The sequence below is a fragment of the Panthera tigris genome, chromosome D3, assembly GCF_018350195.1.
Source record: "Panthera tigris isolate Pti1 chromosome D3, P.tigris_Pti1_mat1.1, whole genome shotgun sequence".
Classification (NCBI taxonomy): Eukaryota; Metazoa; Chordata; class Mammalia; order Carnivora; family Felidae; genus Panthera; species Panthera tigris.
This window is the reverse complement of record NC_056671.1, coordinates 1,323,457-1,392,895: the sequence shown is the minus strand read 5'-3', so window position 1 is coordinate 1,392,895 and position 69,439 is coordinate 1,323,457. Positions and strand designations below refer to the sequence as shown.

Here is a 69,439-nt window from a genome sequence, read left to right as displayed (position 1 = left end):
TTCCTGGACAGGAGGCCCCGTGTGACTCTCCCCAGGCGGACGATGGGGAAGGGCAGGAGAGGCTGGGTCTGGAAGGTGCTGGAAGCTCGGCTCCCGCCCCAGCTCCCATCTGGTTGGGGAGAATGAGCCGTGCCCCGCAGTCGCCCCCTCAGAGCCTTGCTCCCAGAGGACAGGGTGGGGCCGGCTCTCCCTGCACCAGCCCAGGCTGAGTCCCCAGGGCCCCGTGGAAATCCGGGGGTCGGGACCTGCTCCCACCGCTGGGACCCGCGCTCCTGTGGCTGATGAGAAACGGTCTCTGGCCTCAGACCGGCCACGCCTGCTCGGAAAGTCACTGCTCGGGGCAAACACTGAATTTTGCAGAGGCCTGTTTCCTGAGCTCGAATCTTCACTCCTCGGAGCCCGTGCGGTTGTTCGAACACTGGGTGATGAGGCTCGTTTTCCCGGGGCTGCGCTCGAGTGGGACCGAGCCCCCGGCAGCTCAGCCCACACGCGGCTTCCCACGCACGGAGCCGCCGAAACGAAGCCGCCAAGCGTCTCCCCCGGACCAAGCATGAGCACCCTGGGTCTGGTCGGGGCAGCCCACAAACCAGGGACACCGCCCCGGGCTCTGCTGGCGACCGGGACCAGGCAGAGGGGAAGGTGGAAGCAGAAATCATCCCTTCAATCATTCATTCCTTTGTTCAACTCATATTTGGTGAATCCCTAGCTTGAGCCACACCCCGTTTCACACACTGAAGCACAACCTTGAGTAAAACACACCAAACTCCCGTCTCTCCTGGAGGTTATATTCAAGGGATGGGAACTTTATCTAAGAAAACACAGTGTCAGCTGGTGACTGGAGCTCCGGGTCAGAGGAGGAGGGGGAGGCAGGGCTGCCAGGTGCGGTTGGCCAGGTTGTGCACTGCCCAAGTCTGGCAGAACAGTCCCCATCAGTCATCCTAGAGTCCCACCCTCACAGGGATGGTTTCCCAGCAGATGGCAGTAACATGTCTGAGGAAGGGCCTACCTGTAATTTGCCCAAGGCCACCTCCTGGGCTCACAGCAGTGGGAAGAGGGGGGTCCCGCCAGGATGACCCAGAGCTGCGACTGTCACTTCCAGGCAGCTCTGCCCCCCTCAGACAGCTCCTAACCAGGGCACCGCACGTCTCGGCCCCCAGGCAGACTCAGGATGGGCCATGAACTCGGCTGTTCTTAGCGCAGACAGGAACGTGGGGACAGCAGGTGCTGGGGGTGAGTCACGGGGAAGGTCGGGGACAGTGGAGACCTGGACAGGGCCCGTCCCCCTCAGGGCAGTGACCTTCAGGTTACACCAACACACCTGTGCCAGCCAGGCACACCTGTCAGGGGCTCCTGCAGCCCTGTACCCCGAGTGCTGCCCCTGGTGATGGTCGCATCTCTTCCGTTTCTCCTGAGGCCTCTCCCCGCAGGGACGAGCTCCTCTGTGAATGCGGGGTCCCGGGGAGGCTCCCGGATTCCACGTGTCCCGGTGCTGGCCCCAGAGGTCCCAATCAGACGCACAGGGTGAAGGTCCCTGTGTCTCTGGGTCTGAGGACGGCTGTGACTCCGTGTCAGGCTGTGCGGGCACAGAGCGTCTCTGAGGCTTGCAGTGTTTTCACAAAAACTCCTCCCCAAAATTTATGAGCCTGAGAGCAACACATTCATTTCTGTGACACAGGATGAAATAAGGGGACATTTTTCACGTTTCTGTTTTAATTCGTCGGGCGCCACGTGCGTGACTCCAGCCTGTCTGAAGGTTTTAATTCATGAATTTGTTTTCAAATAGCGTGTGATTGGTAGGAGAGTGGGGGAGGGTGCCCCTCCCGAGAAAACCGTGGGGACTATTCCCACTTGTGCCTGAGTGGCCCCCAAACAGAGGGGGGGCAGGGGGTGCCATCCTGGGCAGAGAGGCTCCCAGCTTCTCTGCTCACCTGTCACCACAGACCTGGGCTCAGCACTGCCTTGACTCGAAGGGCTGTCGGGAAGGGGGATGCCCTCGGCCAGGGGAGGGGCAGCCTGGTCAGGGGACTCCTAGGGCCTCCCCCCTCCGACGTCCTGCGGGAACCGTGTCCACAGCCGGCAGGCCTGGGGCCCCTTGGAGGCCTCAGCACAGGACTAGGTGCTGGAAATGTCCCGGGATGTCCCCGCCCCATGTTCCAAGAGCCTCCAGTCACCCCCATCCTCAGGCCCCTTCGCCTCCCCGGGGCTCCAATCAGCCCCAAACCGCAGAGCTTTCCCCCAACGACCTACAGGGGCCCCCGCAGAGCCCGCAGAGCAGGCCCTCCGGGAGTGGGCTGACCAGGGATAGGAGCCCAGCTCCCTGGGGCTCTGTCAGGGCTGATGGATGAGTGGGGTGCAAATTCCCCTCACTGCCCGGGACACATGCTCTGCCTTCAGTCACACCGGCTCTGGAGGAATGTGCCGTCCTGGGACCAGGACAGAGGTCCAGGCTGTGGGGAGGGAAGATCCCCCAGTGCAGGGCTGCCCTGCCCAGACCTGGATGGGGGCCCCCTGTAGGGGCTCGGTGGGGGGGGGGGGCAGGTGAGCAGAGGCCCCGCCCACCTTCCTCTGTGCTGCCCCCACTAAGTGCCACATCTCGGACCTGCAGAGTGCCCGCTGTGCCCTGTGGGTTCTTTGGAGCCCCACCCCTACCCCTTGTGCACACTGGAAGGTGCTCCAATGCCCCTGCCCCCCCAGCAACGATGCCCCCCCCCACCTCCGGGCAAAAATCAATAGGCTGGTTACAGATCTCTCCAGCTTGACTCCATCCTGGGCAATGTGTTAAAATGGAGATTCTTCCAGGAACATTAATTTATTTACACTTTCTTTCTCCTGCTGAGTCTCTGGTTTTACAAAGCTTTGTCCCGAGCTCAATTTAGTAGAGAAATCTCCACTGGTTGCTGGAGGGAGCAGAGCAGACACGCGGGAGAGAAAGCGAGTTTCAGAGCCTGTGGATTAACCTGTAGGCCTTGGTGGGGGGATAGGCTTCAAGCCCTACCTGAGAGACAGGCACCCCATGAGGCCCCCGGCTGGATGCTACCTACAAGCTCTGAGTCTCGGGAACAGGACGCCCTGATTTAGGGACCAGAGTCCCTGGTGGGGCTGGAGGGGCCCTGGGCTCTGCACATTCCCAGCAGGTCCCCTCCCCACCACCACACCAAGGTCAGCTTTGGGTCCTTCAGGAGGCTGATGCCAGTCTGGATAGAAAGGTCCCACCCACACCTGCTTTAAATGTCAACACCCCCCCTCCTGATCCCACCTCTGACCCCACAGCTGTCGGTTTAGTGTCTAACTCCCTCACCAGGCTGTGAACCCCAAGAGTGCAAGGGCTCGTCTATGGAGGTCAATCCTGGGGCCTGCGTCGGGCCGGTCATGTAGCAGGAGCTCAGAAAACCAACGATGACTTTCATACAAGATGCTGCTCAGAGGCTGTGGAAGCCGGACCCCTCTACCCCACCGGCTCTCATGCACAGGCATTCGATGTGTTATAATCCCTGCAATTATCTTGTGGCTAATGAGGTGACATTGTGTCAACCTTACCACGAAAAGCGTTAGCTTGTAAAATGGAAATATTTGGAATGTGCCACAATTAACTCGCCTGATTTGTCTTTCTTTGTACTTATTATCACACAGGGAGTCAGCAAACATGCACTTGGGGGGCCCTGGGGACAGTCCCCTGCTCCCTTCTCTGTGGAAAGGGAAGCCCTGGTTCTGAGGCCTGTTTCCATCTGGTGCCCCACTAATTAGGGGACACACAGGATTAATTAACTAGGTAATCCAGCAACCCCCAGGAAGCCTGTTTTCCCCTGGTCCTTGCTAGGGAGGCAAACCTGGATTCCCCTGGGACTTGGGGACCTGGCCTGACCCTCTACTCACCTGGCTCATTGGGGCCCCTCTCAGAGCCCTCTCTCGGGCTGAGCTGGTGTAGACAGACCCTCAGGGAGGAGCCAGGAGCCCTGCTGGTCCAGCTGTCCATGCGGTTCACTGACCCCTCACCTCCCCGTCCTGCCTGGGACACCCCCTGCCCCGTGGGCCTGCAGACTCTTTGCACAGCCACCTCTGCCCCCTGCCCGTCACCTGCGAGAAGCTCCAGGACCACAGAGGTTCGGTTCACTCCAGCTGGCCAGGCCCTCAGAGCAGGCTAATGTTGATTCATTAATTTGTCATTCGTTCATGAAACAAGTGAGTATTAAGGGCCAGCTCTGTGTCAAGCATGAGGGATATAGTGGCGATCAAGGCCGACAGCAAGGCGCCTGGGGAGTCAACATCCTGGCAGGGGGCGTGTAGAGACGCAGGCCCTTCAACAGCCGGCAAGCTGACTTGTCCCGCGCCCCCTCCCCCGCCCCCGCACCAGCCACAGCGCCCCTGGGGTCTGGCTTTCCCCGGAGCACTTCCTCCCTGCAGGTGTTAACACTTTCACTGTGCAGATCCCCGTGCGGTTTGTCTCCTGGGTGGGCTTCTGGCCCACGCTGACCCCTGAGTGAAGGGGAAAGGTCACAGGGAGCTGGGGGTAAGGCTTCCCAGGGAGGGTACGCAGGGCCAAGGTGGGGGGATCTGCAGGGTCTCAGGTGGCCAGGGCAGAGGAGGGACAGGGAGAGGCGGACAGCAAGGTGGGCTCCTGGGGTCGGCAGGCAGCCAGGAGAAGGAGAGGGAGAGTGCCCAAGACACTCAGGGAAGGGGGCTGGGACCAGGCAGAAGGAAGGGACAGAGGTGGATGGATTCGGGGGTCCTCCTGGGAATGGAGATGATGCAGGGCTGGAAGAGGGTGGGGGGAGGGACAGAGAAGAACCAAGGATGACCCTGATATGTGGGGTCACTGAGGAGGGGACCAGGGAGGTGAGTGCCCAGGAGGCTGGGCCCAGAGGAGGGGCTCATACTAAAGAGTGAGGTGGTGAATGAGTGAATGAACGAGTGAGTGAATGAACAAATGAATGAGTGAATGAATGAATGAACAAATGAATGAGTGAGTGAATGAATGAACCAGTGAGCCGGTGAATGAATGAATGAGTGCGAGGCAGGTGAGCGCTCCAGCTAGGGCCCAGCCCGGCCCCTCCCAGAGCCCTCCCCCGAGGGCAGCAGGCTCCTGTGTCCCCTGTCTGGAGCCCCCACCCTCAGGCCCCGCCCCCACATGCGGGCGCCGGGTAACCCTGGGGACCTGCGTGAGGGTCACTCTGCTCCCCGAGGCCCCTGGGTGGGTGAGTTGGGTTCCAGCAAATAGCCCAGAAGTGAAGGAAGTTCAGAGCCGCCGGCCTCTCCCTGAACAAAGCTGCAAAGACGCCGTGGGTCCCCATCCCCATCGTGCAGAGGGACAGCGCGCCTGGACCACCTGCCGGGGCCTCTGAGCTGTTGCTGCAGAACAAGGGCCATCAGGCCTCGTGGAGCCGCCCTCCTGTCCATGCAGAACCACAGCGCAGCGTCCGGGTCAGGGCGCCGCGGCCTGGGGCTTCGGGAGAACTGTCGGGGTCCTGACCCTGGAACGGGGAACATCGGACGACTTCTCGCCTCAGACGGGGACCCCTCCCCTGCAGGGACCCCCCTCCCCCTGTTCCTCAGGGTCTGCTGCCGTCCATCTACCTGCCCCTCACGAGGCCGCTGCACCTGTCGCAGACACGCCTGATGGGCGAGGAGTTCTGACCCTTAGGCCACGCGTCCTTGGAGAAGTCTCAGGGTGTGCCAGATACTGCCTGGTGGGAGGGGTGCCCCTGCTCTGTGCCGTACCGCATCAGGATAAGTCCTGCACCTCTCTGGGCCTCGTTCCCTTGGTCTGTAAAGTGGGCCTGAGGAGGGCTCCAACCCGAAAGTCCCGTTGGGGCGGGGCGTCTGACCAGATGCGGCCCCCAGGGCACGGGCTCCGGCGATGCCGTCTGTCCCCGGCTGTTGCTACCTTTGTCCAACAGTAGAACGCGTCGGCCACAAACTGGTGACCCAACACGGTGGCTCTGTCCCGCCACAGCTGTGCTTACAGAATGACATCATACACATAGGTGCCGCTTCCCAGGGCTACTTTGGGACTTTTATCTGAGGGCGGTAAGAGTCGCACGAGACACGCAGCGTCCGAGTTCCTTCTGTTGCCTTCCTGCCCCTGTGCCCTCCCGCTCTGACCATTTGCACGGATGAGTCCAAACCGTCGGGCTGGTGCCCCGGTGAGAGCCCACGCAGGGGTGACGGAGAGCCTCGCCTGGCCTGGAGACGGGAGGAAATGAGGCCACAAGGTGGATAATTGGAAACCGAAAGGACTCCTCCAAGCACCTGCAGGACTCAGGCCCCGTGAACACTGGCTGCAGGTGTCTCTCTGGTGGCCCCAACCTGTGCCACGCTGCCCGCAGGTGCGCCCCTCACCTGCAGGGGGCAGTCACGAGCGGCCCGCGAGGCGCGCAGTCCTCGTCCTCCCTGCGGGACCGCACCGCCCCCTGTCCTCCACCACAGCTCTGCCCGTCCCTGGACGTGATGCACACCAGGCACTCTCTCTTGATTTCAGTTTGCCTTGTGAATAAACTAAGTCCCCTAGGAAAGACAGCAGAAGTTCATTAGTGCTGTGAACTGTCATTCTCATCAATGCCTCGCATGCCAAGCCTAATTACAGCTTTCCGGGGAGCGACGCAACGACTCACACCAGCAAGTGAGCATCTGGAGCTCGGGCGGGCGCCAACGCAAAAGTGAGCGGGGACGCAGCCCCTCAGCTGAGCCGGCCAGGCCGGGGCGGGGGCGTCCGGAGCCCTGCCTGGGGAGGGGGGGCCGGAAGCTTGACCACAGCCAGGTCAGCACAGGTACGGCCAGAGGGATGCCTGCCGCATTCCAGAAACGCGTCCTAAACCCAGACAGAACCCCACGGCGGCGCAAGGGCTGCTAGAGGGTGGACCGGTCCCCGTTCACTCCCTCCCTCGTTCATCCGGCCCATGCGTCCAGACTGGAGAGAAGTCCAGAACTATCTCTTAAATGTTTAAATGCTTTACCGGCAGAGACAACTTAAAAAAAGGACAGTCTTTTCTAGAGCATTTCAGTAAGCGGACATCCACATGCACAACAGTGACCTCAGCCTCTGCCTCAAACCTGTTACAAAAACTACCTCAGAATGTCCCACAGATCTACATATATAAAATGTAAAACTACAATTTTTAAGTTTATTTATTTATTTTGAGGGAGGAAAAGAGAGAGAGAATGTGCACAAGCAGGGGAGGGGCAGAGAGAGAGGGAGCGACAGAGGAACCCAAGCAGGCTCCGCACCGTCGGCACAGAGCCCGACGTGGGGCCCGAACTCGCGAATCGCGAGATCGTGACCTGAGCTGAAATCAAGACTTGGACGCTTAACTCAGCCGCCCCTAAAAATACAATGTGTTTAAAAAGAAAACGTGGGAGAAACATTTGTGACCTTGGTTAGGCCAGGCCACAGGCACAGCCCATGAAAGAAATGTTGGTAAATTCACTTTGTCGACGTTAAAATCCTCTCTGCGAAGAGCAGCCACGGCCCAGCCGGGGTCTCTGCCGCTCAGATGTCTGGTGAGGGGCTCGTATCCAGAACACATAAATAACTCCTTAAACCTCACAGCAGCCACACAAAGCACTCAGTCTTTAGAACCGGGGGAAGATTTACACAGACGCTGTACCAGAAAGCGTGGAAGCGACACATGAGCACACGGTGAGGCTCAACGTGATGCACCACTAGGAAAACGCCAATGAAAACCACGCCTGCTAGAATGGCTGAGTTCTCCAAATCTGGTCACACGGGAAGGGACAGGAAGGGACAGAGAGGGTACCGAGTGCAGCTGGGCCGCAGGAACTAGGGAGGCCCACCGGTGGGACCAGCCCTGCAAACACGTGGCTTCAGACACAGCTGAACACACGCAGCGAACGCCCTGGCAGGGCTGCTCCCGGATGCCTCTCGAGAGCAACGGAAGCCTATGTGCACACGCGCGCGCACACGCGCACACGCGCGCGCACACACGCACACCCCATGTGTAAATGTCAGCCGCGGCCCTATTTGTCACGCACGAGCTGCAAACAACCCCGGGCGCCCCTCAGCCGGCGAGTGGAGCGCCAACCGGGGCGTCTCCATGGCGACCGTCGGCACACCGGCTGCGTGGGCTGGTGCTCGATGGAGACTCTCAGAGAAGCGCCCGCACCGTGTGCCCCCCCCCCCCCCCCCCCCCCCCCCCCCCGCGACGCGAGGTTCCGGAATGCCAGAGAGCGGTCAGCCGGCCCAGGTACCGGGACGCAGAGAAGCACGAAGCTGAGGGGCCATCGGCACTCGATGGTGTGCACCCGACGCCATGCATTTGTGCAAACCCACAACAATACACTGTGGAGTGCTTAGATGAAAAGATAATTCCAAAGTGCAATTCCTCTCCAAGCAAGCGGTTGCGTAGGGAGGGGCCCCACAGTGGTGCCCCACGCGCACACACACACGTGCACGCACACTCATCGCTGGAGAACACTGGAAACCCGTGAGGTGTCTACCGGTACAGATGGTTAGGTAAGTTCTGCAACATCCAGGCCGCGGAATAGACTATTCAGCCGCTAAAGAAGGAGGCTGATCTCTATTCACGGAGAGGAAGTGCTGTCCAATGGTGTGACGACAGGATGCCAGCAAGTGTAACTCATACACTTCCATTTGTATGGAAATGAGAGACAGATCTATGTAGTTCCTTGCCCAGACACAGAACTCTCTGGAAGGATAAGAAGGTGACTGATAACACCGATTACCTGGGGGGGAGGGGGGGAACCGGGGCACGGAGGGACGGTGGGGAAAGGACATCGCAGTGAGTGCCCTGGGAACCGTGGGGTCCGCATCATCTGTTCACGAAGGAACGGACCTTAGAACTGCCGAGGGGCACATGAGGGTCGAGGTCCTCTGGATGTCCACGTGCGATGGCATAGTAGCAGGACCATCGGGAAAGCGGGCTGGGTCCAGGCTGGGGCAGAGATCGGGGCTTGTCAGCAGATGGCTCTGGAGACTCAGGAGAGGGGCTGACCCGGGAGCTGGATCCAGGGGTTAGAGCCACACGCAGGATACCCGTCGAACTTGAACTTCAGGTGACCGGCAGATGACGTTGAGATTAACTATATGCCCCGATGCTGCATGGGCGTACATATGCAAAAACTGTTTGTGTTTCTCTCAGATTCAAATTTAACCGGCCATCCCACCTTTTATCTGAGAGGCACTAGGGAGAAGCAGTGAGGTGAGAGGAGTCCCCAGGACGGGGCGATGGAGGAATTCCAGGCAAGTGGCACCAGGGACGGCAATTGAGCCCTCCGGTTAGGGGCTGGAGGCTCCCCCCCACCAAATGCCTGAACCCCCGGACAGGATGGGGGGTAGGGTGCTTCATGGGTTATTTCCCAGCATGCAGGACCTCATCCGGGCACACAGGGCAGGAATACACAGCACAGGGGTCCCCAAGGTTATGTTGATATATTACTAAGCACACAATTATGTAGATACCTGTTATGTATCATGCGTCTATGCATGTATATATGCATGTATCTCATGCATTACATAAAATTAGATCTGCTATGTACTTATTACATAATTTACACTTAAATTTCCCTGCTGTCTCTTTACTCGGATGGCCCATCGCGAGACCTCGAATCTCACTAGGGGCACTGAGGACGGTGATGTCCCGGTTTCATTTTACAAGGTCGATGTGTGCGCTACCCGGGGCATCAGATCCCACAGCCGTGTTTGTATTTTAACTAAAATACTCCACGGATGGGGTGGAGACGAGGTGGATGGGCAGGTCAGTAGTTGGAGACACAGCACGAGGGCCCTGGCGGGAGGGGCTCCCCCAGGTTCAGGCCCCGCCCCTGACAGGCAGCACCCGCAGTGGGGGCTGGGGGCAGCCCATCTCCAGGTCCTTTCTGCTGACACACGAGGGGCGGGGGATGGGCCAGGCCCCCTGCCAGATGCTCCCCGGACACCTCCTCCAGGAACCCCACAGACACCCACAGGGCAGGCGCTGTCCTCGCTCCCCGCCCGCCCGCCCGGTGGGGAAACCGAGGCCTGGACCTGCCCTGGGCTACACCTGCTGAGCCCGGAGGCCCCTCCCCCACGCGCGGCAGGCAGCAGAGAATGAGCAAGGGCCGCCCAGACCCCCTCTGCTCCGCGCTGTCCAACAGCAGCCCCTGGCACTTCCCGAACCAGATAAATTAACTGAATCTTCCAGAGACTCCGCGAACCTGCATCATCTCCGCTTTCCTCCTAAACTTTAACAGCTTCCATGCAATTAATTAGCAGGACGAAGCGCAGCATCAGAAGCCTCTCTGGTCGCCCGCTTCCTCCCCCACCTTGGAGAGCCTCAGCATTTGCCTGTCAGCCCCTAATCACCGCCAGTCTCGCTCATTAGCAAGCGTCCTTGGGCTGCGCCTGTCCTGCTGCTCCTGGTGAGCTCAGCAGTCACTCAGAGGCCAGCCCAGGGTGACCTGGACAGAAGGGACGGGCAGCCCAGGACGTGGCGGGACGGCGACCTTGCGGGTGCGTGAAGGTGAGCTCAGCCCTCCTCCCGGGGCAGGGGTCCTTGCGCCCTTCTCCTGGAATCAGGTCCGTTTGGAACCTGCGGGCTCCCGAGGAGGGAAAGCTTGTGGGCGTCCTGGGGCTGGGGGGTGGCAGCCCCCGTGTCCCCAAGAGGAATGTGGACACCCGGTGTGACGGCTCCACGGGGTCCTGGAGGGCAGCCAAGCCAGGCGGGTCCTTCCTCTTCAGGGAACAGCAGCTGGTTTACCTGGGGGCCCTCACCCCTACTCTGGCCCTGTGGTCTGGCGGGGCCGACTCTGCCCCCAGCCCCAGGTGAGGGCATGTCACTCTGGCCCTTTCCCCCCAGAACATTCCATCCCATGGCCAGGGGGATGAATTCGGGGGTGGCAGGCGGCTGGATCTGCTGAGAGGACAGAACGCGTTTCAGTGGAGGTCACACGGAGGAGATGCTGGCCTGGGGGAGGGGGGGGACGTGGGCACAGGAATCCTGAGAGGTCAGGCCCTGCTGCCAGGGCTTGAGCTACTGGATCAAGCTGTGCCTGAAGCTGCCCCATCCCGAGGTTGCCATGACTTTCCCCTTTGTGCCCGGGCCTGTCTGGTTTCGTTCTGCCGGGTCCCTAGCCCACCTGTGTGACATCAGGACCCGCTCCCCATCGGACACCTGGTCCCCCAAATCTCTAGGAGCCTTTAGAGTGTTCCTCGTGACTCACTAAGTCCTGCTGCTCTGAGCCGGCTCCGCCACAGACACCACGCCGGGGCCCGAGGCCACAAACATCCTGCCGCTCCCAGCCACGGCCCCCTCACCACTGCCACGGCCCGGGGAGGGGCCCCCCAGCCGGACCTCGGGGCGCCCCGGAGCTCAGGGCCTGCAGGGGTCAGGAGGAGAGGAGGCCCGTCCAGCCCGTGGTGAGGACGGGTCGACAACCGTGCGGAAGGAGGGCAGAGGGGTCGTGGGCCAGGCTCCGTCTCAGGGCTCCTCACACCTGGGGGGACGGGACACAGACAACACTGAGAACGGGCGCGGGTGGGGCTGGGGGAGAAGGCTGGTGCCCACCCCGTGGCCTCAGGGGGTCCGCGTCCAACTCCAGTCTTCAGAGGAGGCGGCCCTGGGCGTCCGGTCTGCAGGGGCCCCGCGTCGCGATGGGGGCTCCCCAGCGGTGTGAGCACCGAGTCCTGCCCTGAGCGCGGCGCACCTGAAACCCGGGCGGTTTGGAGCCCGCGCGGACCCCGAGGGAGGCGGCGGCCGGCTGGTCCTGGGAGCCCCGTGGGCTCAGAGCGGCGGGAGGGCTCAGTCTGCAGAGAGAACGTGTGCCCCCGTCATCACCGACCCCGGGGGAAGCCGCGGGCGCTCTGGGGCGCCCCGTGCCAGGCGCGGTCTCACTGGGCCCCGCGTGCTCGCTCCCTCGTCCCCAGAGCAGCGCCGGAGGCTCCTGCTGGGATTCTCGTCCCATCTCACAGGCGAGGAGACTGAGGCCCAGCGAAGCCGAGTGGCCCCGCCGCCCCCAGCTGGTCCGGGAGGGGTCGGACTGGCTGCCGGCAGAGTCCCTTCCCGGCCCCACACCCATGGGCCCTCGGGGCCGCCGCCCCCACCACCTCCCGAGGGGCCGGGCGCCTGGACCAGCACTTTCCAGCTGGGAAGGAATGTGGCTGCCACCTCCTGCCTGGGGGCGCGTGTCACTGTCATCGGCACCCCGCGCACAGCTGGGCCTGTCTCTGCCGCGCCTGGATTCTGCTGAGTCTTGTCGTGGGCGCCCTGGTTCGGGGAGCCGGGGGCCCGGCCCTGCCCTTGGGAGGCTCGTGGCCTCCCCCAGGGGACAGAGGAGGTGGGGGCACCGAGGGCGGTTATGACGGGGCGACCTCAGGGAAGGAGGGGCTTGGACTCCCCACACGGCAGCGGGGAGCCACGGAAGGTTGTAGAGGAAGGGCATTGTGCCCCGGGGTCCCCAGGGAGCCTCCTCGTTGGTGCTGAGGCCTCTGCCATGTCCACTTCACAGCTGTGCCCTCCAACCCCCCATGCCCACATCTGTCACCTTTGCCCTGAGTGAGGGGACAGCTGCCACGAGGGCCACAGGGCGGATGGGCCGTGCTGCAAAGAGCGTCATTCAGGCCCAATGCTGGCGGCCAGAGGCTGGAGCTAGAAATAGACCGGCAGTGACCCCACACAGCGCGGGCCATCGACCGCGTTCCCGGGTCACCCTTCCTGCCCCCGTGGGAGGAGATCCCGGGCTGGGGGAGGCTGCTCCCCAACAAGGCCGCCTTGTGTGGCTGTCTGAGGGCCTTTCATAGGAGGCCCAGCTGCAGCCCCTCCCCTCGAGCGCCCCCTGGTCCCTGACCCGGCCCCGCCGGGAGGGGAGCAGACCGCGGTGGCCGGAGGGGGCCCTGGGAACGAGCCAGCCCCGCAGGGACCCCACAGCGGCCCGGCCCCTCCTCCCAGACGCAGACCTGTGGCGGTGACCCGGGGCTTTCCCACTGCACAGCCAGGGGCCTGCTGTGCTGGAGAAGCGTGAGTCGGGGGAACGTGGCCGGGGGCTCCCACTGCTGCTGGCCGTGGCCGTGGCCGTGGGATCAAGTGCTGGGGACACTGTGTGTCCGTGTCGGCACGTGCCCCTCCGCCCTGACCTCCCCGGGATGGAGACGGGGGGGTGGGTTCTGTTCAGGGAGCACTGTGCACAGCAGGTTGACCGCTTGGGGCCCGAGGCGAGCCGCCCCCTCCCAGGAGGGCCCCCTCTAGTGCCCCCCAAGGAGCCCCGTGAGGCAGCAGACCCAGGCCCGGCTGGGATGGGGTCTCAGGTCCCCCTGTGCCCCGAACCCACTGCCGGCTCACCCCGCGCATCAGACGGCAGAGCTCCACGGACACAGCGTCACTCTGGGGCCACACTCCACACCATCCGGCCCGCCCTCGCCCGACACACCCCGATTCAAACGCATCCGGGCATTGCCCCTGTTCCGGTGGACGGACTGACTGAGTGAGTGACCAGTGACAGGCTGGCCCACGTTTTGACGGCTCTGAGCACAGCCTGGGGCTTCGCCAAGGATGAGCTAATGGGGGCCACACTGTACATGTGCCCGTGTGTCCCCAGAGCTGCCTGAGGTCGCTATGTTCCTCTCACGGCCTGTCCAGCCTTACTGCCAGCATCAGCAGCTCCCAGTTCCTCGTCCAAGAAGGTTCTGGAACATTCCGCCGAGCCTTCCGCTCTGTGAAATGAACGGGCCGTGTCCTATGGCTGCAAACCCTCCAGTTTGGGGAAAAGCAGGCTCCTGACTGTCGTCGAGATGTGACTTGATGAGCTCTGGGCATCCATGGGGAGCCCCTTCCCAGAGGCAGGGGATCGGGGGTGCCCAGGACGGCGAGCTCTGCAGCTGTCCAGATGTTTGATGGCGGGTTCCTGCAGAGGAACCAGAGACCGTCCCCACCCAGAGGGGCCTGGCTTCTCCGAGGCTTGTGGCAGGTGGCAGGTGTGGAACAACTCGGTGAGAGGAAACAGTCCTTTCAAACAGGACTATGCAGACGGCACAGGGGTGACGGTGTTTCCTGCAGCAGGGGTGTGTTCGTGTATGTGTGTGTGCGTGTGCTCACGTGTGTGCTCGTGTATGCACACGCATGTGTTCATATATCCGTGTGTCTCTGTGCGTGTGCACATGTGTGTGTGTCTGTCCACGTGCTCATTGTATGTGTGTGCAAGTGAGTATCTCTGTGTGCATGTGTGTGCACACGCTTGTGAATGCACGTGCAGGTGCATCCCCGGACGCCTGTGCTCGTGTGTGTATGTGTCCTACGTGTGCACGTGTGTGTTGTGCGTCTGCTCTGTGCACCCCCTGAGCCGGGAGACAGCAGGCAGAGAGCTGGCTGTGTTGTCTTTCCCGGGGACTCTGGCCCCCAAGCTGAGCTGGCCCCTGGCACTGACCTTGGGGCTTTCACACCCATCCCTCCTGGGCCCGGAACCCTCCCCACTCCTCCCCGGGCCTCATGCCCGAGCGGCACAGCAGGCCTGCTCTGAACGGACCCTGAGCAGAGTGGAGGTGGGGGGTCCGCAGCCCATCTGCAGTTTCGGGGGCCCAGTCGTGATGCGCTGCCCCCCCCCAACCTCCGCTATGATGAGGACACAGCCTGGTGAACGCAAGTTCAGCCCCTGCTCGCAGGCACTGAGAGCCTCTTCCTGGGAGGTGTTTGTATGTTCTCCTCAAAACCGTCAGTGTAGACACGGTTCCTCGGGTCGAGCGGGAAGGACACAGAGCCGGTCCTCACTGTCCTCACTGGATCCTGATCGGGGACGGGCTGCGCACAGGGAGGGAGGGGGGACCGCTGCTGCCTTTGGAGCCTGGTGAGCACTTGATGGGGAGCGAGGCCCTGCGGGCGGCAGAGCGGGATCCCGCCTCCCAGCGTCACACACCCCCTTCTGTTGGGAGAGCGGTCTCCCTCCCGAGGCTGACTTGGCGGGGCCCTCACCTGGCGTCAGGTTGGAAGCCTCCAGAAGGCCTGGTGAATAATGCGGATCCCCGGGTCCCAGCCCCGACTCCCAGCGCAGAGAACAGACTGGGGGAGAGCCAGATGCTTGCATGGAACCGGCTCCCAGGTCGCTCATGGGCCCGGAGCGTGGGGACCCGTGCGCGGGCACGAGCTGGCCATGTGCGTGCCGTTGAAGTGCTCATTCATTCGTTCACTCACTCACTCACTCGCTCACTCATCAGATCCTTCGTCCAGGACTCACTGGGGACAGAGCGGTGGGTGAGCAGACCCGGGCCCCGTGATCGTGGCGCTCACATTGTGACGGGGGCCGTGCAGGAGGCAGACGGACAGAAGGGTTGCCTGTGTGTGTGTGTGGCGGGGGGCGGGGGGTGACTGAAGGCCGAGGGCCGGGACCAGGGGCGATATGCCAAACGGCAAAGCTCAGGAGGTCCGTGAGGGACCACGTGCGGGAATCTAGTGGCCACCGGAAGTTCCCGAGGCCTCACCGGGAGCACAGCTAAATTGCTTTTCAGGCCGCTGGTCCGTGAAGGCAAGATGCGGAACGAACCCTTTGAAGGCCTTTCCGTCCTGAGAGGCTGCCGCATGGGCAGGAGGCCGTTCTGAACGCCAAATGCTGCTGCATCAGCCAACACACCATCATTATTAATTATGGATGCTTCTAGAATTAGAATTTCTCCTGCACGGTTGGGCCCACCACATGTCCACGGCGGCACAAAGGACCCAGCAAATCGGAGGCAATGGGGACCCGCCCTGAGGGGCGCATGGGACAAGCACCTGCCGGACGAGCCCACCCTCACCCCGTCCCTGGGACTCCGACAATCTGAGCCCCAGGCCCTCCCCGAAGGATTCCAAAAGAGGAGACCCATGTATTTGTAACCCAGGGGACCCATTCCATCATCAGGACAGGCTCACTGAGACCTACTGTGTGCTTTAACCCAGGGGACCCATTCCGTTGTCAGGACTCACTCACTGAGACCCACTGTGTGCTTGTAACCAGGGTACCAATTCTGTCATCAGGGCTCGTGAGACCCACTGTGTGCTTGTAACCAAGGGACACATTCCATCATCAGGACGTGCTCACTAGACCTACTGTGTGCTTGTAACCCAGGGGACCCATCTGTCATCAGGACTCACTCTCTGAGACCCACTGTGTGCTTGTAACCAGGGGAGACATTCCGTCATCAGCATGTGCTCCCTAGACCCACTGTGTGCTTGTAACCAGGGGACTCATCCCGTCATCAGGACATGCTCACTAGACCTACTTTGTGCTTGTAGCTAGGGGACCCATTCCATCATCAGGACACACTCACTGAGACTCACTGTGTGCCTGTAACCAGGGGACCCATTCTGTCCTTAGGACTCACTTGCTGAGACCCACTGTGTGCTTGTAACCAGGTGAGACGTTCCGTCATCAGCATGTCCTCCCTAGACCTACTGTGTGCTTGTAACCCAGGGGACCCATTCTGTCATCAAGACCCGCTTGCTGAGACCTACTGTGTGCTTGTAGTCCAGGGGACCCATTCCGTCATCAGGACGTGCTCGCTAGACCTACTGTGTGCTTGTAACCCAGGGGACCCATTCCATCATCAGGGCTCACTCTCTGAGACCCACTGTGTGCGTGTAACCCAGGGGACCCATTCCATCATCAGGACACACTTGTTGAGACCCACTGTGTGCTTGTAACTCACGGGACCCATTATGTCTTCAGGACTCGCTCGCTGAGACCTACTGTGTGCTTGTAGCCAAGGGGACCCATTATGTTGTCAGGACACACTCACTGAGACCCGCTGTGTGTTTGTAACCCAGGGGACCCGTTCCATCATCAGGACACGCTTGTCGAGACCCACTGTGTGCTTTAACCCAGCAGACCTATTATGTCATCAGGACACACTCAGTGAGACCCACTGTGTACTTGTAACCCAGGGGACCCATTCCATCATCAGGACGTGCTCGCTAGACCTACTGTGTGCTTGTAACCCAGGGGACCCATTCCATCATCAGGGCTCACTCTCTGAGACCCACCCTGTGCCTGTAACCCAGGGGACCCATTCTGTCATCAGGACGTGCTCGCTGAGACCCACTGTGTGCCTGTAACCCAGGGGACCCATTCCATCATCAGGACGTGCTCGCTGAGACCCACTGTGTGCCTGTAACCCAGGGGACCCATTCCATCATCAGGACGTGCTCGCTGAGACCCACTGTGTGCCTGTAACTCAGGGGACCCATTCCATCATCAGGACGTGCTCGCTGAGACCCACTGTGTGCCTGTAACCCAGGGGACCCATTCTGTCATCAGGACGTGCTCGCTGAGACCCACTGTGTGCCTGTAACTCAGGGGTCCCATTCCGTCATCAGGACTCGCTCGCTGAGACCCACTGTGTGCCTGTAACCCAGGGGACCCATTCTGTCATCAGGACGCGCTCACTGAGACCCACTGTGTGCCTGTAACTCAGGGGACCCATTCTGTCATCAGGACGTGCTCGCTAGACCTACTGTGTGGTTGTTACCCAGGGGACCCATTCCATTATCAGGACGTGCTCGCTGAGACCCACCCTGTGCCTGTAACCCAGGGGTCCCATTCCGTCATCAGGATGTGCTCGCTGAGACCCACTGTGTGCCGGCACTGTGCCAGGCGGGGAGGACAGCAGTGCGCGGGGCAGGACCGTGTCCTGGAGCAGCCGTGTTCCCGGTGGTCGGGAGCACTGGGGTCTCAGGGACTCCTACACTCTGCCTGTCACAGCAGAGCGCATGTGGGCGCATCCTCCCGGGTGGGGAAGCCTCGGAGGACGCGGGTCGGGGAGGGAGTCTCGAGTTTGCTTCGAGCCCGGTTTGCCGTCACCGGTCCCGAGGCGGGTTCAGCGGCCGCCAGGGCCTTGGATGGGGCCGTGTGTCCTCGGGGTGGAATCGCTCAGGACTCCGGTCACGCGCCACGGAGTAACGCGGGGAGATAGCCCCTTCCGCGTCCCGCCACCGGGGGGCTGGCGGTCCCCGGGGGCAGAGCCCACATGGGGCAGATTTGGACCACACGTGTCGTGATCCGCGGGGGGAGGAGAAGCGTGGGCGGAGCCTGTTTCGGGGAAGGGCGCCGCCCGCCTGCCGCTCAGGCCCCGGAGAGGCCGCCAGGGGCTGGGCCGCCACTTGCCCAGGAGCGGGCTTTCTCCGGAGGGCCGGCTCTGGGGCCGGCGCTGGTGCCGGTGCCGGTGCCGGTGCCGGTGGTGTGCCGTTCACCTCCAGGCCCCCAGCTCCCGGGAGAGGCAGCTGTTCTCTGGCTCCACTCACTTGCCTGCCAGGGACGTGCTTCCTGGGAAAGGCCAGCTTCCGCGAACACCCAGACTGTGAGTGGGTCTGCCCACCTGCTGACGGGGACACGCTGAACGTGCAAGAACACAGTCAGTGGTGGCCTCAGGCGCGGAAGGAGGAAACAGAAACACGTCTCTCTCCCTCTTTCTGCAATTGCTGGATTTGAACGCCAGTGCATCTCTTCCCTGAGGACAGCTCCGAGAATAAGCGCTGGAGGAAATTTCGTTTAATTTTGCTTGAATCTTGGGGAATTCTGGTGGCTAGCTTGGAGCTCCACACTAAATTACACGAAGGGGCTTCTTCCGGACCTACTGTCTACACAGAAGTCACAAAGCACTTGCGTCCCCACCCCTGGTGTGAATTAGCTCAGCCTGCAGCTCAGACAGCAGCACCGGCCACGGGATTTCCCTGTGGCTTCTCCCTGGAGACCTGGCGGCCAGCAGCGGGGACACCGCAGTCCGCAGAGCACAGGCCCAGGCCCACGGTGTGCCGGGCAAGCGGAGCAGGCCAGCCGCCGTCCTATCTGAACAGACTCTTCCTGTAGGGGTCCTGGGCTGTTTGTCCCTTAGATGTGAGCCTCACCAGCCCTGTGCGGTCACCGTGAACAGTGACTCAGCGTGGGAGGGAGGCCCAGCAGGGAGAGGGGGAAGGGAGTCCCGGAGGACACTGGAGCCCCAGGGATGCTGGGCTAAGCCGAAGGGTCCGGTCAGGGGAGGGAGATCCACCAGGGGACAGAGAAGGACGAGGGCACCCGGCTGGGAGGGGACAGGGCAGAGGGCTCCAGGATGCGCGATGTCTAGAGAGGAGAGCTGGTGGACACTGTGAGGTCCCTGGGAAGTCCCTCCTGACGGCACCTGGTCAGTTTCTCAGAGAAGGAAGGCTCCCCCCTCTCGCCAGCGAGGGCTCCGGCTTCCCTGGGAGGATCTGCTGGTTTCTGGCCCCGAGAGCTCCAGACACCCCGAATGTGCTGTCCCCTGTTCCCCTGTCTCCCCACCCCCTTTGCTTCATCAGCTTGGGTTAACGCCTATCACCGTCTCCTTGCGTCTTTCTAGCGGGTGTTCAGGACCCGGGCGGTGGGCTCAGCTGGCATCTGGGGCCGGGAGTTCTGACTCCCGGGAGACCTGGGGGTGTAGACCCTCACGGTCCACATCCGGGTATCAGGCATGAGTGGGAGTGGCTGACGACCAGCTGCTGATGCTCCTCAGCCTCGGGTCTGCATGTGAGTCACCGGGATCCTTCCGCAGTGAGTGCTGATCCAGCAGGGCTAGGGGCCGGCCCCAGGCTGTGCGTTCCCGTGAGCCCCCGGCAAGGCTGATGCCGCATCCGTGGACCACACCGGGTACCAAGGACCTGAGGGACGGCACCCAGGCCCACGGAGGACAGACGCGATCAGGCCTGAGGATCAGGCTGCAGGCGGCCGCATGTACTGGGCAGGGCAGGTGTTTCTAACAGGCCTCACGCAGGTGTCCCTCAGGTGTCCGTGGCTCCCTAACCAGCCTCATGCAGGTGTCTCCCAGGTGTCCGTGGCTCCCTCACCTGCAGGAGCCGCTGTCCTAGCTTCCTCTCTGCGTGCGTGAGGGCCACGTCGCTGGGCAGAGGACCCGCAGCCCGGTGCCCAGGACCTGTCCCCTCTCCCCGCCCTGTCCTTCCCGGGGGGCCTCAGCCACACCCGCAGCTATGGTCAGCATCCTGATGACCCCACTGTCATCCGAGCCCCATCATGCATGGATGGGCTAAAGCCAGCAGGAAGCACGCCTGGCAGCCTCTGGCTGGAGGTCAGAGAGGAGTACAGGAGAGTGGGTGGGGAGCCACCCCCGCGGAGTCCAGCTTATGAATCAGCAGGTCTCGCCACAGTGTGACTTTCTGGAGTCCGTCAACATGTTGGGACATTGGCGACCCCGGACCCGCCTTTCCGTGTGGTCAGCAGCTGGAGGCCACAGCAGCCGCCCCTCGGGAAGCCACATGGTCTCCCGCCCCACAGCCCACGGGAGGACTCCCTGGGACATGTGATACACCCGCCTATGGTACGTGGATGCGTGAGCCCCACCCTGGTGTCTCTGTGGTTAGCACGGTGTGGACGAGCCACGGGCCCGAACCTAATGAGAACGTTCTCCCTGAAACAGGTGCGCCGCTCTCGGCTCCAGCGATAGGAAGGAAAACCTAAAATGATTTGCCAGCAGGAAACTAATAAGAAATGGGGACTGGAGCCCCGGGCAGGAGGCACAGAGACGCGGGGTATGTGCGCTTGCCTGTGTGCAGACAGGACCTCGAGATATAGATATTTAATTTCTGCTTACACCCTAGTCAAAGGCTCCTGTCAGGGGAGTATCAGATCAGCTCCCAAAATGAGCAATTAGAGAAATTGCCTTTTAAGTGAAGAGCCTACGGCAAAGTAATTTAATTTTGGGAAATATAATTCAAGGCTCAGGCAGCAGGCGGGACAGAGTGGGTGGGCTCCCACAGTGGGGGAGGGGAGGGAAGAGGCAGGACCCAGCAGAGACTGGGGCAGGGACCCCGTCTCGGAGGATGGCCCGGGGGCCCCGCCGCACCTCAGGCTCCCCCATCCGGTTCCGGAACACGTGCTCTGGGTTTCCTCCCAGGCCGGCCGGCCACTTGGTGGCCACAGGGCAGGGAACGTGTGGGGCCGTGCGCAGAAATGTGACATGTGGGGCACATCGCGTGGCCGCAGGGTAGCCAGGCGGAGGGGACGGAGGCCTGCAACCCACGGGGGGCCATTCGGGGCAGGAGCGATAGCCACCCCCTGCTGGGCTGACCAGTTAGCACTAGGGGCCTTCACGGGCTCAGCCTGCATCACAGCCTGCGTCCTCGTGGCCAAACACAGGCTGGACTTCACCCCACATGCACCTGGGCCTAGACTGTAGAGGCCCCCAACATTGGGGAAGACCCCTCATCAACCCGGGGCCCCCAGGGTGGGCCCAGCCCGGACGATGCAGGGAGCAGTCAGGGTAAACTGAGGAAACAGCCTCTCGCCTATTCTGCCGAGCCCACGCAACTAGACTTGCAGAAAACAGGCTCGTTTCAACCCCAAACGCCGAGAAAACCAGGACACCAAGACCTCTGTCGGCCACAGAGGAAGTGAAGCCAGAATTACTTTCCGTGAGCACAGCTGAGGAGAGGGCGGTGCACTGGCTCCCACGTTTCATACCCTCCGTCCAGTCACAGCCCACCTGCTCCCTGTGCAGCTCCCCGGGGGTCTCCCCGGCCCCCCCAGGACACGGCTGCCTGGCCAGCCCTCAGCCTGTGTCCTGAGGAAGCCGCCAAGGGACGGGGCCTGTGCTGATCAGGAGCCCGGGCCCTCATCTCCCTGTGCTCCTGCAGGGGGGTCAGCCCCGTTCAGAAGAGACTGGAGCCCTCCCCTCCTCTCCCCTCCCCTCCCCACCCCTGGGCGACACCCCAGGCCCACTCCAGACCTGGGCGCTGGGACGGTGGCCTCTCTCTGCATGGCTGAGGGTGAGGTGCCCTTTGAGATGGACGACGTGGTGGGGGGACACACGGCCCTTGTCCTTCAGGAGCCCAGAAGGCTCAGGGACCAGCTCCGTCACCCAGGCTCACCGGTCACCCCAGTGCGGGAACCTCCAGGCCACAGCTGTCTCCATGAGGACGGCCACCCTGGGGTCAAAGCAGCCGCCAGGAGGGTCACTCCAAGTCCCCACGGCAGGAGAGTGCTGGGGCCACAAGTCCTTCCTCAGACGGATGGTTCAACTCTGCCTCGGCATCTGGGACTCTGACAAGGGTCTTTGGCGAACGCTGTGCCAGGAGAGCAGTGAGTGGTGGGAGCTCGTGGGGAGTGACGCGGGCAGGGCAGAAGCGGCCGGTGAGCGGGTGACCCGGTGGGGGCAGGGGGCCCTGGGGAGGCAGCCCAACACAGAGCAGGGCAGTGGGGTGGGGGGGCTGCGGCCGGCCCGTGGGAGGCGAGGTGACCCACTCACACTCGCGGGTTCCGTGTTGGATTAGGACAAAGGTTTGTGTCCTGAGAATGCCGGTGGTCGACAGGGAAACACTGAGCTGGGGACACGTTTGGAAGAAGCAGGGGTGAGGCAGGTAGGCGTGCGGCTTCAGGTAGGAGGAAGGATGTTCCAGAGGCTGCATGAAGACATTGATAAAGGCTCAGGCTTGGACAGCAGGGAACGAACCGGGAGACGGCCCCCGGGGAGGGCTGGCGCCCAGAGGTGCTCTGTGTGACGCGGCACGATGTGCCTGTGGCGTCCTGGCGGGGACACAGGAAGCTGCTGGACGGACGAACAGCGCAGAGCTCTGAGCAGGAGGCACCCTACGTGTGGCAGCTTCGGCCATGGGGTCCGCTGCCCATGCAGAAGGAACAGGGGGGCCCAGGACGAGGCCTGAGGACCTTCTGCGTTTAGATGTTGCTTAAAGGAGGAGGAGGGAGAGCTGGCCAGGGGGACACAGAGGAGGGTCCAGAGACATGGGAGAAAACCCAGGCCGGTTTGATGACCAGAGAGTCAAGTGGTGGAGGGTCCGGGAAGAGAAGGGCCAACCCACCCCCGCTTCTCTACGCGGCGGCCTCATCGCTGTTCTCTGCCGACAGGATTTCTCCAAGATTCCATCTGCAGGCGGGAGACGGCTCTCCCGAACCGCACGCAGAGGCCCTACGGTTTGACGTCTCCTCCACCGAAGAGACAGGTCGGTCTGAGAAAAGAAGCTCTTGGTTCCAGGGCTGAATGCTCAGGGATGGGACTCCTCAGGGCCGGCGGCCTGGGGTGGGGTCACGTCACAGATCTGTGGCACCTGAGACCGTGCAGAGTGACCAGACTTTCTGCCTCCTTCACATGAACCCAGTCAGCGACCTGATCCCAGCACGGCTCTTGGGGTGGGGGGTGGGCGGGGCCCTGCAGCCTCGGAAACAGTGGGACCACTCATCTGGTGGGCCCGCGAGGCGCATGGTGGTTTCCGAAGGGGGCCCAACAGGTTCCCGTTGGTGGATAAGACAGAGGTCCCCGTGTTTCCGTGCCTCACCCCTGCCCACCAGGCAGGGCGAGTCTTTCCCGGGGCTCTTCGTCATTTGACCACAGCCACTGAGGCCAACAGTGACCGCCTGCTCAGCTCATCCAAAGATTTTAAACACAGAAGTTCCCAGAGTGACACCTTGGCGTGACCCACCGTGGAGCGTGCCCTCAGAGCGTGCCGCACCGGCCAGCACCTGCTCCATACCAAACACGAAGCGGCAGCGAGGAAGCATCTCGATCCATGAGGCAATTTCCAAAACGAGGCTTACAAACACCTCACACACGATATTGCATCGTATCATAAATTATGTATGTCTCCTTAGAAACAACACAGAAATTAGAACGAGACGGCAAACAATGAACATGAAGTATGTGTTTAATTCTATCATAAATAGACTTAAAAGTATTCCCAGGGTTGCTTAAAATGATCACATGGCAGAAGAAATGTCTCTAATCTGTTTTTATTTCCATCTCATTTGTCCACTGGATGGATTCCCTCTGAAATGCAAACAAAACGATTACAGTGGAACCTGTATCATACGGTATCCACTGTATCAAATCCCAGTGGTATTTTAATTAGAACGAACGTGTCTCAGAAACGCACTCAGGAAAAATCTACAGCAGGACTGTAATGCCGTTAATGGAGGACCTTCCTGGCGCACTTCTGTTTATCTAATTTAATAATCCAGGCCGAACGTGTCTCGTACATTCTCTCTCCCTTCACAGCTTCCACCCGCTGGATTTCATAATAAAACAGAAGTGTCAGACCATCTGGTCACACGAAGAGGCTATGACAAATTAACCCACAGGGACTCGGCGAAGTGGAAAAAGCGGCCACCCAACATCAACGATCCAACAGCCCTTAGAGAAATCCTGATAATCCCGATAACCCTGGGAGTCCCAGGCGGCACAAATGACCACCAGCCCCTCCTGCTCTAAAGAAAACAAAGCACAAAGGCCTGATGGTGGGCGCTCAGTGTGCCCTCGCGGAGCATGGCCATCCACCGATGCGATGTGGCCACGCGGGTGGCTCGCCGCGGCTAGAGTGTGTGGCCCACGCACCCCAGGAGGAGGAAACAGCTCGGAGAACCAAGTGGGTGAGGAAGAAGGGACACGAGTGGGTGGAAGAGGCTTCCACAACGCCTTGAGGACCGTCTCCAACCCCGTGTGACCAACAGATGTCAGCATTTGACCAGCCAGTGTGTGCAAAAGAAGAGCCACTGCTTCCTGTGCTCAACACACGTGGAGAATGTGACCTGCTGCCGCAAGTTCGGGTCCCTGAGGTACTCACAACGCCACCCAAAAGCAGGAGGCACAGTGATGGGTGAGTTAATGATCTCCTGCACTCGTCTGTGTTCTTATAGTTTGCAAACACCTCCCGGTCCGTCGTGGCTGCCCGCAAGCCCGTTTAGTAAGTATTGTCGCAGACTCTTACGCCTGGAAGGACTCTCCAAGGTCAGCTGACCCGACTCTGCTGACCTGCGGGCACGTCTACGGGTACTGGATGAAGTGAACGTTCACAAGGCGAGGACTCAAGGCCAGCGTGGCCAGCTGTCCGCGGACTCCGTGAACGGCCCTGCTCTGCCCTCGCTCCCATGGAGCGTCCAGGCTGGTGGGACAGCTTGTCCGATCATATCCTGAGGAGGCCCAGGAGACCCCAGGGCCCAGGCAGGGCGCAGGGCGCAACGGGAACGTGATGCGGAACCGGTGACATGATGACTGGGGACAGCCTGATGGGGGAAAGGTGGTTGCAAAGCTGGTGAGTTTGTGCAGTTGGTGAGCGAGGGCACAAGGGTGCAGCTTCACAGCGGTGAGCTCGGGTGGCACCCCCGCGCCCGCCCAGCTGTCCCCCGTGCTTCTGAGTCAGACCTGCCTGGAGGGGAGGACACAGGAGGGTAGTTTCCCTAGCAGAGAAGACCCGTGTCGGCCCTCTACACGCTTCTGCCCCGAGACCTGGGAAAAGCCTCCGTGAAACAGTGGGGTATACTAGCTAGGTAGCTGGAGAAAATAATGGGAAAAAAAATACAACCCCTGAGATTATGGGGGCGGGGGCAGAGAGAAGTGAGAGCTGTGTGTTTGGAGGTAAGGGTTTTTGCATTATTGTCAGTGGTGCTGGAAATGTGCTTTGTTTTAGAACTTTCACTCTTCCAGAAATCACAAAATGGGGCAGGGGGAGATCGTAGGAAGATAACTGGGCTTGTTGGGTCAGGGGTGGGGTGTGGGGGTGGACCGGTGGAGCCAGGGGCTGGGGCGTGGGGGGTGGGGTGTGGGGGATTGGCCAGTGGAGTCAGGGGTGGGGTATAGGTATGGGGGGGGGGGTTCTTGCGTGGGTGTGGGGGAGACTGGTTTGCTCCAGGGGCCTCTCCTGATATTTCAAGGCCACTGGAAAACCTGCAGTGACAAAACCCTGACTCTTAAGCCCAAAGGCTCCTGGCGTTCAACCATAACGATATTTTCTTCCGTGGCTTCTGGAATTTTTGATTTGCAGAGAAAATCCTCCCCCGCTTTAATTTTGGAGGGCCTGCAATCGAAACCTTAACACGGGTTTTAAAACATGAAAGGACATCCTGGAGATGGTGCTTATTTCTGCTTCCGTCAGATCTGTTTTCTTCCGTACCCTGAGGATCCCCAAAGCGAAGGGAGTAGAGCTCCTGTGAGATCTAATGGGAGTGCCAATTCTCAGGACTCTGTCCCGCCGGGCGCCCAGCCTCCCCTCCAACAGCAGCGATCACGCGGCCGGTGGCGCCGAGCACCGGGCCTCTGCCGTGGACTCGCCTGCCTCCCGTCGGCGCCTAACTCGACAGTTCATGTTTAAAATTTAATTTTTCTCCGTGGGCAGCAGCTCCTTGGCCCAGACAGCATGTCACTTTGAATGGCATGAAAGGAATTCTTAAATGCAGCTGATATATTTGGAAGATTTTTCTTCTCTGAATCTCACTGGGAATTCTTTTCCTCAAAACCGTGCACGGGGAGCTGGGCAGGCAGGTGATCTGTGAGCAGAGAGGCTGGGGGCGCCGGGCTTTGCCATGGACCCGGCCGGTAAAGCTTCAGGTGGTGGAAGGCCCCGGCCGGCCGGGCCCCCTCAGGCCTCCGCTGCAGCCGCGGGTCAGGGAAGGCAGGTTCCTGGAGGCAGGCTCTTCCCTGCAGTGAAGGGGCTCCCACTCCTCGGCCGGCGGGCTGCAATCTGGACTCAGCGGCGTCCCTGGAATGCGATGACGGACTAAATCTGTGCCGGGCACGATGGCAGGTGCCCCAAGCTTTCCACCTCCTGGTGCACACACCCCATCCACACCCCGATCTTCGAGTCGGGGAGAGACTTTGCATGTGATAGAATTTTACTCCTGGAATTAGGTGAGATTTTTCTTGACCCAAGGGAATGTTTCAGACTTGATTAAGGTTGCTGATCGGTTGGCTGTGAGCTCACCCCAGTGGAGATTATCCTGGGGACGCCTGGTCTGGTCAGCTGAGCTCTTTCACAAGAGAATCCGACTCACTCTTGCACTGAGTCTCCACGCCATGTGGAAATCAAGGTCACAGGACAGGCCGCATGTGGCTGTCCCCGCCAACACCCCAGCACTGGCCATCGGACCTGGGGCCCTCCAAAGTGATCCTCACCCCAGATACCATCTGACTACAGCTGCAGCAGAGGCCTCAGGCAAGGAGCATCCAGCTGAGGGCAGGCAACCCACAAAAGCTTGGCAGGTGATAATAGAATAATAGTTAAAAAAAAAAAAAAAGAGTCCAGCCTTCCCTAAATCAGAGCCTCGAAGTAATGGTCTCTCTCCACCGCCGGGTTTGAAAAGATGCTGTGAAATCTGTACCTACGAGGAAATGAACTCTGCCAATGACCAGAAGGGGCTTGTGAGTGGCTCCTTCGCCAGTCCAGTCTCCAGATGGGAGCAAGACCAGACAGCACCCTGGCTTCAGCCTCGTGAGACAGGGAGCAGGGGCCCGGCTACGCTGTGTCCAGACTCAGACGTGCAGAAAGCATGCGATAATAAATGTGCACCGATCCACGCTGCCGAGTCTGTGACAATCTGCACACAGTACGTGTCCCGGACGTAAAATCTGAGGCTTCGGGGGTGCCTGGGGGGGGGGTGCTCGGTCGATTAAGTGTCCAACTTTGGCTCAGGTCATGATCTCATGGTTCGTGAGTTTTGCTTGGGATTCTCTCTCTCCCTTTATTTCTCTGCCCCTTCTCCACTTGTGCACGTGCTCTCTCTCTCTCTCTCCCTCTCTCTCTCAGGATAAATAAATAAAAGAATCCGAGGCTTGGGCACATAGAAATTCTGGAACACTTTTACGGCACAGGAACTACATTGCCCGCCCCCCCCCCCCCAGCCACACACACACAAGCGCTGAGGGGCCCACGGTATACTCCCTTCACTGAGGCCCTTACAGATACTCAGCCACATCGGTGCCGCGTGTTTCCTGGAGGGCAGGAGCTGCCGATGCTGCCGGGGGCTCCTGAGTCACACAGGTGACAGGGTCTTGACAGCACTGGCCCCCCAGGCAGGATGGATGACACCCTGGGCATCAGGGAACGACAGGTCATCGGGTGGCCGTCTCCCCACAATATCAGACCCCTCTGCTTCATTCCCAGCACCCAGTAGGCGCTCAGATAATGATCGACAGACGAAGCCATAAGCAGAGGGGAAACAGACTCTGTGGATCTCACATCCCTCTTTCAGAAGCGCTTAACGCCCCCCGTCTTCACGTGAGCTCAGGGGGCCTGAGTGTGACCGGCCTGAGACGACGTACTTCACGGCACTCAGCTCCGATGGCAGTCACGGGTATGGCTCTGAGCCCAGGAGCCTGAGCCCGCAGGCAGGGCAGCGCGAGAGGCTTCTGCATCTGTTGACAGATTTCATTTTCTGCTCAAACTGCCAAGGGCATGTCTCCCAGGGAAACACGGATCTGGCCCCGGAGCTACACTCTGGTCCCAGGGGAAGGATGAAGACAAGGACGAGAGATGTCCTGGGAGGGTGTCCACTCTCCTCCCACCCCCTCGTCACCGAGCCACCGCAGGGGGGCACCTCTGAAGGAGCTCAGGGCCTAAGGACAGTGAGACGGTGCCACGTGATGGATGCCGCGCTGGACGGGAACGAGGGGTGCCTGACCGGGTGCGTGCGAGGCCCAGCGAAGGCTTCCCAGAGGAGGACAGCCCAGCCAGGGGTCAGCCGCACGGAGGGAGAGAGGGAGGGAGGGAGGGAGGGAGGGAGGGAAGTGCCAGGCGCAGGGAAGCACGTGCAGGAGGCCCTGGAGGGCAGGGCACGTGTGCGGAGCAGCCCCACACCACACACACACCAGCAGCTTTGCGGGGGGAGGCCCATGACGTAGGCCAGCAGAAGTGCTGCCTTTCGAGGTCTGTGGGGACCTCTGTGGGAGGCGTGGGGGGTTTGTACGCAGAGGTGGCCGGGACCCTGTGTGGACAGGCAGAGAAGTCCCTCTCTGGCTGCGATGGTGGTGGGCGTGGCTATGATTCCTCAACCTACATCCGGGACGAACAGCACTGGTCTCACCATGGGGTGGGGTGACCGCAAGGACGGCCCCCGGACGGCCTCCCCAAAAGTACTGAGTCCGAACCTCCTCGGCACACGCTCCCGGTGATTCATAAGCACCTGGATGTTGGGAAAGCACCGAGCTGAGGCTGTTGCAAAGACTCCGGCCAGAGACGACACTGGTTCTCCCCAGGGTGGCGGCAGAAGGGCTGAAGCTGACCGACAGAAACACCAGCAGGTGGGCCCACGGGACCTGCCGTTAGATGGGACGGTGGTCAAGTTCTCAGCCAGGGAACATGCTAGAACCTGAAGACCTCGCTGGATTTAGGAACAAGGCCGACCGTGGTAGACTGATCCCAGGGGCAAGGGGGCGGGTGGGGGAGGCAGAGACCACATTTCAGGGGACTGAGAGGGGTACCATGGGAACATCCACCTGCAAGGAGCTGGGCAGTAAAGTGCGGGGGGAGGAAAGTTGGGGGGGGGGCTGCCGGGTAAGTGTCGTCAGCACGAGGGCTCCCGAGTGGGACAAGTTTATTTTTATTTTTATTTAAAAAAATTTTTTTTTACATTTATTTATTTTTGAGACAGAGAGAGACAGAGCATGAACGGGGGAGGGGCAGAGAGAGAGGGAGACACAGAATCCGAAACAGGCTCCAGGCTCTGAGCTGTCAGCCCAGAGCCCGACGAGGGGCTCAAACTCACAAACCGTGAGATCATGACCTGAGCCTAAGTCAGACGCCCAACCAACTGAGCCACCCAGGCGCCCCTGGGACCAGTTTACACCTGACAGCTGGTGCGCAGGAAGCTGCTCATAGGGAGGGCAGATTTCAACTTCTGGTCTGCTCTCTCCGTGAGGTGGGGCCAGGCCCCCTGCGGGGCCGGAGGTCAGAGAGGCAGGCAGGAGGCCTGGAGGCCGGGGAAGGTCCCAATGGAAACGGTGGAGGGGGGAGGCCGCCAGGGATTGAGAGGTGATGCAGGGGGGGCTTCCAGGGAGTCACGTTTGGAAGCAAGAGTGAGGAGCGCAGGCGGGGGTCCAAAGGTTTCTGCCAACAGGAGATGCCTTCTTTGACACGGAAGGAGAGTCGTCCTCCAGCTCAGGCGGGGGAGGCAGGTTGCTTAGTAGGAAAAAAAAAAAACACACACACTCTGCAGCCCAATCGCCAGGGTCTGGACCACCCGCCCCACCCGGAAACACGTCAGCCGCGACCCCTGGCCTCGCCTTACCTGGCGCCAGCGCGCCGATGACACATGTACTATACGGCATGCGGAGCAGGGGTCAGCATCCCTGGTGGGGCGCTGACACCGTCCGGAGGCGGGCTCTCGTGTCCCCGTAGGCCTGTGCAGTGCTCTTTTTTAATAGCGCTAAGCGTAATAAGTTAGAAAACGCCACACTTGAGAACCATGAATTTTTAGCTTTTCCTGGGAATAAAATGAGATATGCAGGGTTTATCCTTCCCTGCTCGTGGGCCGAGTCCCTGCTGCCCCTTGTCAATCAAGTCCCCTTCCCAACATCCCGGTGGCCATGGAAACCGCATCCTGGTGTGTACCTTCCCCCGCTCCCGTGCCCCAGGCTCTGAACCCTGCAATATGGACCCGCTGACTGCGGTCTGGCTTGTCAGTGCTGGGCCTTGCCAGCTGTCAAACATTTTGAGCATCAGCTTTGTTTGCGGGCGTTTGAGTTTGCGCTTCTGTGTTAAAGGAGCCAGGATTCTCTTTGAACTGCCTTTGAGACCGTGGGATGTGAGGAAAGGGCACTCTCTTTCCTGTCCCCCAAGAAGTGAGGTGAGACGTGTGTTAGGACCCACCAAGGTTAACCGCCACCACGTATCTGAAGAAAGAGGGATCTGCTCAAAAGAGAAAACAAGACTGCACGGGGAGCTGGTTCCCACACCCTCCGAATGGAGGTCTCTGTCTCCCAGCCCCTGCCGGAGTCACGTGGAAATCCCCCGACTCCTCCAGTTTGTCTGAGAGTCTAGTCAGTGGGTCCCTGGGCACCTCCGACCCAAGCGGCAAAGTGTCTCGTGCCTACGGGGAGCCCAGCGTCAACCTCGTGATCGGGTCTGAGCGGGACCAGACCAAGCGTTATGAGGTCGGAGCTTTCGATGAGTTCATCATCTGGGAACGGGCCCTGACCCCGGACGAGATCGCGATGTACTTCACAGCTGCCGTTGGTCAGTGGGCACAGGGGTGGGGGGTGGGCTCGGGCCAGCTCTGCCCGTCTCTGGGAGGACAGGGCTCCTTCCGTCCGCCTCCCTCACTAGCATTTCTCGCTCCGCGCTCTCCTGAGGGGACCGTCTGCGCCGCAGGCTGAGAGGCATCCTAATGAACCTCATAAATACAGCCGTTTCTCTAGAACACCTGTTCCCCAGGATGGAGAAACTGGCACCTTAACGGAGACACACTGAGACAGATATTGTCTTGCTGATTGTTATGGGGTTTTGAGGTGTACTTGATGGATGATTATAGAAAGTTTGGGGTGGTGACTACTCTGGGTTCATTAGTGCATCTGAATACTTTTGATCAAGAATTTCACCACATGCCTCCTGTGCGCCGGCTCTGACGGGCCTCACGATGCCCGAGGACGCCCCCTTCCTGCCCACTCAGGGCGGTGCTTCAGAGCTGCTCCCTGTCCCCACCCCCCCGCAGGTGGACCGACCTACAGAAGATCCTCCTCCCACCAGGATAGGCCGTGGGACGTGGGGAGACACTTCTCCCTTCTCCCCCCCATCAGTGAGGTAGGCTTGAGAGGTACCCAGCACACGGCACCTATGCAGACAAACCGGAATAATGCACGGCAGACCCCAGCGAAAGCTCCAGGGCTCCAGGGCGGCTCCTCGCTCGGTCAGTTCCCTCCATCCACCCCCCCCCCCCCCCCCGTTCCACCACAATTTTTTCAGGAGACAGTGCACTTTCTCTTCTTAAAGAAGGGCTGTGGCTTATGAGTTTCCATACGCAATCGTCTGCCAGAAAGTCTGCCGAACTGACAGCCAGAACAACGGGGCAAGTTCAGGGCTGGGGGGTGAATGGTCTGGGTCCCCGACCGCGGCCTGCCCTTGCTCAGGTTCTGAACTTGAGTGGCTCGCTTGACACGGAATCGCAGCTCTTTTAATTTCAAGTGACAGAAAATCCATCTCCAGAAGGACTGAAGTAAGACAGGAGGGGTAAGGAGAAGTCACTTTAGGGGCTGCTCGATCCAGGAGCTCCGAGGACGTTACCAAGGAGTCTTCACTCTATTTACATTCTCCTGCATTCCAGGCAGCTGTGTTATGGGCGGGGCAACCTCGGAAGCCTGCCCGCTGCCCCCGAGTCCCAGCTTCACCTCTCAACAGCCTCAGCAGAACGGAGAATTTCTCTTCTCCGACAGCTGCTATAAAGGGGAAGGCCTGACTTTTCTTGGCAAAGGTGGTCCGTGTGTCTCCAGGAGCCAATCACCGTGACTGGGGAGACAGAGGCGGGACAAGGTGTACAACCAGCTGACAGGCCCAGGCCGGGGTCACCAGTGACCTCCCTGAGACGGCGGCAGGGTCAGGCTCACCCAAAACACAGGGAAGGGAGGGCACCCCGAGGGCGCATCAGACAGGCTGGTCTGGAGGCGGAAACAGATCCCCTGCCGGCAAAACCAGCATGCGTTCCTTTCGCCCTTTGAGATTTCCGTCTTTTGGCTTCCACGGTGAAAAGTGGGATTTGTTCTCTTTCACAGAAGCGACAGAAGGACTAGAGAGAGTGTCGCGCAGGGGGAAAAATGTGAATCTCCCGCATTTTATTTAGAATTCAGAGAGTCGTTACTTTGAGACCAAGATGCCATTTGTGTTTCTATGATCGAAAGCCTCACACAAATCCCACCTTTCCCACGGTTTGCAGCTCTAGTAACTTGGGAAGGAGCTGCCGTGGTTTCTAGGAGCTGTCATGGCAAACCTCCGTCTGCAGAACATCTCTGGGCTCAGCAGCCTGTTGCATCGGGGGCACCGTGCGGCCCTCCAGGGAGGCCCTGCCGCAGCGGCACCTTGCCCTCCAGGCCGGCAGAGGTGACGGTGGTTCTCTGCCAGATTCAGGGAAACCCTATCAGCAGAGGTCCTGGGGGGCAGCCTGCACCTCTTCTGACCCCGTCCAGATGCATTAGAATCCCAAGAGTCCCGCGCGGTTCCCAACGACTAAATGGGTGCCTGCTGAGTAAGGACACACAACGGCGCCCACTACAGGAGGAGGAACTTTCCAAGCGTTTTCTCATCTCCTTTTCCTTGCTGAGCACAGATCCGGAGTCACAGGACAAACCACGTGTCCGCGCGTCCGGAAGCGGAGGGAGGAGCCCGCCTTCCCGGGTTTCGTCCGATCGTGCGCGGAGCACACGAGGTTCCGGGAAGCAGGACCACCGACGGGCACGGATTTCAGGAGGCTCAGCTGAGGGCGTGGACACGGGCCACAGTCTGACAAGTGCTACAAGGGACCGTCCTCAGCTACAGGAGCCCCGTGACTCCGGTGTCGGAGAAGCCTGGGTTTGGGTCGCTTCTCTCTCTCTGCCAGCCTCAGTCTCCCATGTGGGCCACGGAACAGCTCCACCGTCCGAGCCGGGCATCCTGGAGGCGGGTGGCCGTGGGGGCCTGGCTCTGCCGCCCCGCTCATGTCTGGCGGACACGCCTCAGTCCCCGGCAAGCCTCAGGCCTCCTGCTCTGCGTCCAAAAGGCCGGGGTGACCCCGGGACCACACCCCTCCCCCCACCGCGTCGGGGCGGAACCCAAGGCGCGGCACCGCCCCTCCCATCCAGCAGGGGAATCTTTCCCATGATTCCCCCTGCAGGCAGCCCCTCGCAGTTCGTTGGCCAAGCTTGGGTCACATGATGGCCTACACCAATCACCGGGCAAGTGGCCCAAGATTGGCACGACGGCTCAGCCAATCATAAAAAGCTATGGGCAGGGTCGAGGCTGCTCCTCTCCGAGGACTTCCAGGCTCCCCGCAGGGTACGCTTCTGGAGCAGGTGTACAGTGGAAAGAATGTTCCAGAAGTCCCCATGCCGCCCCAGGGGCAGCTCTGGGACGCACTAGGAGACCTGCCCCGGAGCCACCGTGGTTCGCTCCTGCCTGCACACTGTCTCCCCTGGCCTGTGGAGAGCGGGTGGATGCCAGCCTCAGCCGCACGATAGCGGGGTGTGGAAAATCGGGGTGTGGGGGCGGGAAATGGGGAGAGACAGACCGCAGGACAATCAGAGTCGGGGGGAGAGGAAGGAGCTGGGGACAGGGCGGGACAGGCAGGAGTCAGGCCAAGGCCAGACGTGCACACGGACTCTCCACGAAGCCAGTTGAGCGTGGATGAAGATGCCCACTGGGGCGGGGCTTCCCAGAAGGGTGACAGGGCGTCTGCCCCCCCCCCCCCCCATGCTGGTGCGTGGATGGTGTCACCCTCCTGATGTCTGCGTCGGAGCCTGGGATCCAAACGGGAAGCGTGTCATTGTCAGTCTCGCCACCGCTCGCCCCCTCGCTGCCGCAGTAACACGTCACCTGTCGGAGGCCGAGCACCGAGGCGTCTACTTCTCACCGGTGCCGGGTCCAGCACGGTCAGTGGGGGTGCCCTCCACGCAGTGACACAGGGGCCCCGGCTGCGTCCGTCTCACCCCGGGGCTCCCAAGGTCGGGCCGGGACCTGCTCCTGACCTCCAGCCTCGCAGTGGCCGCTCGTCTCGGTGCAGACGGTCTGGAGCCCCTTGGCCTGGGTGACCGGATGGGGCTCACTGTCCCGCTCCTCTGTGTGACCTCTCTGGTCACTTCCCTGTCCCAGAAATGGGTGGTGACGTCACCTCTGTCTCGGCTGGCGGTGAGGACAGACGCTGGCCCGCGATCAGCGCACAAGAAATGCTGCCTGTCGTCATGCTGGACAGCAGGGACGTGACGACAGAACAGAAGCCCGTTGGCGAGCGTTCGAAGCACCGGTGTGACTGTGAGGTTGTCGTTGCCTCCTCGCCGACCAGCCTCACGGTGCGAAGCGGCGGACGGTCGCGGCTCCGCCCCGGCCTGGGCCCGCAGCCTGCAGCCCAAGGTCACCAGCGGAGTCTCCTTTCCCACGCGGGGAGCAGCCGTCCTGTCCGGCGTGAGCACCGCGTGTAGGGGGGCAGAGGGGCTGGGGGGCAGTCACTGAGGAAAAGGGGCTCCGGGTCGGATCTCATCCCGACGCGTGTCTTTGGTGTGTATTACACGGCGCTGCGTGTCTCCGCCGCCCTTTCCCAGGCGGTCTCAGGCTGGGGGAGGGGCTTCGGATGCGCGGCGCCCCGGGTTCTGCCCTGCCCTGCCTCGGTCGCGTCTCCTGATGAGGGAGTGGCCCAGCCGGAGAAGGGGAGGCTCCGGCTGTTCTCCCCCTGGGACACCCCTGCGCGCCTCCTGGAGGCCCGTTCTCCATCCGGGAAGCATGGGAGGAGTCAGGACGCAGTGCTGGGGCAGTGCTGGGGCAGGGGTGCGTGCTGCGAGCCGCCTCCACTCCCCCCTCCCCCTCTGGACCAGCATGGCCTCACTGTGTGACTGGGGCATCCTGGCTGCATCCTGGCTGTTCCAGGCTGTCTTTCAGAGAAAACCCGTTGTTGAAGGAGGGAAACACGGGCTTTGTTCAGTGTCAGATGACGGCCAGGGCTCGGGACTCGCCCCCACGGGGACGGGTGGAAATCTCAGTGGGCGCTTTGGACAACTGAGCTGGGAGGCACAAGGGGTGCAGATGAGGAAAGAAGAAGCAGGTGGCCGAGTGACCGGGGGAGGGGTTAAATGATTGCAGGTGGCACAGTCGTCGTGTATTCAATACCTACTGTAGACCGTCAGTGCTGTCTCAGTTCTGCATCGGCTTTTCTGTACCAGGTGGGATATTTTAATTGCCTTATAAATGACAGAAGACCCAGCCTGAAGTGTCTGAAGCAAAGGCAGACTGATTCTTTGGCACGTGTGGTTGGCAAGGCCTGTGGGTACGTGAGCTTTGGCCGCAGCTCCGCTCCACACCCACTTGACGGGAAGCCTCTCCGTTCTGAGCGGCTCACGGTCTCTCCCTTCCCAGGCCTCCTCCCTCGGCACCGCGTCCCCGAGCCAGCATTCCGTCCGAGTGTTGTTGCACCTTCCTTCCTGGACTTGCCTGGGTCACGCACTCATCCGCGAACAGGCACGGCGGCCTGAGGGAGACGGCGCGCTGTTAACTCAGGCCACGTAACGGGTTGCTTCCCAGCCACGGATGGAGTCAACTTCGACTTACGTGGGCTGCAGGTAAGGGAAGGGGCGGTCACCTGGAGGGAAACTGAGGGCCTTTACCAGAAGAACGGGGCAGCTGGGCAGCGGGACAGCAGACGCCCCCTGAAGTGCGTTCAGATGTGCCACCCCAAGAGGTGCCACTGACACGTGCGGATTATTTCGGGCTGAAGGCGTGATAGGAAGTTATGAAGAAGCAGATACAAAAGAAAACTCCCTGCTCTGCACCTGTTTGCCTAAAGTGAGGACATCGACTCGGAGAGGTGTCTTTTGTCTCCTTTCTGCTGGGAGGAACAGGAGCTAATCTCCAGGGACACACGTGGACCCTCGCCAGCCCAGGGGTCACGCCTCGGGATCCACAGAACACGGCTCACGGACTTGGCTTCCTCTTCCCTAGCTCCCCGTATGTTTCCCTTCCCACGACATGGTGCCCTGGAAACTCAGAAGTCCTTGTCCTCCTCCCAAAGCTTGTTCTTTTAGTTACGTGTTGCGTGAGCCCAGCGACCAGCCGCCCTTGGAGTTGCTCATCACTGGACGCTCTGGTGGACGTGCGAGGAAACTTCTGCTTCTGCTTCTCTCGTTTCTCTGTGGCCAGTCTGGTTCCCGAGGCCCAGCCGGTGGAGCTGGGAGGTGTAGGGGAGAAAAGATTTTTTATTCTTCCCCCCTCCCCCACCACTACGATTTATCACACCATTTTATAATTAGGAAAATTAAAGTTCTGGCGGTACAAGTGGTCTCCCCAAGGTCACACAGATGGTGATGTGGGATTGCTGAGATTCTGTCCCCAGTTGTGTGGACTCTTTCTGTTGTCCGTCAGCTTCCTGGGCCATTCTGTTGGACCTTAACTAAATTGTCTGTTATCTGTGGCCAAGGGATTATATTTCATCTTTCTGGATATCCCTGTAGGTTCCAGAACAGAGTCTTAAATAGAGTAGCGTTCAGCGATAGAATTGAAAATTTCACCCAAAAGGATCACTGGCTCAATAATTTGAAGTTTAATATTAGGTTTTAAACCCATTTTCTAGCTGAATGCCCTCCTTTGCCATTTTGTAATAATGTCCCTTTTATTTTCAAGGGTTGCTGAGGCAGTGGATTTCAAAGACCCTGTGATGCCTGTACGTAGTCACCGTCTTTCCCTGGAGGCATCACCACCCACTCTCCCAGGACTTGTTAGGCTGTTTCCTCACCACCAGCCACGCCATGTGCAGATGGGTGACTTTCCCTTCTCTGACTTGGTTTTGCACTTAGGACAGTTGTTTTTCCTTGTGATCACAAGGAGAGCTTTTGGTGGCGGGGGGGAGGGGAGGGTGCGGCGCGCAGTGGGCCGAACGGGGAAGCGCTCCTTCCTTTTCTCCGTCTGTAACAGAAAAGCCCCTCCAGTGGCAGCGAGGGCTGATCTCTGGGTGTTAATGTTGAGTAAAGAGCATCTGAGGCCGTGTTGAAGATTTCATAGAGTGGCCCTGCAACAAGGAACGTGTGAATGAATAGAAAAGATGTGGTTTGGGGGCGGGAGAATATGTTTCCTTGGGGGAATGGGGGTAAATTGGCCAGTTCTCCGTGACCTTGCCTGACGGTCCGAGGCGAGTGAAGCAATGCCTTCTACCTGAGAAGCACTTTTGGGAACGTAGACTAGGCTGTTAAGGTTGGCCCTGTTGCATCAAAACTTCAGTTCCCTTCTACGGCAGCTTTCTCTTTCAACGGGTGAAAATGCCCAAGTCATTGATAACGTAGGTGTGAACTGTGTGCTCGCTTTTTAAAAAGTTTCTTTTTGGCTGACTTAGTAACCTTCTCCCAAAAGTTGTGTTTGTTTCATATCTGCAGTCACTGCCGCTACAGTTCAGGGTGTTCCTGAAACGCCCGCTGACTCTGAGGTTGTGATCTTACCGAGACAGTTACCGAGCAGAAGGCAAGCATGCGTGATAAAGAGAAGAGAAGTTAAAGAAGAAGTTTTGCAAGGAGCTTCCATGCAGTTCTATCCACACGTTCATTCTGTTCCATCCCACCCCTTCCACTCACTTCACCCATTCCGTTCACTCCGTTCCATCCCTCTGATGATTGTTAGTGTCTTGCCACACGCCAGACACCAAATCTATGCGAGTGCCCCTTTTGTCTCGGTAGTAGTCACCCTTCGTCCCCATCTCAGAAGACCACAGCCACTGATCGAGTCATAGATTGTTGACTGCACTCGGGACGATGAGGACTGTCACTCCCACTGCCATCTCCTGTTCCAGCCTCCCTGGGTCCATACTTGAGGACCTTTCCTCCCCACGACACTCATCTGAGCATAATTCCCTGGAGATTCATCCAAATTTTTGCCTACGTCAGCAATTCATTCCTTTCCATCGTTGCACAGTGTTCCACGGCCCGGGTGTAGTTTGTTCGGCCATTCACCCGTTGAAGGACAGCAGGGCTGTCTCAGGTTTTGGGGCCGTTATAGATAGAGCTGCTGGAAACATTCACGTGCAGTTTCTTGTAGGAACATTTCTTCTCTCTGGGAGAAACGCCCAAGAGCGCAGTCGTGGGATAGTGTGGTTGTAGGTTAGTTTTTTTTTTTTTTTTTAATTTTTTTTTCAACGTTTTTTATTTATTTTTGGGACAGAGAGAGACAGAGCATGAACGGGGGAGGGGCAGAGAGAGAGGGAGACACAGAATCGGAAACAGGCTCCAGGCTCCGAGCCATCAGCCCAGAGCCCGACGCGGGGCTCGAACTCACAGACTGCGAGATCGTGACCTGGCTGAAGTCGGACGCTTAACTGACTGCGCCACCCAGGCGCCCCATGTTGTAGGTTAGTTTTATATGAAACTGCCAATCTGGTTTCCACGGCAGCTGTACCATGACACGTCCCCGCCAGCAACGTGTGACTGACCTGATTCCCCACCTTCTAAGCATTTGCTGTTCTCACTCGCAACTTTCTATTTCAGCCGTTCCGACAGATGTGTGGTTTTCGTTTGCGTTTTCCTGATGGTTAGCGATGTGGAGCATCTTTTCATGGGTTTGTTTGCCATTCATACGTCCTCTTTGGTGAGACGTCTGTTCCTGTGGTTTGTGCAGTCTCTAATAGGATTGTTTGTATTTTCACTGGTTAACTCTGAGAGTTGTTAACGTATTCCGGACATTATTTCGTTGTCAGATGTACGGTTTGCCAGTGTTTCCTTCCAGCCTGTAGCTTGTCTCTCCGTCCTCTTCACATGGGCTCATGCAGAGCTGAGGTTTTCAGTTTGGGTGAGGGTCCCTCCTAGACAGCCCACTTCTAACCTGTTGACTTGACCTCCAAACTTTCCCGGTCTCCACCCACCGTTCTCCATCTCCATGGGTCCCTTCTAAAGCTGTGTGCTGTGGGCTCCTCGTCCCATAGTCCCGGTGGCCCTCCCTTCTCCACCCTGGAGGTGTTGGTAGAACCTCCCAGAGAAGGCCTCCTACAGACCCTCCCTGCAGGCGGACGCAGCCCATCTCACGCCCTCCGCCAGGCATCAGACGAGGCGGCCGATGGCTTCCGAAACAGACGTGTCAGAATTTGCCATTTGTAGTCAGTTGCCAGTGGACTTTAGAACCTAGGTGTCATGTTTTTGCCTCGTGTAAAGTTTCTTTTTTATTATCCTGAGTTTTATTTTGAGAGATGGCAGGAAATTGTCATATTAACATTAGAGGAACGTATTCTGTTCTCGTTTTGGCCAGTTATATGCGTTCTTCTATGTCAGTGTCGTTTTTCTTTTCTTTAGTGGCGGTGATCGGCATAGTGAATTTAGGCATTTATAAACCATTGCTTGCCGGAGTTTCTTTGTTAGCTTCTTTTTTTTTTTTTTTTTTTTTTTTTTTTTTAATTTTTTTTTTCAACGTTTTTTATTTATTTTTGGGACAGAGAGAGACAGAGCATGAACGGGGGAGGGGCAGAGAGAGAGGGAGACACAGAATCGGAAACAGGCTCCAGGCTCCGAGCCATCAGCCCAGAGCCTGACGCGGGGCTCGAACTCACAGATCGCGAGATCGTGACCTGGCTGAAGTCGGACGCTTAACCGACTGCGCCACCCAGGCGCCCCTCTTTGTTAGCTTCTTAATTCTCATCGTCTGGGAGCAGGAAACTTCATAACAGGAATAGTGAGGCTTTCCCGTAGGCTAAGGTCTAGATCAGCCACTGGGACCGGCGTCCTCTGCAGACCGCGCAAGCGGCCTGCACGCACCCCGGCCAGTAGCTGCCGGCTGTCACAGTTCAGACAGGATGTTAGCAGAGGAGAACGTGCATTAAGGTGGAGTCTCCCGTTTCTGGTGCAGGAGATCTGGAGGCGAGACAGCAGTTATTAGAGAGTTTTTTTTTTAAACCAACGGAAAATTTCTTCTGTCTTTCCTCACGGCCGTGGGAGATTCCAGACTTCAGCATCGGAAATGTATTCGAACCCAGCAGTCTCAGTAGCGTATTTGTCACCAACGGGGCTAAACCGGCCGGCACGGCCAAGTTACATCTGGGTAATGAGCCAAGAGTCTGCTCTTCCCGCCGAAAGTGGGATTTAACTTGGCATTTCATCAGAAAGAGGAGAAAAGGCATGTGTTTTCACATTTTCTCATTTCCGACCGTCTGAGCACCAGTCAGCACCCCAAGTTATCAAGTCAGAATGCAGTGGAACTGTTCTGTGAGGTGCGGAGCCACGTTCCTGACTCGGGTATGTCACCACCGGGCCGTGCTTCGGTCACTGTCTCTGGAGCACCACGGGAGGCGGGGTCTAGGGAGGACCGCGACTGGCTCTGCAGATCCGAAATGACCCCGGGCGACACACCCACCGAGCAGGCTCGGGGAGGTCTCGGCTCGTGCGGGAGTCTGCTGTGCTGCCCTCCGGCATTTCAGGACGTCCTCGGTGTCGCCAAGAACACACGTCCTGCGGAGAGATGATTTTCCTGGTGGGCACGTGTGACTCGAGGCCAAGTGCTGTCTCCTCCTGGCAGGTTCCTTGGAGCCCTGAGCAGACGGATCTCCCGTGGACCTGCCGGAACACGGAGCTGAGAGCCTGCTCCGTGTCAGTGAGGCCACTGTGGCTCTCAGGGCATTTGACATCGAGCACGTGTTTTCGGGGACTCAGAAGAAGAGCCTTCAGGGCTCTTTGAGGAAGGACTTGCGAGAGAAGAATGTGAGTGTGAAGGGGGAGGATAAACACAGACCACCCGGTGCAGTCCCGGGTCTAGTGGCAGAAACGGGGGTGCAGTTCGCTGAGAAGCAGCTGTCGCACAAGCAGCACGGGGAGCCCCGAGTGCCACCTCCTGCAGACACACGGGGACCTGGGTCCCCTCCTCCCTTTATCGGGCTGTCCGGCAGCTGCTCGCAGATGTGCGTTTCTCCTGAAAATCAGCTAAGCCTGCAGGATTCTCGGCTTTAAAACAGAAACAAAAACCCCTCCATGGATCTGCCGGCACTGGGCCTGCATTTCCGCGGCCGGAGCTGCCGGCAGGCACCGCCCCGTTTGCACACCGCCCTGCCCGCTTCGTTGTCTGTCACCTTCCCGGCCTGTTGGCCCCTGAATTGAACCCTGCTTCCCGGCAGGAATTACCCTCCATTTCCGGTCTGTCCCGCTCGCTAGCCCCGCCTGTGGCCGCACGCTTCCGCGGAGCTCTGCTCACGGCTGGCCTGGTCCGAAGTGTCTCGGCTGCACCCGCTCCTCACCAGGGCACCCACTCTCTTCCGGTTCTCTTCCACACTCAACGCAGACGCATCCTGCCAAGGCCACCGGTGCCCGGGAGTCACTGTATCCGTCTCTCCGTGTGCACCCGGGCCGCCCCGCAGACCCGACACCGTCACCGGCCACCCCTTCCTCTGTGCACCCCCTTCACACATGGCTTTGCCACGTGCGCCCGGCTTTCCTCCTGCCCGGTCTTCCCATCCGGCTCTCCCTCCTCGGCCCGGGTGTGACGTGTCCCACACAGATTCTCCTCTGGTCCCCGGCCTTCGAGACGGCCCACACGTTGAGGGACCCGAAATCCACGCGTGTGCGGCATTCCTGTCTTCTAGCTGCACGTGCGTACGTCCCCGCATTCCCTTGACGAGCACGGCAGGCCACTCGTGTGCAGCAAAGTCAGCGAGCCAGGAGCAAGCTGTTCCCTCATTCCGGAACTCCCTAGGCGTTTCCGACTTAGTAAACGGAACCCCGGTCCATCGACTTACTCGTCCCTTATATTCTGTCTCCTTCACTCCCCTCGTATCTGACCCATCACTAACCTGTTCATTTCTTGCCCAGAATCCCCTGGATTGCCTGGAATCCATCTGCTTTTCCCATCTCCACAGCCTCCACCCCAAGGGAACACAGCATCGTGTCTTGCCTGGTGCCTGCACAGCCCCCTGACCGGTCTAGTGGCTTCCACAGATGTTCCCTCACCCCCTCTGCACTCCTGGGGCAGACTGAATGAGCTTTTAAAGAAACACGTCTCGTCCTTTGCCCCTTCTGCTGGGGACCTGCCCTGCTCCCCTCACACCTGAGTAAGTAAGGCCCAAGGCCCAGCCTCCCCATCTCAGCCTCGCCTGTACCTCCTTCCTTGTCCGTCCCTGCTCCAGCCCCAGGGCCTTTGCACATGCTGTTCCCTCTGCCTGGAACACCCTCCCTGCTCCCCTTCCTGGCCACTCCCAGAGGTTCCCCCATATCAGCTCTGCTGTCATTCCTCAAGGGACCTTCCCTGTCCTTTCTGGACCAGGTGGGCATGACTGTGTGGTCTCCTTTCCCTTGGTGACACTTACACACCTCATGGGGTCCTTCAGTTCCTATTTGTCTTTTCCACTAGATTGTCAGCTCATGTGTTTTTGTTTGTCACGAGATGCACAGCAGTGACCGTAGGAATTCATTAAATACACATAGGATGAATGAATGAGATACAAATAATAACCTCGTAGCTGGAAATCAGAGGCTAGAAAGGGTGAATGCGAGAGCGAGGCTGTGGGGGCCGCAGGACAGGTCTCTGAGACCCCAGGGTGTGCTGCCCCCATCCTCACACACACCCATCCCTTCCCTGTTCTCTTCCGGAGGAGGATTCCGGCCTCCGTCTGCATCCGCCTGTGGGGTCTCTGTTCTCATTGCTGTTCGTGCCTCAAGAAGCAAACATGGCATGTTCCTGAGTCGTCATACGACACACACACGTCCGTTAGTCACCCAGGAGGCTCAGTTCATCAAGAGATTTGGAGGCAGGTACACTGCAAAGTCAGCCACTTAAATTGTGGGACTATTATTCTCTTTTGAGAAAAAACCGTACACAAAATTAATGATTCACGGTAAAAGCCTAGGAGTGTATGCTCCTTTGTTGAGACACAAACTGCTCAGTTGTTAAGGGTGTAGGTGATTCTCTGAGACAGTAATGACAACGCGGGTAAAGGTTTTATTCTCACGGTTCATTGCTGTTAGCGTCACTGGAGAAGGCAGGGTCGCGGCATGGAGAGTCACCATGTCACGGTCACCGTGGATTGTGTCGTGTCACTGAAGCGCCCTCCGCCTCTGTCTCGTGCGGCCGGTGTGGCCCGGTTGCTGGCCCGCTCGGGTCAGGCACGTGGAGCCGCGTGTGCTCACAAGTACCCTGCGTCTCCCGGCGGCAACATCAGGTGCTTTGACTTGGTTCTTCTGTGATTTTTTTCCAGTTGTTGAAGCACGTGTGGACGACTCACCAGGCCCTTGTCGGCGCATCGGCAGACTGGAAACCCTGCTCGCCCTTTCCACGTGGACCAGTGTCCTCACGCCGGGGCCTGGCCAGGGGCTCGCTCCCCATGTCTGAGGGCACCGAGTCCCCGCTGCGGCCGCTGGCTCAGGGCCCAGCTGGGGTCCGACGGAGGGGGCGGCAGAGCGGGGCTGCAGTGCAGGAGTGCTTCCTGGTGGCGATGGTGAGGCGGCCTCCTGAGGACGCGGGTGATGGGGCGGCGTCTCCCCTCCACTCTCCTCTCGTGTCTTCATCGGTAAGGATGTTTGAACACGAGTGACCCTGACTGACCCTGGCTGCTTGATGCAGAAGAGGAAACAGCTCGGGTGACCTGGAAGGGCAGTGGGGGCAGGGCTGACCGAATGCCATCAGAACGTCCCCTCCCAGCTCTGGTGGCAGCTTCACCGCAGCCGGATAGAGGGTGCACAGCCGGCTGGGTCCCTGGTGACAGGAGTCCCCTCCAGGGGGCTGGTGCCCTTGGTGAAAATCAGGGCGCAATGAGCCAGGAGGTGGGTCTGGAGATGCGGGTGCAAGTTCTCCTGAGCTCTGGGCCAGGCGGGTGGGCAGGGCGTGGGCACAGGGCGGGGGGGCCAGGGGGGGCAGGTGAGTGGGGCCCAGGTGACGTACTTGTGAACCCCTTCAGCGGGGCGCTAGTAGGTCAGCGTGAGGCAGAGGGATGGACAGAAATGTGAGTCAGCGGGTGAGGGGCATGGAGGTCACCGGTGAGGACCCTCCTGGGCAGCTCCACGGGGCAGAAGCCAGGCCCCTTAAAGCCTACTTTCCACTCTGAGTGGAACCGATCGCCGTTAGCGGAAAATAAAATGGAAACGTTTGGCTTGTTATTCGTGACAGCCCTGGAGCCAGGCTCTAAATTAGATCAGCCTCTCGCAGTGTTTTAAACCTGTGCCGGCTGTCACAGAATAGAAAATATTATCTCCTTGGGAGGTGCCGCTGCGGGCCCCTCGGGGCCGTGTCTCTGGTTGAGGAGCTGGGTATCCGCAAATGTTCCATCCGAGGACGTGTTAGGGAAGTCCGCTTTGCAGTTTGTGTTATTAAAACAATATTTTTCCCAGCGGAAGACCGTTTGAGAGAGACACAGAGAGAGAGAGAGAGAGAGACAGAGATTACTTATATCGATCCTAAACTCTTTTGGTCAGACCTAGGCTATAAAGCAGTTTAATAAATTAGCAAGGAAGGTTTTTTTTCTGGCTGTGGAAAATGTGTGTCTCCTGAGAAATGCCGCTGGAAACAAGCGGCTAGGATGGTTAGTGCTCACCCTGTACTGTTACAGAGGATGTGGCCGCAAAGCCCGCTGCCCCGGCCCTGCAGCCGATGACTCAGGAGTGGGAGCGGGGAGGACACAGCGTGGAAAGGTCAGAGGTCCCTTCGGAAGCCGCATGTGATGCTCAGCAAATGACGTGTTAGAACGTCTGCATTGGAGAAAGTCGACCCAGGGTGTCTGGGATAGATGATTTGTAATCTGGGCAAGAGGCACCTGGAGAGAACATTCCAGAAGGAGGGCCGGAAGCGACAGTTGGGATGCTTTTGATGCAGATGGAGGGTGGAATGTGACACAAGACCTCGGGGGGCCCCAGGATGGGCCCCAGGCAGAACGGCCGTGGTCCTGCATCCATGCCAAGACCCCGCCTGAGGTGTTTGTTCCACAGTAAAACAAGTCACAGATCTCGGGAAGCAAGCAGTGCGGGCAGCATCCGCCATGGCCAAGGAGGCGGGAGAGGAGGGCCAGGGCATGTCGGCCACCCCCCGACTCCAGGTGGGCAGTCCGCAGGGGGCGGGATCTGAGCCCAGGAGAGAGGACTCCGGACTGAGGCTGGGTCGCCCACAGCTGTCAGAAGAGCTGGATGAAATCAGGAGGGATGGTTCCGTGACACGCTAACGTAAGGAGATGGCTATGCTGTCCCCTGGTGTGGTGACAGTCCGCAGGCCCAGCTGCACCCACCTGGAGCCCCCGTGGCACATGGGGAGAGCTTCGGCCTCAGCCCCAGAAAAGGATCACGTGGGTCTGAGCCGACTGGTGGCCCAAGGGATGCTTGGGACCAAAGGGTCGTGGAAGGTGTCTTGGTCCCTCGGGTGACTGCCACAGGACACGGCCGGTGGGGTGAGCATGAACAGTAGATGTGTGCTCCATAAGTCCGGAGGCTGGGAGTGCGAGATCGGGGCCGGAGAGACAGCGCCCGCATGTGGAAGGGGCCTGGGAGAGCCACGGACTGACGCGGGTGGAGACCATGAGGTCTGACACCCCATCAGCCCCAGCCCGCTGGACCCGTGTAGCCTCGGCTTCCAAGTGAAGAGTGGGCTTCCGTTCTGGGCACTGATTTGACATCTGACCCCAGTGGATCCCCCCTTTCCAGCCCCCCTCGCAGCCCCCTCTCCTCCCACCTCCCGGAGCGCGGGGCCTCCAGCCTCCAGCCGGGACCCCCAGGTGGAGTCCCCACAGCGGCGAGGGGACGGCTCCCGTGAGAACATCCCGTGGGGCAGGGGCGGCGGGGGCTCTGCTGGACTCCACTCGTGCTCCTGGGCCCTGCTGCTCAGCCTCGGCAGAGAGGGGCTGTGAGGCCCCGTCTGAGCACCAGGCCAGCGTGACTCTGCGGGCCGCGCTCAGGCCTGGGTGCTCGGCGCAGGGGGAATGGGGAGTGGGCGTCCCCATCGCTGTCCTTGCGGCCAGACCTGCCCACGTGCTCTCCCGGGGCAGCCGCCTTTCTCCCGGGCGGTGTCTGGACGGGGGTCCTGTGGGCCGACAGCCTGATACGTGGTGTTAACTTCTGTGAGGGCCTGACGTTTTACTTCTGGTTCCCTTCCCTCTTAGTCCCCCCTGGCAGCAGCGGCATTTGAGGGTACGAGGGTGAGAAGTATGTGATTTTGTGCTTGTTCAGAACCAACAGCCAGCCCGATGGGATCTCACTTTGCTCGCCACCGGACCCAAGGAGGGCAGTCCAGGGCTGGTGTGGCCGCCGAGGTGCCCTGAGCATCTGCCACAGCGTGTGGCGTGGGCATCCCATGCTCCTCTGTGCTACAAGAGGGCTGCTCCACCTCTCCCATCACAGCTGCGTTCCTGGCAAGACAACGGCGAGGCCGAGTCCACCCCTTAAAGGAACCCGCCACCTAGGATTCCCGCTCCTCTGCCCCCGTCGGGTTGGTGGGAACCATGCAGGTGCCTGAGAGATACGCCCCGCTGGGCACACGCACCTCCCAGTGGGTTCTGTCGTCTGTCGTCTGGGCATGCGCACCTCCCAGGGGGTTCTGTCGCCTGGAAGGAAGGGGCACGCGCATTGCTCAGGCACCATCAGGGCCTGCGGGAGTTGAGAGTGGCTCTGCGGGGCCTCCCTGTGTCGGCCGAGAGGTGGCTTCTGAGCCGAGGCTTGCAGGGTGCAGCAAGGGGCCCCACCTGGTGGAGACGCAGTCAGCCTCCGCACCTTAGCCTAGTTCTGGTGTCTGCGTCAGTAACCCGTCGAGAGGGAGATTTCGGGGAAGCGTCGCCAGACCCTCCAAACCCTGACACCACGGGTAAGGGCCACCAGGGGACTGGTTCCTGAACCCCAAGGAAACTCTGAGACACGGACAGACGGAGGGAGGTGCGGGTGCTGAGGGGCCGAGCGATCTGCACACGTTAGTGTCTGTCCTAGAAGACTGTGTCTGCCGTGGTTGATCGCGGCCTGCACGGCCGGACACGGCCTGGAGAGCGACTGTCTTAGCCACCGGTGTTCTAACTGCCAGTACGGGTTCTGCGCGTTTGAGTTCTTTCCCTGCCTCTGGACTTGGTGATCAGGTATTTGAGCAGAACCCCAGATCTTTCCAGAGGAACGAGCAGACTGTAGGCTCGCCAGCACGGAGAGGGCAGGACGGCCACTGCAGATATGCTCCTCGTGGTTTGGGGCTTGGGGTGGCTTCATCGCTGTGGACACTCGTGCTGTGGTTACTTTTCTGATCTGGCAGAAGGACGCTCTGGCTGGGACAAGTGGCATGGGCAGTTTTAGGCAACAGTTTCTGTTGACAGACACGCTTATGGGTACCCGCGTGTCTGTGTCTTGTTGACGTGTTGTTTGGGGAAGACAGCCTTCGCCCGGCTCATGCCTTAACGCCTCACGTCGCCCTCACGTGGACGCGCTCCGCCGTTAGCAGACGCTTCTCGCCTGTTTCATAATTTCCGCGTGTTTCCCGCAGGTGCCCACTGGCTGGAGCAAGAGTGGAGAGCGACTGAAGACCAGCTCACGTGGACTGGCTCCTGTGAAGCTCGCACAGGCCGGCTAGTTTCGCAAGAGAAGTGAGGGAGGTGAGGGACAAGAGGAGGAGGGCCCGGCCCCACCGGCCCCACCTGCCCACCTGACCCCTCCCCGGGCCCGGGCCTGTTTCAGACATTCACACTCTCGCTTTCTCGGTGGAGACCCCGGAAACCCGCATATGTCTGCCCCTCTAAACCAGGTCGCGAAAGCCGGAGGACTCGTAGCCGAGTGCTCACCGTCCGTGTGCTTCCTGCGGCTCCCTGCCCGCCCCGATCGCCACCCTCCCCGGGCCCGTCATCACAGCTCGGCTCAGGCGTCTCTGGCGGATGAGAAATCGGGTGGTGGTTTGTTGGCGCCCAGCTCGGGAGGGAACCGGGCGGTCGACGGAACACGCGGAGGCTCTGCAGGGCAAGTAGCTGAACTCTGTGAAGCTGAGAGCTTTGATTTGGGTTAGAATTCCCAGAAAAGAACACCTCAGACATACAGAGGTGTCGGGCCCTGAGGCGATTTCCTCCCTGAGTACCTCCCCTGGGGGGGTCACTGACCCCCTCTGCAGGTCCTTCGATGGGACTCCCAGGTGTGTGTGCACGTGTGCACGCACACACACGCTCACGGGCATGGCAAGCACCACAGGTATCCGTGGACTCATCGACCTGAAATGGAGGCCTTCGCGGGTCTCGCCCCCCCCCCCCCCCCCGCCGGCCTCCATGGTCAGGGGCACCCATCTCAGAGCCTGTCGCGGGACGGGGCCACGAGACAGCGACCTGTCAGCTCAGTCCAGCCTGCAGTGCTCCATGTGGGCTGCACAGGGTTGGAGAGGACACCAGACGAGACGTCAGCGCTCCACGTTGAGTCTTTCTTGAACAAGCCGGCAACCCAGACTCTGTCCTTACTGGCAGCACGTGGCTGGAGCCAAGCAGCTCGAGTGCCCGGCACGGCGCAGGGGGGAACCCCGCACTGGCCCCGAGGGGGGCTCTCTGCACGTGCGGCGGGGCTGGCTTCTCGCAGGCCCAACACCTCCGTCTGTCTTCGCGTCAGCTTCCCCGGAATGAGTTTCCTCAGGGCTGGAGAATCGCATCTTTCATTCTGCTCGGGTGGGAACCAGCTGGGGGCCTAAACACAGAGCCTGTGGGTGGCGGGGCCCTCTTGACCTTCAGTTACTAATTAAGCCAGTGCCAGAGGCTGACCTGGGGCACGGGGACACGGCGCTGCAGGAGCGGCCCTCTCGCAGAGGCTTCTTCCCGCGGCGTCCGCCCTGGTCTTGCTCTGACCTGCTGACAACCTGAGGCGGGGGGATGAGTGCCAAGGGAGCACCTGATCCTGGGCTGGCAGGTGTGCGGGGGGTGCAAACACCCCTGTCCCCTGGGAATCTGCGACAGTATCGGGGACAGTTCCAAAGAGTAAGGTCATCATATACATTAGCCTCATACATCAAGCATCCTATCTTACGTCGCATGACCATGTCCCTTTCATCCTAACAGCTCATGAGGAAGACACTCACGGCCTGTTTCCATAGGGAGACCCTGGAGGCTCCGAGAGGGTCAGGCACTTCCTTGAGGCCACACAGCGGGTCTGGGGCGGCCCCGGGAACAGAGCCAGGCATCCCGTGGCCCCAGAGCCCAAGATATGCCTGCTGGCTGTCTCCTCACCCTCGTTCTCCCGCCTCTGAACACACACGCTCAGCCAGGTGCTGGGCTCCTGCCGCGTGCCTCAGAGACCGCAGACAGTGGGGGACCCTCTTCTCGGACAGACCCTCTGTCACTGCCCCAGGGGGGCGGCCCCTGCCGGACGGAGGGGGACGTGGGAAGAAACGGCGGGGGAGCCTCCAGCGTGGAGTTCGGGGAAAGGTCCTCCGTGCCCCCCCGTGTTCCTGCCGATGGGTGCTGGGGCCAGTTCTGCTATTCTGTCAAGGCCGCAGAGAATAGCCTCACACCTGACCTACTGTGCACACGTGAGAGCCTCCCTGTAGGAGAAAGTCCTAGAACATCCTTCGGCACTTGGTGAGTCCTGGAGAAATACTCATTACGTGGATGAGTTTATCTAAGTCCGGCTGTGATCAGCAGGGTCACACGTGCGGTCACTCATAGATGCGCCTGGTGGATTCTCCTTGCCCTTCCCCATCCGCCTACTCGTTCATCACACCGTCACATCACCGTGACATCACCATTACCGCGACCTCTACCGCTGCATCACCACCATGACCATCATCACCACTGTCGCCACCACCATAAGCGCCATCATCACGATAACCACCGTGGTCCTCGCCACCATCCCCATCGTCACCGCCATCATCATCACCACCATCACCATCATCGTCGTCATCAGTCTCACAGTGAACACCTATTGGACACTTCCGTTCGCACGGAGCTGGGCTACATCCTTTGCACACGTTCACGTACCTCAACTTCCCCCCACTCACTTGTTGAGTGAGCTCGGTTACTCAGCAACTCTCAGGAGGGATCTCACTCACCTTGGATGCTCTACGTCCGATAGTCATTCTCCTCCTGCATTATCCTCCCAGTAGCACGCATTGAATGCTTACTGTTTACCAGGAAGGATAAGCTACTCAAGTAGTTCTCACAGGAGGGCCGTTGTCATTCCCGTTTTATACGAGAGGCAGCTGAGCCCCCAGGGAGGTAAACTCACCTTCCCAACACCAACCAGCCACGGAGAGCAGAGCCTGCATTTGGACCAGGGAGTCTGGCCCCACGGTAGGGGTCATTAGGACCACCCCGCTGCCGGACACACGGGCCAGTACCCTGTGACCTGGCCCCTCCGTACAGAGACCGTCTCCCAAGTATCCGGAGACCCAGCAAGCGGGAGAGCCGTGGGGCAAACGCGTGGGCGTCGGATCCCAGATGGAAGAATGTCGCACCGAGATGTGCTTGAGCTGGGAAAACGTGTCCAGGAAGCAGACACTCTGATCGGGCACAAGGCTGGCGGTTCCTCGGACGACTGTGTGAGGCTCCCGCTGCAGACGTCTTAGCATCTTGCCGGGAGCCTCTGCGGCTCGCTTCCCTTCACCGCAGGGGAGCAGACAGAGAGGCTCAGGTGCTCAGGTGCCCAACGGACAGAGCCCCGAGGACGCGCCATGTCCCCTGTAGCCAGAGTAGGTGGTTTCCAGAAATAGACTTGGATGCCTACGGTTTCACCTCCAAATTCTCGTGTGTGTGCACGTGTGCGTGTGCGTGGAGGACGCTGTGTTTCCAAAACAAACTCCCAGGACAACTGGGCTGGGAAGTGCTGTGTCTCTCCCTCCCTGTTTGAGATTCATAAACACATTAGCTCATAAAATCTCTAAGCAACCCAGTGTCCTCTAGAAGAGGGGAAGAGAGAGGTTCCCCGTGGTCAGGCCAGAGCTCCCCGGGGTGCTATTGAACTTGGGGCTCTTTATACAGAATGACTAAGAGCTCTGGGAAACGCTGATCCAGAGCAAGTTTTTAAATCTTCGTTATTAGGACGAGAGTTTCTTCCAATTCCCAGTCCCCAAGCAGACCCTGACATGGCATTGAAAAATATCAGGCAGGTTTGTTTTTGTCGTAATACAATCTCAAGTGGCAGAAACACAACTCAAAGCAGCTCTCGCAAATACTAGAATTCACTGCCTCGTATAACAAAAACATCCAGGGTGACGGCTTCAGACGTGGCTCGATCCAGGGGCTCCTGTGACAGTTCCGCGGTTTTGTCTTCCCTTTCTGTCTCACAAACCTGATTCCCTTTTCGTGCCATGGGTCTCCACGTGGGATCCGAGTCTCACGAATACCTGCATCTTCTAGAAAGCTCAGCGCTCTTCTTTCTCAGTCATTTAGGTGAAAAATCAAGAGTGTCGTGCTCCGCCCAGGGCTCCGTGTCCGCCGCCGGGTGAGTGTCCGGCAGGGGAATCTGATGATGCGGTTAGCTGGGCTTGGGTCACAGAGCCATCCCAGCTCAGGGGAGGAGCCAGCCCCCACCGCACAGAACGACGGAGGCGATGGCGCTCCAGGGAAAATGCAGGCTCCGTTACTACAAGGGCGTGGGTTGCGTGCGGATCCAGCAACGCCAGCGAATGCCCGTCATCCTTCTCGTCCCGGATCACCCGTGTGCCCCTGCCTGCCTCCCCGGGCCTCCTCGGGCTGGACCCCGTCTTCCGTGTCTGCAGGCCACACCCGGCCCGTTCCCCCCGCTGTCCTCCCAGTGTGTGTGTGACACCCGCTCTGTGACGCCAGCTCCTGGCACACACGCCCGCGGCTCCCAGGAGTCCCATTGGCACTTACTGGGCAGGAGCATGAATGACTGAACGGAACTGGACAGGAGTCAAGGCAGTTTTCTGCTCAGTGAGCGGTGGTGGAGGGAGTGAACGAGGCCGCCCGCGGGGACATCCACTGCGGAGGAGGTGGCCTGACCCCGGCCAGTGGTCAGGGCCCCCAGGGCCGTCCCCAGATGCGGGGGTGCCCTCTCCCGGGGAGCCCCAGGCTCTTGGCCGTCCTGATGCTCCGGAAAGAAGTGAAATAGCAGAGGAGCTGGTTTCTCTCCGGATTCCTGGAGTCACATCTCATAACTCTGGTGGCTGAGGGCCTTTTCTCAGGCAGCATCTGCCAGACGCCGGCCAGAAACTGTGTGAGGAGTCCACAAGGCAGACTCCCGCGGCGGAGTTCTAGAAACTTCTAGAAACTTCTAGAACTCCTCCTCCTCCCAAGGCTTCCTCCTGGCTTTCTGTGGGCCATGGCAGGGAGTTGGGCAGTTGTGAGTGACCCAGCCGGACTGTCCGTGGAAAACCCTCGGGTTATTTTCGGCACCTGATAGTAACTTCCAGACACCGAGGTGGTGGGGATTTCCGTGTTGTCCTACAGCCTCCGACCTCTGACCGGGTTGTGCGAAGCCAGGTCGAACAGCTAGGGGGCCTGCCTGGTCATCGTCACGCCCTGTACTGGGAGGGCCTCAGAGTGGCCCGAGTCGAGGGCGTGTGTACCTTGGGACCGCCTCGGATCGCCTTGCTTAGACCTGACCGGGTTCCATCTGTGGGGGCGGTTGACGTGCCAGACCCAGGGCAGAGCTTTACTCCCTGCCCAGCTTGGCCCCGGCACCCTCCCATCCGCAAAGTGGCCCCAGGACTCTGTCTAACCAAGCGAGCGTGCAGCCCGCCGACCTTCTGGTTCCTGCACCGGGATGTGCGTGGGTGGGGTGGCAGTGTCCCCATATGCTCTCAAGCCCCCATGCAGGGTGCCCTTCCAGGGCCGCCTCCCCCTTGAGTGCATCATAGATAAATAGGTGTCCCAGCTGGAACGAGGCTTCCGGAACAAGAGGGGACGTGTGAGCAAGCTCACCCTGCGGCCGGCGGGCTGGGTGCACAGGGGACCCTCGCCCGGGGGCCAGGCTGGGGGCAGGGAAGGGGCCTGAGGTGTGAGAACGCAGAGGGCCTTCTCAGGGCGCCCGTCCCGCTGGCCTGAAATTTTGTCATGGACGGTCATTTCCATGCTCCAGAATTTAAAATAAAGTATTTGAAATGCCCGCAACTCTTAGGATTCCCAAGCACCCACATAATTAAAGTTGCTTTAGCTACACTGCATCTTTTCTGATCTGAAAGCAAAAGCAGTAAATATGTCAGCTGCAAATCGATAAGACAATTATTCTGTAATGAATCCCAAACACCGTGAATTAAACTGACAAGTGGCTACGGGCCTCCTGGGCCTTCTCAGCCTCCGGACGCCGGCGAGGGCAGCACCGGGGGGCAGGAAGGGCCTCCCGGGTCAGGGAGCACGTCTGTCTCTCTTCCCTGGCGGGAGGAGGCAGTGCCATACTGCAAGGCTGGCCTGTCCCCGCCCCCCGGTGTCCTGGCCTGTCCCGCCCTCCCTGCATCCTGGCTCCGGGTCAGCCAGTGTCCCCAGCCCTGGGTTCCAGCAGAAGCACCGGTTCCGCTGTCTGAGCCCGGCTCCACCAGGCTCCCAGCTCTCCCTGCCCAGAGCAGCTGTGTGCTCGCCCCGCACCGTGTGCCCTGTTGTCCCCTGTTGTCCCCGTCACGACCCCAGGAAGCAGCTCCTGTCTCCACTGCTGCATCCCTGCTCCCCGAGGGGACGGTATCGGGAGCGCATTTCCATGTGTCTGGAACCTCTGCTGCCGACCTGACCACTGTGGCCCCTGTGTCCTGCACCCAATGGCCCAGGGGTGAGAGGCCACCTGCAGGGGTGAAGGAGGAAGATCGCTGGTTCTGTCCTGCCTCGGCCCTGCCAGCAGCCCCCGGCTCTCCCGTCTGTAAAGGGCTGTCGCACGGAGGAAACTCCTCTGGGTGCAGCTGCCCGAGGCGCTCCCGGGCTGGTCCGTCTGCAGGAGGAGCAGGTGTCTCTGGGGAGGGACTCCACACCCCCACCACCTCCTGCTCTTTCCACACGTGACGAGTGGGCCCCTACAGCCCTAGCCCAGTTAACAAGAGGCCTCAGGGAGCTTCAACTGGACGTATTCTCCCCAAGATCTTCTGTTTTGATGTTTCAATTTTTAAGAAAAAGCCAGCATATTTTATGACCCATTTCTCACGACCGGTTCTCTCCCATACGGGTTTTCCAGGATCTAAAGTTGAAGGTAAATGGTCCATGACAGTTTGTTTCTGAGATGTGAGTGTTTTAATTGTATTAAATTTGGGAAATTTAGAACCATGCAAAAATGAATTTTTATTTTTACTTTTTTAGTATTCTGCCTAATCCAAATTTCTGCATCCAAATTAACTACATCCAATTCAATATCCAGGCCTGGTCGGTTCTGAGTAAATGTGTCATATCACAATCTGATTCAGTCAGACTGTACCTCCACCTTCTTCACAGGAGATGTGGGTCTGGGTGCATCTGGTTTCATGACCATCAGTTCCCTCTGCACAGACATCTGTGGAGAAGTCCATCCGGAGCTGGTCCTTGTGGGCGGCTGGATGGAGGGATGCAGGGATGATGGGCTGATGGAGGATGGACGGGTGGAGGGATGCAGGGATGATGGAATGAGGGAGGATGGACGGATGGAGGGATGCAGGGATGGACAGACTGACAGGATGGATGGATGAATACAGGGATGGACGGAAAAATGGAGGATGGACAGTGGAGGGATGCAGGGATGATGGACTGATGGAGGATGGGTGGAGGGATGCAGGGATGATGGACTGATGGAGGATGGACAGGTGGAGGGATGCAGGGATCATGGACTGATGGAGGATGGTCGGGTGGAGGGATGCAGGGATGAGGGACTGATGGAGGATGGTCGGGTGGAGGGATGCAGGGATGATGGACTGATGGAGGATGGATGGGTGGAGGGATGCAGGGACGGACCGACTTTTGGAGAATGGACAGGTGGAGGGATGCAGGGATGATGGACTGATGGAGGATGGGTTGAGGGATCAGGCATGATGGACTGATGGAAGATGGACGAGTGGAGGGATTCGGGGATGATGGACGGGTGGAAGGATGCAGGGATGAGGGACTGATGGAGGATGGGTGGAGGGATGCAGGGATGACAGAATGATGGAGGGTCGATGGGTGTGGAGGGTTTCGGGGATGATGGGCTGATGGAGGATGGACGGGTGGAGGGATGCAGTGATGACGGACTGATGGAGGATGGATGGGTGGAGGGATGCAGGGACGGACCGACTTTCGGAGAATGGACAGGTGGAGGGATGCAGGGATGATGGACTGATGGAGGATGGGTTGAGGGATCAGGGGTGATGGACTGATGGAAGATGGACGAGTGGAGGGATTCGGGGATGATGGACGGGTGGAAGGATGCAGGGATGAGGGACTGATGGAGGATGGGTGGAGGGATGCAGGGATGACAGAATGATGGAGGGTCGATGGGTGTGGAGGGTTTCGGGGATGATGGGCTGATGGAGGATGGACGGGTGGAGGGATGCAGGGATGACGGACTGATGGAGGATCGATGGGTGGAGGGATGTGCACAGTGGTGTATGATGTGTCTGTGACCCTCTCCTCCACACCCCACTTCAGGCCTCAGTGACCAGCTCTCTCTCACTTCCTAGCAGTGGCCAGCCTTTCAAAGGCAAGGACCTATGTGGCTTCATCCACAGTCTCACTACCACCAAAAACATCTTGAGGAAATCATCGCAAAAGGAAACAGGGGAAGTCCGGTCGGACATTCATTTGTCCCAAGGAGGATGTGAAAACTCAGTAGAAATTTAAGGTGAGTCATCGAATGAACAGGTTTCTTGTAAGATGGATTAAAGTGAGACAATTAAAATAGAGTAGGATCCCCTGGTGGTGTTTGGGGAATCGAGACATGGTTGGTTCACATAATCCCACCTTCCCAGTTGTGCCTCAAACCAATTACATCAGGATCTCTGGCCATTCCAAAGCCTCTCAGGTGATGCCAATGGGCAGCTACTTTGAGAACCATTAGAGCCCCTCTGTCCTCCTTGGGCTCTGGAGGTTTCTTTCCCACCCAAGCATAAGCACAGGGTGGAGTGGGGAGTGAGCAGAGATCTGGGGCAGCCTCCAGCTCTCCTCTCAGGACCTACTTTCCTTCCTCCTTCCTCCCCAGAGCCATGGACTCCAAGGGCCAGTGAGCTCAGAATACATGCCCTCTTTGGGTCGAGCCCTCATCCCTGGTCAAAGTCCTAGATGGGCCCAAAGAGTTACACTTGTCTCTTGGACATCCAGCCTCTATTTCCCTTTTCATAACCAGGTGTCCATTTCTCTCTGGGGCCATTCCCATGGCCCAGGACTTCAGATGTGGCCTCACTCCTGGTGTCCAGGGGTGGGTCATGCATCCAGGCCTGGGCCAATCAGACATTCCACCTGGACCACACCGATAGGAAAAGTGACAGGCATGTTACCCAAACCAGGACTTTCAGCCCAAGCAGACATTATGCTTGAATGGCTGGGAAGTGGTGGGCAATCTTTCTTGAAGCTTTAGAATTATGAATTGAGAGGATGGTAAGGTTTGAGTTGTTGGACAGAAATGCTCCAAGAATGAAGCCAGTATAGACAAGACGAGATGGGCCCCGTTTACATCACTTAAGCCCCTGAATCAAGCCAGATCTGAAACCCACCCCAGATATCTCAGGTACATACACCAATAGTATCTCCTTTCACTTGAGCTGGTTTGGTGTGGGTTTCCTTTTGTTGTTGCCGGCAGAAAGGATCCTGACGTACTCGGCACCTGCAGGTCCTCGTGACCTGGCCCTGCCCGCCCCCAGTCTCTGGCACACCGTGCTCCCTGTCCTCTCGAAACTCGAGAAACAAACATCTTATAGAAGCTCAGCACGGGGAGCCAGATGGTCTGGTTCCGATCCCGGTCCTCCCACTCATTGTCGATGGAAATGTAGGCAGCCATTACTCCCCACGTGCCTCAGCATCCTCGTTTATAGCGTGGGGTGTCGGTGTTACTGTGCTCGTTGCCTCTTTGCTCGGGCTGCGGTGGGAATTAAAATGCGAGGCGTACTTAAAGCAGTGAGCCCTGTGTTAGTGCCAGCTGTTGTTATGACAATGACTTTTGTGTCTAAGGGGTCTGGTCCTCCCACCTCGGGGCCTTTGCACCTGCTGTTTCCTCTGCCTGGAATGTCATCTATGCTGATTCCAGCTCTTTCAGATGTCAGCTCCCCAAGCATCCATTTAATGCTCCCAAAGATCCCTGTGTTTGCTAGCTCAATATCCACTACGTTTTGCAATTCTATGTCTTCAGAGTAGTTATTGTGATTCTGTATCCCTCTCTAAACTGTACACTTGAAGGCGGGGAACCCATCTGTTTTGCTACTAGGATTTATAGCTTCAATATCAAGGACAGAATCTGGTCCCTGAGAAAATACATTCTGAATGAATGAGCTATATGCTCTGCTAATGGAGGCACAGCTTCTTTACTAGAAAAATGTGCCTGATGCCTGACTGTGGCTGACACCCCAGCGATTCCAGGGCCGAGGTCACCCCGGTGCACGGGCTGTGAGCCGCGGTCCAAGCACTCAGGGCTGCAGCAGGGGGCCTCGAGCCACACTGTGAACCCGCAGCAGTCTGGGGACTGTAGACCGTCCATAGTCTCGGTCACCTGACCCGGAAAGCTCTCGTCCTTGGACCCGCTCAGCACCTGCAGGCAGTGACAAAGTCCAGCAAGGTCCACAGGGGACACGTGGGCTGTCATACACTCCCCGGATGCACTAAATGGCTCCAACAAGCACGTAATTAATCTCAGAGGAGAGAACGGTGTCCTTTTCCTTCTAAACACTCTCAGATGCTGTGAGCTTTTAATGAAAACTGAGGCAGGTATCGGTCTGCACTAAGATCACACGTGAGACCTGAGAGAATGGAGACGTGCCGGGAGGGCCTGGCGACGAAAACACAAGGTCACTGCAGTGACGTTCCCGGACGTGTGTTTGGTTCTCGGCAATCAGAACAGACTTTGATGTCTTCTCAAAGCCTCGCTGCATTGTGAATTCGCACAGAGCCTTCTTTCTCGGCTCCCTCTGCTCTGCCAGCAGCACCGGGACCAGCGACATTCTGGGAGCAGAGCCGAGGGTGAGCCCGGGCAGAACTGTCCCAAGGGGATGGCCCAGCCCCCAAGCCCGTCCCAGGGTGGGCAGGCCTGGGGGATGCGGGGTCTGTGTGTAGGGGGTGAGGAGCCCCGCCCTGCCGCGGCCAAGCTGGAGAAGTCGCGGACGTATGCAGAAGGGGCCTACACTTCCCAAGGACCCCGACTCCGAGGCCACACGCCCACGGGTGACCATGTCCGCCAGGAACGGGTCACGGTGCTCTGGGTCCAAGCTGCAGACCCGGGCCCCTCCGGCGCCGAGTATCAGAAAACCTGGGAGAAGACTTGAGAGATTTAATGGCTTTTCACCCAGAACTCAGAGCCCTTCCCCGCTTCTGCTCCCCTGTGCGCAGTGTGAAGGAAGGGGGAGCTCGGGAACCGGGCTCAGAGCGGCCCGAGGGGCAAACATCCAGGAAGCCGCCCCCTTGCCCCGACCTGGGTGAATGAGCGTTCCTCGGGGACCTGGCCCACGGCACCACCTCCCAGGGACAGGGTCCTGCGTGGCCCAGCCAGCGAGTTATCCCCAGCGTCCCTGGGATGACCCGTGGCAGGGGGAGCACTCCCAGGGCACTGGCAGGTAGAACAGAGCCGGTCCCAAGATGGAGAGTCCCAGCACAGCCCGGCTCCCCACGGTTCCACCAGCGCCCGCCTCAGGGTTGGGCACCGCGACCTGGTGTGCCCCCGCCTGATGCCCCCATCCCGACCCTCGGGGATGCCCGGGCCCCCCAGGATCCGGGGGTTCTCCACCCGGCAGCTGGGCGGTTCCCACCTCCCAGTGAAGCCCCATTTTGGTAACGGGAGGGACGCTGGGCCGGCCTGCGCGGCAGGAGGAGGCCGGGAGGATTCATGCAGAAGTCAACCAGGAACTTCCGCATAAGCTCTTTTTTATCTAACAGATAAAGGCTTCGCTGCAAATCTTCACCGCACCACCGGAGCTCAGAGAGAAGCGTACACACGACGAATGTCTGACACAAACGTGTCGACGTTCTTCTCTGCGGACGATCGAAGGGTAACGCGTTACAACCGTGACGTGCGGTGCAAACGAGGCTCAGTGCGGCACCCCATCTCCCCCTCCGGACCAAGCGTGAAGACGCGCTGAGGGTCCTTGTCACCCCACAGCCTGGTGTCCCAACTCGGCTGGCCCGAGCGTCCCGCTCTCAGGCTGGAAGGGATCACTGGGCCCCTATGTGACCCTTTCCCACTTAACCTCCGAGTCCCTCCGAGTCCAGGGGTCGGTGTCGGTCGGCCTGTGTGTGGGTCACAGCCGCGCTGTCGGTGCGGCCAATCGAGGGCCATGCCTGGGCCCGCCCGCTCGCCCGCGAACTTCCCCTGGGTGTGAAGGGCCGTGTGTCACCTGCGCACGTCCTACCGTGTGACGGTGCTGTCGCCCGTGGCCCCCGATCCCACGCTCCCTCCGTGCTACCTGGCGCGTGCCTCGTGCGCGTGCTGCTAGCTCTGCCCGGGCTCCACCTGAGCGTTTACACCGTGACCGCCCGCCTGTCAGGTGCCCCCACTGGGGTGGGGGTGGGCTCCTCGCCCTGCAGTCTGTGACGGCCGTGTCCCCGCTCTCTCTGGGTCACCTGCAGTACCTGCACACGGCCCGCTGTGGTGTCGCTCGCCTGCGTAGCACCCCCACCTTCTCTGCACCGCCCACACCCGTGTCCGCGCTCTGAGCGCCCTCAGGTCCACCTGCTCCCACGGTCCGGCTGCTCGTGCCGCCTGGACGTCACTCCAGCTGCTGACACGCTCAGTCCCGCGTGTCCCGTCTCCTCGGGAGTTCCAGGGCCCCAGGGGGACTGAGGAGGCCGCAGAGGCAGGGGAGGCCACCGACACCAGGGAGGCCGGAGACTGGGGAGGACACAGACACAAGGGAGACCACGGAGACTGGGGAGGCCGCGGAGGTTGGGGAGACCAGAGACCAGAGAGGCCGGGGAGTCCGCAGAGACCAGGGAGACCACGGGCATTGCCCCTCGGTCCCCACAGCCCGGGCGCTGCTCACGTCCCCGAAGGTTGAGAACAAGCCCGACGGTGGAGGCTCAGGGCTGCGCTGGGAGGAGCACGACCCAGATGCGGCTCCCGATCGTCCCGCCGCAGGCAGCAGGGAGGGTCCCCGCGCTGGAAGTGACAGTAGCCACCGCAGACCGGCCCTGCCCTGCACACTCAGGCACGGCTGGATCCAGCGCTCCAGCGATGGCATCAGAACGTCCCTCTCAAATCTTGGTCTTCGTCGGGTCAGGGTTCTGGAACCCAGGGGTCCAGGAGTTCCGTCACCTCGCACCTCCGGGCCCTGCACGGTGACAAGACAGCGGCGGTGGGCGCGAGTCCTCAGCTCCTCCCGGAAGCCAGGCCTCCGCCTCAGCGAGCCGCAAAGCCCGACAACTCACTGCGATTGGTTGGGGTGGAGGCACGTGACTGGGCCTGAGCCAATCCCTGCAACCAGTGGGACGGGCCAGAGCCTTTCCTGTTGGACCAGGGACCAACGCCGACGCTCACTCTGATTGGTCTGGGCAGGGGCATGTGACTGTCCCGGACCCAATCACCGTAGGCAGTGTGGGCCTTCCTTGACCAGACCTGGGTCCCCAAATCCCCTGCGGCCAAGGTGTCCCTGGATCGCGGGTCTGACCTCGGGGACTGCGTTTCCAGACGACACATGGGTGGACCTAGAAGGAAAGGTGGATGCTGGGACGCCGCCTGCAGGTGACCTCCGCAGAGCCTGGGTCAATGTCTCAGGTCCCAGCCCTTCCCACCCAGGGACCCTGACCTAAGGAGACGAGGGGACACCGCTGGGGCATTTCCTCCTCACTTCTGGGCGTGGACTCACATCTTTGACAACTGCTTCCCTAGCCCAGCCCGGACGTGCAGAGCGAAGCCTCCCGACAGTCCTGGCTGGAGTCTGGGAGCTGCCCCTGTGCCGTGCCTGGTCCTATCCGGTCCCTGGTCCCTCCTCCGGATCCCTTGCCCTGCTCCCCAAGCGCAGCCTCGGCCCTGAAGATCCCCTGCCCCCCTCCCCAAGCCCAGCCTCTGCCCTGCAGATCCCCTGCCCCCCTCCCCAAGCCCAGCCTCTGCCCTGCAGATCCCCTGCCCCCCTCCCCAAGCCCAGCTTCTGCCCTGCAGATCCCCTGTCCCCCTCCCCAAGCCCAGCCTCTGCCCTGCAGATCCCCTGCCCCGCTCCCCAAGCCCAGCCTCCGCCCTGCAGATCCCCTGCCCCCTCCCCAAGCCCAGTCTCTGCCCTTTAGATCCCCTGCCCCCCTCCCCAAGCCCAGCCTCTGTCCTGCAGATCCCTTGCCCTGCTCCTCAAGGCCAGCCTAAGCCCTGTAGATCCCCAGCCCCGTCCCCAGGCCCAGCCTCTGCCTTGCAGGTCCCCTGCCTCCTCCCCAAGCCCAGCCTCTGCCCTGCAGATCCCCTGCCCCCTCCCCAAACCCAGCCTCCACCCTGCAGATCCCCTGCCCCCTCCCCAAGCCGAGCCTCCGCCCTGCAGATCCCCTGCCCCCCTCCTCAAGCCCAGCTTCCGCCCTGCAGATCCCCTGCCCCCTCCCCAAGCTCAGTCTCTGCCCTTTAGATCCCCTGCCCCCTCCCCAAACCCAGCCTCCACCCTGCAGATCCCCTGCCCCCTCCCCAAACCCAGCCTCCACCCTGCAGATCCCCTGCCCCTTCCCCAAACCCAGCCTCCACCCTGCAGATCCCCAGCCCCCTCCCCAAGCCCAGCCTCTGCTCTGTAGATCCCCTGCCCCGCTCCCCAAGCCCAGCCTCCACCCTGCAGATCCCCTGCCCCCCTCCCCAAGCCCAGCCTCTGTCCTGCAGATCCCCTGCCCCGCTCCCCAAGACCAGCCTCTGCCTGCAGATCCCCTGTACCCCTCCCCAAGCCCAGCCTGCGCCCTGCAGATCCCCAGCCCCCTCCCCAAACCCAGCCTCCACCCTGCAGATCCCCTGCCCCCTCCCCAAGCCCAGCCTCTGCCCTACAGGTCCCCTGCCCCTCTCCCCAACCTCAGCCTGGGCCAGCGCCCCTCCAAGCCCCCTCCTGATGTGCTCCTCCACGGGTCTGTGTCTGCCCTAGTCTGAAGGCTGGGCTTCAGTGCATCAGCGTGAAGATCTGTGAAGATCCCCGCCTTGTGTACTGAGTTAAGCGTACTGCGATCTGGAAGGTCTGCACACGCTAATGGATCTGGATTTGTAACCTGATGCCTGGCTTTGGAAGCTGCTTCCTCATCCACAGGCATGGCTCCCTATCAGAGAGCCGCAGATCGAGGATGTGGGTGCCGGCGTGAACCCCGACGCTGGTGTTCTCCACTCCACGTGAAGCCAGAGGTGCCGTCTAATGAAGTGGAAAGTCTGGCAGAACTTCCAGAAGGAAGGCCTGAGTCGGGGTGACAACAGCCCAGGGTCCTGTGTCCAGATGAGGGGAGCACGGCAGAAGCCGACCTCCAGCTGGCACAGACCGGAAGGTGCCCCACCCTGACGCCAGGTGTGCGCACAGGTGCCGGGGTGGATGTGACGTGGGGTCGGGACACAGAGGAGGATGCGGTGAGCAGGGCGGGTCCCCCGTCCGCTGAAGCGTAGGACCGGCTGGGTCACCGCAGACCCCCACCAGGAACCAGCCTCCGCTGTTGACGACACACTTTCTGACGCCCACGCTGCCCTCTGCTTGGCAAACAGGGCACAGGTTCCACAGACAACCCCCGAGAAGTGGCGAGAAAGGACAGGGATTGGGGAAATGTGTGATGTGCTCAAGTTACTTTATTTTCTAAAAGGCTGTCCTCTTTGTGCCCTAGCTGTGAAAATGATAACGTCTGAAGATTTATTTTGTTAAGGAAGCTAGTCTTTATGTTCTGTGCTTTGCACACATTTTGTAAAGGTTCTCAGGGACAGCTCGTTCTTTCTCTACGGGCAAGTCTGCTCCACACACACCAGTATTTATCGTCTGGCCGGGGAACTTCCCTCGCTTTCTGGTCATCACCGGCTGCACCTGCTCCGGTACTGACCCCAGAACGTCCTCTGTGGTCTGAGGCCGGCGACAGCTTCCTCTAACGTCCCACGGAGAATTCTTGGATGGTGCGGAGCCTGCGTCCGAGGGATGGGTGAATGCGGTGGGTACGGATGCCCCTCAGCGTGGCCCTGCCCAGATGTTCCCAGTGCCCCGGGGTGCAGGCATCTCTCTGTCCTCTCTCCTTGCTGTCCCCTCATCCCTCAGGAGGGCGGGAGCTGGTCCCACGCTGCCAAGCCCCGACCCACCCCACCCCTCCCTGCCCCAGCCTTCCTGGGGACAAACCAGCAGACGCACCACTAGCTCTGCTGGCTGACTCCAGAACGCTCCACTGTCCTGAGAGGTCGGGAAGCTGGCCTCCAGTAGCCCAGCTGCCATCACCACCCATGGCTCTTCTTCCTCCTCTGCCCTGTTTGCTTCAGCAGAGGGCAGCGTGGGCCTCAGAAAGTGCGTCAATGGTGAAGACGGGTTCACACGGGTCTGGGCTGACTCAGCCCGTCGTACCCTTCTGTAGACGGGGAGGCTACAGCTGAGGGGCCAGGCTCTGCCCGCCTCCCTGCAGAGCCGGGCTCCAGGCAGGAGCCTGGGGACACAACCTGCTGGCGACATGCAGCATGGCTTTTCCCTCACCCTCCTGCAGACCTCTCCCTGCATTCATCCGGAACCCAGCCCACATTCTCGGTGTCTAACCCGAGACAGACCGACAGACAGACAGGGCCTGACCCTTGACCTCCTCAGTGTCCACCATCATCCATCATCATCGCTGTCGGTGTAGGCCGGAGGTCGGGCCCTTTAACGATGACGCTCACGTGAGGTTGGGGTCAAGGAGAAGTGTGGCCAGCCCTGAGAGAAAGGCACTTCAGCCACGCCCACCGCGGGAGCCGCACACTCAGGGCCCCCACACCGCAGACCTGTGAGCAAACTGGGTCGGTGTATCCCCAGGCCCCTGCTGGGAGGAGCCTTGGTCTGTTGGGAAGCTGCCCCGGAGCATCCGTGGCGGGCGTCTGCCGGGGTCCTGACGTCTGCGAGAGCGAGGACGTGCCCCGTTTTGATCTTGCGTTGGAAGAGGGAGGGCGTGGTGAACCCCGTGTGCAGCGTGGTCAGCGCTCGGGGCCTGGTGTGGTGTCCGGCAATGGCGGGGGTGCGGGTGCCAGCAGGGGACGTGCGGGAGCCTCTCTGGGGGGGGGGGGGGGCGGCACGGGAGCTAGGCCTGCATGGGGCTGTGGGGAGAAAGTTCCAGACACGCAGGTGGGGCCGGGCCTGGTGCACTAGGACGGGGAGGGGACCATGCGTGGTGGGCGCAGAGGGGGGCCCACAGGTCCCGTCCCCGACCTCGGGCTCCAGGAGAAGCCCGCGCGGACGGGAACGGGCCCGCGCGCCTCCCGGCACTCCCTTCCCACGTGGACACGTCCAGGGTGGAAGCCACGCCGCTCTCCCGAAGGCCCTTGCAGCCGCCCTGCCCCACGTGACCCGCGCCCGCCAACCAGAAGCCTCCCGTGAGCCTCCGCGCGGGAAGAGAGCCGGGGAGGAAGATGGCGCCCGGGTCTGTGAGGCCGCGTGGCCTGAGGGGACGGTGTCCCCGGGGGGCGGGGACCGAGCGGCAGCCTGGGGTCCGTGGAGGAGCCCGTGCACGCGGCCCCCGAGTCTCTGCCCACGACGGGCCCGGGAGCGTCCCGACGTCCCCAGCGGCCGCCCAGGGCCACCTCCCCGGGGCGAGTTGAAATGCGCGGGCTCAGACCCGCCCGCACCGCCTGCGTCCCAGGCCGCGTGTGCCCCAGGCGCAGGGGCCGCGTGTGCGCCTTGACCTCGGGGAGCACCTGCCCTGCGCCGTGCCTGGGCCCGCTGTCGGCGCTCCTGTCGCTACAGGTAAGACCCTGATGACGGAGGAGCCGCGGGCGGGACCCCGCCGGGGAGGGGGACCCGGTGTTCCCTGTGTGTGTCCCTCCTGCCGCTGGACGCCGGGGGCCACACCCCTGCACACTTAGACCCGAGCACGTACACGACTCACGCGCGCCAGTCCAGGAACATTCATTCACTTACACGCACGGGCAGAGCTACAGAGACACGGGCTGGGGTGACGTGGCCCCCCGCCTCCCTGGAACTGCAGGAGTGACCCGAGCCTGCCGGACTTCCGCCCCTCATGCCCCTCGTCCGACCTTCGCACTGACGTTGGACACCCACAAGGCCACGGGGGCGGGGTGTGGGGGGAGGGTGCCGTAAGGAGCGGCCACCGCCCCAGGCCGGGTGGAATGTCCTCGTTCCTGCCTCGGGGGGGGGGGGGGGGTCACTGGGCTCAGCTCCACTGGCCGCACGTCGCTGAGGATCAAACGCTAATAGGTTATTATCCTATTATCCTCGCAGGATGGGGGGGGGGGGGCTGCACAGGGCAGAGCGGGCTGGGACCCCAGGAGGTGACGCAGCGTGTGCCATTCGTGCGTCGGCAGGGGCCGCGGCACCGAGAGGGGTAGACCTCGCGTGTTCCCGATCGGCTTTGAGCACCGTTTGTAGCCGGGCCAGGTGTCTCCCAGTAATCCATTTCTGGGGAAGAAAATCACATTTGAGAGAGTCATTATGTAGTATACTGCACTTGAAATTATAATTCTACGAAATCTCATTACGTCTAGACTAAAAGGAATTGAATTTTGATTATTTAAGTACATTTCCTGCCGCTCTAAGGAGACGGCTGTTCTTCTAAAGGCGCTCTGCCCCATTCGTCAAGAGTGATGTTTTCAGAGCAGCGCGCTTGGGGGCTTCCAGAAATCTCTGGCATCTCAGCGTTTGCCCAGGGCGTCGTTCTGGGTCCCCAGGCCCCCTTCCTTTCCCCCTGCATTTCCCCGGCCCCGGGCTGGGCTGGTCTCTGCCTGGACTAGTCCATCAGAGGCAGTGGTGGAGGGTCAGGGCGGAGCACCCGGAGTATCCCCTCTGCCTGCACCTGTTCCTGCAGGGGCTGCATCTCCGCCAGGGCTGGGGCGGGCGCTGTGGCCGAGCGCAGGGAGCCCCACCCCTCTCTCGGTGTCTCTAACCCCGGTGCTCGGGGGCAGGTCGCTGGGCTGACTGACCTTTGGCTTCTCGGCTTTCCCACACTGACCCCTGCATTAACCCTCCCCGGGTTGGAGCCCCCGCAGTGATTCCTGTTTACCTGGTTGGACCCTGGTGTGCGTGCTCCTCACCAGGACTCAGGCCTCTAAATCCTTCTCCTCCTCTTCCACCCCCACCCCCACCCCTACAGACTCTCCTCACCCTCCAAGCAGGCCCCAGGACCTTTGTTCACGCTGTCTGTTTTCAGGAGTCCTCCCTGCAAACCCTACTCCTCTTTGAAGTCCCAGCCCAGGTGTGGTCTCCACAGGCCACCGGTCTTGAGCCTCCCAGGTGCAGAGATGAGATGTGCCGGGTCCTCCCAGAGCCCTCGTTTGTCCCCTCTGGGTGCTCAGCAAGAGCTCCTGGTGGTCTTGTCACACGCGTTCACGCTCATTCTTGTTTTCATCGGTTTCCCCCCAAGTGTCCGTTGATGCTGACCAGTGTTCCCAGCTGCAGTGGAGCAGGACCGGCTGCCCTTCCCCGGCTGTAAGTGCGGAAATGTCCGCTCAGACTGGCTCAAGACAGAGACTGTGTTGACTGACGTGAGCTAGCTCTCCATAGTTTGTTGGCTTCGGGCACGGCTAGATCTAGGACAGCAGCTTACGGTATCAGAATGCTGCCTCTTTACCCCCTTGGCTCTGCTTTCCTCCGCGGGGGTGCTGGAGGTGCAACAGGGAATGAGAACTCCCGGTTGCAAGTGACAGAACCTCCGAGGAGAATTGGCTTAAGCACAGAAACGTTCACTGATGTAGGTAACTGACCCGTCCGTGGGTAATTCGCTGCAGGCACGGATGGATCTAGGAGCCCCGTCGGCGTCTCTGGGGATTCTCTGTCCTCGGCACTCAGCTGGCCTCTGTGTTCGCTGCGCTCTCGGACAGACGCTCTTCGCGTGGTGTCAGGATACCTTGCAAGGTGGCCAGGCTTATATCGTAGTCTCGGAAGCCCCGGCAGAAGTGCTCGACTTGTGCACCGGGTCCTCGGAGAGTTTCAGAATTCGGTTTCCTGGTGTCCCCGTGGTCTGGCGTGAGTCACGCGTCCTTCCTTGAAGCATGGCTTGTTACCAGGCACGCGTGGCGTTGTGCAGCGGGTGCCCGAGACACGGGCCCAAAGAGACCAGGCACAGGACTGAGACCACAGGAAAGGGTCTGGACGCGCACATCGGTGGAGGTTTTGATTCAAGACCGTCGTAGGCTTGGGCTGTTGTGATGCGGAGAGGTGGCAGGCACTGGTTTCCCAGTTTTCCCCAGCGGTGACGTCTGCGAAAAGTGTAGCACGACGACGTCGCCGCCGGGGAACTGACAGAGAGGCCCAGTCAGGTGGCGGGAAAGGTGGTGGTCGTCCTGGACCAGGCGTCCAGACACTTGTCAGCTGTGTATTCCCCGTGTGCCCTGTGCGTCTGTGGGGGTCTCTGGTGGGAGGGCACAGCGCCGCTCGGCAAGGCCTTCCCCGAGGGTGCAGGTGACAGGGTCCTTCGAGGCGCGGATTGCCTGGGGACGTCGTCAGAGCCGCAGTAGTTAAGCTTTGGCTTTATAAGGAGAAGGTGTCCAGGCTCGTGTGTGCGACTGACGACTACCATGGACGTTTTCTCGAGAACCACCCCCCCCCCCCAAGATGGCAGACTAGGAAGGGGTCCGTGTGTCCCCTGAAAGTTAACGTCTAACGTGGAAACCACGGAGGCAGCCCGCCTTTGTCCGAAGGGGAGTGTCTCTTACCTGGTGTGACGTCGGCTCCGTGACTGGCAGAGGGCGTGCCGTCTTCCGTCCTCCCTCCCTCGATCACTGTACATGATATTCCAGCACAACACAAAGTCCGGCCCTTCCAGCCCCCGTAATGTGGGGCCGCTGAGGGTGTGGATCCGGCATTTTTGTGTCCCGTTTCTCACGCGGAGCGGGGTCCACACGGGGCCCCAGTAAATGCGTGTTGACTGCTGGCCGCCCACCGGCTGTGCCCCTCACTCCTGTTTGCCTGGTCTCTGAGCTGGTTGCTTTCTCGGTAACGTCCCCCCAGCTCTTGCCTCCTGGCTCCAGCCTGAAGTACCTGCAAGGTCCCCGCGTGTCCCAGCGGGTGCTCGGTGAGCTTCGGCTCATCCTGCTTAACGGTGGGAATGAGTCTGGCTGCGATCAGCTCCCCTCGGGGCCTCTGAGCCGGGCGTGTGGGGAGAGCCGCCTGGAGAACGTCGCTGGGGAGCTGGCCTCACATGGACACAGGAAGGAAACAAATGCCCGTCATCAGTGTTCTGATTTCGTCTGTCTCTACAATTCTGGGAGAAATCGGGCACTGGCTGCTGGAATGTTCCCTGAGGTCAGAAAGGGCCAGGGCTCCAGTGTAGCATTCGCTCGGCTGCAGACACACCTGGTGTCCCGTCAGGCAGGAGGCACGTCCCTCAGGAACCGTCTCCTCCTCCCGTGGGACACGGTCCTGAAGGAGGCCTCTGTCACCAGCGGGAGCTCCCTCTGCCCCAGCGCCGTCCCGTTTCCATCCACCCTCCCCTGCGGGGCCCTCGTTCCTGGAGGTCAGCGCACTCAATGTATTCACACCTGGGCGGTGTCTGTCCTTGGGTCCTGTTCTGGGGCCGTGCGTGTCTCCAGGTCAGGCAGGGGTGGGGTGGAAAGTGGGGCGTCTTGGGGAGGCGCCTGCTGAGAAGGAGGCTTCTGCCAGAGGGGCCTTCCTGCGGCAGGTGGAGGAGGCTGGAGTGCTCCGTGGGCTCGAGTCAGTTTACCTGGGAGTAGTGCCCGGAAACCACACCTGCCACATCCCATACACGCCGGTTTCGGTGGATTTGCTGCTGATCTCGGTGCTAGAAATTGCTGGGCCTCGGGAGACGCCTGATAAGCAGAATTTCACGAGGGAGACAACCTCACACAAGCGACTGCAGTCTGGTCTGCTGTCAGCGTGGGGGTCTGTAATTTTACGAAGGCGAGTTTACCCTTTCGGGGCTCCTCGGCTAGAAGACGGCGGTGGTTCCTGGGATGGAAGGAGCCGGCTCAGGTGGGAGGAGGTTGCAGTCCGGCACAGACCCGGCCCCACGATGACCGTTGTTCCTGCCGAGGTCACAGGTGTGACCCTGAGGTCAC

General features: G+C 60.2%; 3 long non-coding RNA genes across 6 annotated transcripts; 1 reads left to right on the top strand and 2 right to left on the bottom strand.

Annotated features, from left to right (window-relative positions):
• Positions 1–29,413: 29,413 nt before the first annotated feature.
• On the bottom strand, positions 29,414–34,568 carry LOC122232539. Its single transcript, XR_006209888.1, has 3 exons — positions 34,361–34,568; positions 29,941–30,135; positions 29,414–29,831 (listed from the first exon to the last, which is right to left on the bottom strand). It is a non-coding gene; the product is annotated as an uncharacterized LOC122232539 (long non-coding RNA).
• LOC122232538 lies at positions 33,887–53,361 on the top strand. 3 transcript variants are annotated; one of them, XR_006209885.1, is made up of 10 exons: positions 33,887–34,264; positions 34,485–34,793; positions 35,739–35,941; positions 40,860–41,041; positions 41,452–41,926; positions 42,190–42,381; positions 43,525–43,836; positions 47,763–47,871; positions 48,021–48,915; positions 49,303–53,361. It is a non-coding gene; the product is annotated as an uncharacterized LOC122232538 (long non-coding RNA). The 3 variants fall into 3 exon arrangements; XR_006209886.1 differs by lacking the exons at positions 33,887–34,264; positions 34,485–34,793 and adding an exon at positions 35,555–35,649 and having other exon boundaries at positions 48,021–53,361; XR_006209887.1 differs by lacking the exons at positions 33,887–34,264; positions 34,485–34,793; positions 35,739–35,941 and adding an exon at positions 39,903–40,579 and having other exon boundaries at positions 48,021–53,361.
• A 9,673-nt stretch (positions 53,362–63,034) lies between these two features.
• On the bottom strand, positions 63,035–65,414 carry LOC122232604. Of its 2 annotated transcripts, none has more exons than XR_006209962.1 (3): positions 65,328–65,414; positions 63,585–63,726; positions 63,035–63,364 (listed from the first exon to the last, which is right to left on the bottom strand). It is a non-coding gene; the product is annotated as an uncharacterized LOC122232604 (long non-coding RNA). The 2 variants fall into 2 exon arrangements; XR_006209961.1 differs by lacking the exon at positions 65,328–65,414 and adding an exon at positions 64,011–64,441.
• Positions 65,415–69,439: the final 4,025 nt, after the last annotated feature.